The sequence below is a fragment of the Hippopotamus amphibius genome, chromosome 17 (assembly GCF_030028045.1).
Source record: "Hippopotamus amphibius kiboko isolate mHipAmp2 chromosome 17, mHipAmp2.hap2, whole genome shotgun sequence".
NCBI classification, from domain to species: Eukaryota; Metazoa; Chordata; class Mammalia; order Artiodactyla; family Hippopotamidae; genus Hippopotamus; species Hippopotamus amphibius.
Window position 1 is genome coordinate 30547844 of NC_080202.1, and position 72089 is coordinate 30619932.

The following is a 72089-nucleotide window of genomic DNA, read 5'->3' on the forward strand; positions in this document are numbered from 1 at the left end:
GTAATAAGATAGATAATTTTCTCATTTTCTATTATATAGATGATATGTACATTGAAATGATCTGTTTCTCTAAAGTTTCTTAAAAATAGAAACTGCTTGTAAAATTGTCTTAGTAAGATGTTACTTTTGTAAAAATATTTTTGACTTTTTATTACCTCAGGCTTTATATTTAGTCTGCTTCTATATTTCTTGAGTTAGTTACAGTAAGTAAAAATTTTCTAGAAGTTCATACATTTATCTAATTTTCAACTTAAGTGTAAAATGTGTTCATTGTGGTAACTTATGTTTCTAATCATTGGCATATTTCTAGTTATGTGCCCTTTCTCATTATTTATTTATTAATACTTCTTTGCTTTTATTCTTAATAAATTTTATGACTGTTAAACTTATTTTGTTAATTTTTCAAATAACCAAATTTTTAAACTTTGTTCATTCTATTATATACCTTTTTTGTTTTCCTCAATTTTGCTTATATTTTTAATGTGTCTTTACTTTTGATTTCTGTGGGTTTATCCTGTACTTTTCCTAAAATCTCAGTCCAGACATTCAGCTTATTAGTTTTCTGTGTTCTTTTTAAATATAAACATTTCATACTATGAATTTCCTTCTTACACTTCATTACATACCATGATTATTTCATTTACATAAAAATGATAAGTATTATTTTTAAAATATAGCTTTGCTAGATAAAGGATTCCAGGTTGATAGTGACTTTCTCTCGTAACTTTGAAGATTGGATTCTATTGCCTATTTGTTTCTTTTTTTCTATTAAGAAGTCAGTTGTCAGTCTAATTGTCATTGCTTTGTAGGGGACTTGATTTTTTGTTATTTGTCCCTCTTCCCCTCTGGCTTCAAGTTTAGATTTTTCCCTTTTTCTCTGATGCTTTGCATTTTTAATAGAATATTTTTTGGAAAGATTTTCTTCTATGTATTTTGCTTATCTGTATTATGGTCTTATTATATATATATATATATATATATATATATATATATATATATATATATATATTTATTTATTTATCTTTTGATAAAGGTCCTTCACTAGTTTTAAACAAATTTTTAAAAATATGCAACATCTTTTCATATATTCTGAGACTGCATGATGATGATTAGAACTTTTATTCTGCTTCCTTTACATTTATTTTTATATTTTACAACTTCTTGGCTCTAATGCATTCTGGGTACTAATTCTCTGTAGTCTAGTTCACTAATTGTCTTTTTAGCTTGACATCTGTTTTTAACCCATTCACTTATTTTTTCACACTAATAATTATATTTTCATCCAAAAGTTGTATTTGATTATTCTTCAAATATCTTTGGTCATTTATTGTAGACTCTTACGGCTTCATCACTTTTGGTATTTCTCCTTTCATATTGTAAACAATTCTGAACTCATTTATTTTGTATTTTAATCTGAAATCTGTTGTATTTTAGATATTTGTATCCTGAATCAGTATACTTATACTTGCGAGGGTGAGTCAAAAATAATCTACACTCCAGTTATATTAAAACTTCTGTTGGCTGCACTGTCTTATCTGCACTTTCCGTTCAAGGCTACTGTCTCCCCAGTCACTGCTGTGCAAGTGTGACTGTGTTATATCAGTTCATTTGTAACTGTGGTGTGAGCAAAAATGGATGCCCCACTTGTGATTTGCATGAAAGAAGACCAGCATACAGTGTTTCATTTTTTTGTGGTCTGAGGGTGTACCTGGTGCTGTTATTTATCGAAGAATTTATGTGTTGTATGGAGAAAGTGTTTTGTCGTGAAGAAGAGTGTATGAATGGATAAAGTTCAAGGAAGGTCACACAATTATTGGCCATCAAGAAGAAGCTGGATACCTGTCCATGTCCACAGGTAAAACACAGAGGACTGCTATCCAAAGGCATTGTGATTTTGCATGACAATGCACGTCCACACACTTCTGCCGACACTGTAGACACTCTGCAAAAACTTCCTTTTGAGGTGTTAATACATCTTCCCTATAGTCCTGATCTTGCTGCATCAGACTTTCACCTGTTCAATCCCCTGAAAGCAGCCCTGTGAGGACAAAGATTCACTTCTGATGAAGAAGTGAAGACAGCGGTGCATTCATGGCTCACAGCTCAGCCTAAAACATTTTTTAATGAAGGAATACAAAAGCTTGTTGAGAGTTCTCCAGTCCATTCTCTGTATCTGCATCCTTGTTCTTGTCACTGAGTTCATCAGTACCATTTTTAGATTCTGTATATGTGAGTTAACATACAATATTTGTCCTTCTCTTTCTGACTTACTTCACTCTGTATGACAGATTGTAGTTCTATCCACCTCATTATATATAGCTCCATCTCATCCCTTTTTATAGCTGAGTAACAGAGAATGGACTGGAGAACTCGAGGTATGGGAGGGGGTGGGGGGTGAAGGGGAAACTGAGATGAAGCGAGAGAGTAGCACAGACATATATATATGCTACCAGCTGTAAAATAGATAGTCAGTGGGAAGTTGTTGTATAACAAAGGGAGTCCAACTTGAGGATGGAAGATGCCTTAGAGGACTGGGGCGGGGGTGGTGGTGGGGGGACTTGAGGGGGGGAGTCAAGGAAGGGAGGGAATATGGGGTTATGTGTATAACAACAGATGATTGAACTTGGTGTACCCCCCAAAAAATAATAATAATAAAAAAATATAAGCTTGTTGAGAGATGGACAAAGTGTATTGAAAAACAAAGAGGTTGGGGTGGGATGAATTGGGAGGCTGGGATTGCTATATATACATTACTAATAAGAAAAAAAAATCAAATTCTACACTTTAAATATATGCAGTTTATTGTATGTCAAAAAAATAAAAAGAAAAATAACACACACACAGAAAAGAAAAAGAAAAGAGATTATGTCAAAAAGTGATGTGTTTGTATTTTCTAAAGGTTAAAATAAATTCTACAGCCTGAGTGCAGATAATTTTTGACTCACCCTCATTTCCTGCTGAATCTCATTCACTCATTTCCTTGTTTTTACATATTTTTTTAATTGTTCGTGCAAATTTGGTTCATTAAATCATGGGAATCCCTGCAGCCTAAATTATGCTCTCATTCCTCAGCTTCTTCTGGAATTTATGGTGCTGATACTAAAGTGGGGGCCATTTTAGTGCCTTTTTAGTTCCTCCAGTTTAGTGGAGGAAGAGAAGTTTTAAGTACAGTTGTCCTATTTTGCCACTGACTTGCAGCTCAGTCTTTGAATAACAGTTTCTATTATATAAATATTTCCCTCAGGATCACCTAACTGTGTTTTTACTGCTTGCCGAGACCAGCTCGGTGACTCGAGGCGAGTGACGGGTGCCGCAAGCTTGAAGAAGACACAGACACAGACTGAAGAGAAAAGTGGGACCGGGGGGCTCAAGACCTCTCGGATCAAGAGCCCTGCTGACTCATCCCAGGTTGCTTTTATTGAGTTCGTGGGCAAACATTCTCAGGTTACACTCATAAACAATCAAAGGCCTCACATGACTGAGGCAATTATCTTTGTTTACTTCCTGGGTCTGAGTTGAGCAGGTGTGGATTTGAGCTGGGGGTGGAGAGCAAAACAGCCCTGGGGGCAGGAGACCTCTCTCTAAAGGATTAAGGGTCTGTGCCCCACCCGTGTTGGCCCCTCTGCGACTGTGCCTGTCTTAGGTTGTTCCTCCCTTGAGGAATCTTACCCGTCTCTGGCTAACCAGTCATCCTCCAGGGCCAAACAGGGTGATATAAGGAAGGTTCTATGCACCACCCCTGTTGGCCCCTCTGCGGCTGTGCCTGTCTTAGGTTGTTCCTCCTCTGAGGAATCTTACCCGTCTTTGGCTAACCAGCCATCCCTCAGGACCAAACAGGGTGATATTAGTCTCCACGCCCCGCACCCTCAGCTCCTCCACTGCTCAAGCAGGACATTCTGAATCCCATCGCTCGGCCCACATACTTCAACATTTTCAATGTTTCAAAAAGGTTCCAGAATGTCTTCCCACAACTGCTCCCTGCTCAGATACCATTCCCCAACCCTTTGGGAAAGGAAAGCGGATACTTTCCTTTACTTCCTACAAGCCATAATATGTAATAAAACTCTGCTTCACATAGGGTCGAATTCCATATTTGAAGTGAAAGAGACTTTGAGTGCCATATAATCAGAAGTGCAAATTTTTTTTAAATTCACATTTTAGAGAATCCATTCTTTTTTATTAATAGACCTAATTAATATGACTATTTAGCTTACAGCCTTCTTTTCCAAATCTTAAATAAATCACAAGCTGTCTTAAGTTTTAGACATTGAATTTGTCTCAGAGATGCTTTAGTTGGTATTTCAGCTATGACACCATAGAATTCCCTTTTTTAAAACCTCATTTACTGTTACTGAAAGCTTTTTAAGAATTGTATTTCAATTAATTAGTTTTATATTGTCTTTGACTAAGGCAAATTAACTTTTATTCTTAAGGCAATATAAATAGTTGTAACTTTTTTCTTTACCATGTTAAAATTATTGAAACAGAATAAAATTAGACTTTATACTTGGGAGTTATGTGTTAAAGGGCAATGGAGGACATAAATTAAATATCATATAAAATATAGACTGCCTTTCCTTCAGTTCAGTGCCCATGGATTTGCTGGTATAAAATTTCATAGAGATATATATTTTGTAGATTTTATATTTCCTTTTAAAATTCCTTTTGATAAACCTGAAAGCATGTGCATTAGCTCCTACAGAGAACAAAATCAAAGTAGACCATATATATTATAGCATCTGACAGTAGACTGATATGTTGGTATTCCATCATTCTTTTATCTAATTCTGCCTTTGAGGAAAATAAATTATATTGGATGCTGAAATATTTAATCATGGTTAAATTTACTTTCCTGGATCTGTAAAGTATGCAGCACTTACACTGTGCCTATGACTAAATATTTCTTCCCTGAAGATAAAAAAAAATACCCCAAATACTTGACTTGAGTATTTTAGAGCTTTTTAGAAATTTTAGACTCATTAAATTTTCAAAATTAGATTTTTTCTTTTTCTTTTTTGAGCACTTTCCAGTTGTTAACCCCATTACTTAATAAAATTTGAGACTGTAAGAAAATAATTTGATATCAGGATAACTTCCATTTGTCTCTCACTGATATTAAGATGTTGAGTCATGACATAACATGTAGCAGCTTTTCAAATTTTTCTATAGATAAAAATATCAAGGAAGAATGTCTCAATCACACAGAAACCATACTGATTCATTCATAAAGCAAACATAACCAAAAACTGTTTCTAATGTGATTTGATAGACAGCATTTTGTTTTTCTATATCCAGTATATAATAAAAAAGAAAAAAATATTTCCTTAAGTATTTAACTTAAACAATATTTAAATTGAAAGCTCTAATGTACTTTTAAATTATTATTCATCTTTTATTTTAAGCTCTTTATTGGAATATGTTTGTGTTACACTCTTGTACCAGTTTTTGAGGTACACCAAAGTGAATCGACTGTATTTACACATATATCCCCATATCCCCTCCCTCCTGTGACTCCCTTCCACATTCTCTGTCCTGGCCCTCTAAGGCATTACGCATCATTGGGTTGATCTCCCTTTGTTATACAGCAACTTTCCACTAGATTTCTATTTTACACTTGTTAGTGTATATATGTCTATGCTACTCTCTCACTTCATCCCAGCTTCCCCTTCGCACTGCCCAACCCCGTGTCCTCAAGTCCATTGCCTGCATTTGCATCTTTATTCTTGCCCTATCACTGGGTTCACCAGGTTTTTGTATTCCATATATATGAGTTAGCACTCAGTAGTTGTTTTTTTCTTTCTGGCTTACTTCACTTTGTATGACAGTCTCTAGGTCTATCCACCTCTTTACTTATAGCTCTATTTCATTCCTTTATATGGCTGAGTAACACTCCATTGTATATATGTACCACATCTTCGTTATCCATTCATCTGTTGTTGGGCATTTAGGTTGTTTCCATGTCCTGGCTATTGTAAATAGTGCTGCAATGAACATTATGGTACATGTTTCTTTTTGGATTATGGTTTTCTTTGGGTATATGCCCAGGAGTGGGATTACTGGATCATATGGTAGTTCTATTTGTAGTTTTTTAAGGAACCTCCAAATTGTTTTCCATAGTGGCTGTACCAACTTACAGTCCCACCAACAGTGCAGGAGTGTTCCCTTTTCTCCACACCCTCTCCAACATTTGTGGTTTCCAGGTTTTGTGATGATGGCCATTTTGATCGGTGTGAGGTGATACCTCATTGTGGCTTTGACTTGCATTTCTCTGATGATTAATGATGTTGAACATCTTTTCATGTGTTTGTTGGCCATCTGGATGTCTTCTTTGGAGAAATGTCTATTTAGGTCTTCTGCCCATTTGTGGTTTGGGTTATTTGCTTTTTTGGTATTAAGCTTCATGAGCTGCTTGTATATTTTGGAGGTTAATCCTTTGTCCGTTGTTTCATAGGCATTATATTTTTCCCATTCTGAGGATTGCCTTTTAGTCTTGTTTATGGTTTCTTTCACTGTGCAAAAGCTTTTACGTTTCACGAGGTCCCATTTGTTTATTCTTGATTTTATTTTCATGATTCTAGGAAGTGGGTCAAAAAGGATCTTGCTTTGATTTATGTCATAGAGTGTCCTGCCTATGTTTTCCCCTAGGAGTTTTATAGTGTCTGGCCTTACATGTAGGTCTTTAATCCATTTGGAGTTTATTTTTGTACATGGTGTTAGGAAGTGTTCTAATTTCATTCTTTTACATATTGCTATCCAATTTTCCCAGCACCACTTATTGAAAGGGCTCTCTTTTTTCCATTGTAGATACTTGGCTCCTATGTGAAAGATAAGGTGCCCATATGTGTGTGGGTTTACATCTGGCTTCTCTATTCTGTTCCAATGATCTACCTTTCTATTTTTGTGTCAGTACCATAATGTCCTGAGCACTGTGGCCTTGTATAGTTTGAAGTGAGGAAGCCTAATTCCACCAACTCCATCTTTCCTTCTCAAGATTGCTTTGGCTATTCGGGGTCTTTTGCATTTCCATACAAATTGTAAGATTTCTTATTCTAGTTCTATGAAAAATGCCATTGGTAATTTGATTGGGATTGCATTGAATCTGTAAATTGCTTTGGGTAGTATAGTCATTTTCACTATGTTGATTCTTCCAATCCAAGAACAATGATATGTTTCTCCATCTGTTTGTAAAGTCTTTGATTTCTTTCATCAGTGTCTTATAGTTTTCTGCATACAAGTCTTTTGCCTCCTTAAGCAGGTTTATTCCTAAGCATTTTATTCTTTTTCTTGCAATGGTAAATGTGAGTTTCCTTAATTTCTCTTTCTGCTCTTCCATTGTTAGTGTATAGGAATGCAAGAGATTTCTGTGCATTAATTTTGTATCCTGTTACTTTCCTAAATTCATCGATTAGTGCTAGCAGTTTTCTGGTAGCAGCTTTAGAACTTTCTATGTTTAATATCATGTCATCTGCTAAGAGTGACAATTTTTCTTCTTTTCCAATTTGGATTCCTTTTATTTCATTTTCTTCTCTGATTATTGTGACTAACACTTCCAAAACTATGTTGAATAATAGTGGTGAGAATGGACACCCTTGTCTTGTTCCTGTTCTTAGAGGAAATGCTTTCAGACTTTCCACCATTTAGAACTATGTTGGCTTATGGTTTTTCATATATGGCTTTTATTATGTTGAGGTAATTTCCTTTTATGCCCATTTTCTGGAGAGTTTTTATCATGTTGAATTTTGTCAAAATCTTTTTCTGCATCTATTGAGATTATCATATTTTTTTTCCTTCAATTTGTTAATATGATGTATCACACTGATTGATTTGCATATATTGAAGAATCCTTGCATTCCAGGGATAAAGCCCACTTGATCATGGTATATAATCCTTTTAATGTGCTGTTGGATTCTGTTTGCTAGTATTTTGTTGAGGATTTTCGCATCTATATTCATCAGTGATATTGCCCTGTAATGTTCTTTTTTTGTGACATCTTTGCCTGGTTGTGGTATCAGGTGATGGTGGCCTCGTAGAATGAGTTTGGGAGTGTTCCTTGTTCTGCTATATTTTGGAAGAGTTTGAGAAGGCTAGGTGTTAGCTCTTCTCTAAATGTTTGATAGAATTCACCTGTGAATCTACCTGTCCCTAGGCTTTTGTTTGTTGGGAGATTTTTAATCACGGCCTCAATTTCCATACCTGTGATTGGTCTGGTTAGTTTCTATTTCTTCCTGGTTCAGTCTTGGAAGATTATACTTCTTTAAGAATGTATCCATTTCTTCCAGATTACCCAATTTATTGGCATATAGTTGTCTGTAGTAGTCTCTCATGATCTTTTGTATTTCTGCAGTGTCTCTTGTTACTTCTCCTTTTTCATTTCTAATTCTGTTGATTTGTGTCTTCTACCCTTTTTTCCTGATGAGTCTGGCTAATGGTTTATAAATTTTGTTTATCTTCTCAAAAAATCAGCTTTTAGTTTTATTGATCTTTGCTATTGTTTCCTTCATTTCTTTTTCATTTATTTCTGATTTAATCTTTATGATTTCTTTCCTTCTGCTTACTTTGGGTTTTTTCATTCTTCTTTCTCTGATTGTTTTAAGTGTGAGGTTAGTTTGTTTATTTGATATTTTTCTTGTTTCTTGAGGTAGGAGTGTATTGCTTTAAATTTACCTCTTAGAACAGCTTTTGCTGCGTCCCATAGGTTTTGGGATGTTGTGTTTTCATTGTCATTTTTTCTAGGTATTTTTTGATTTCCTCTTTGATTTCTTCAGTGATTTCTTGGTTGTTTAATAGCATATTGTGTAGCCTCCATGTGTTTGTATTTTTTACAGTTTTCTTCAGGTAAATGATATCTAGTCTCATGGCATTGTGGTCTGACAAGATGCTTGATATGATTTCAGTTTTCTTGAATTTACAAGGCTTGAATTGTGACTCAAGACGTGATCTATCCTGGAGAATGTTCTGTGTGCACATGAGAAGAAAGTGTATTCTGTCGTTTTTGGATGGAATGTCCTATAAATATTATTTAAGCCGAGATGGTCTAATGTGTCATTTAAAGCTTGTGTTTCCTTGTTTATTTTCTGTTTGGATGATCTGTCCATTGATATAAGTGGAGTGCTAAAATCTGCTACTATTATTGTGTTACTGTTGATGTCCCCTTTTATGGCTGTTAGCATTTGCCTTATGTATTGAGGTGTAACTGTGTTGGGTGCATAGATATTTACAATTGTTATATGTTCTTCTTGGATGGATCCCTTAATCATTATGTAGTGTCCTTCCTTGTCTCTTGTAATAGTCTTTACTTTCAAGTCTAATGGCATTTATTTCCCCCATTCTATCTTCCAACTCACCTACTCATTCTTCTGCCTCAGTTAATCTGCTCTCTATACCATCTAGAGTATTTTTAATTTCAATTATTTTGTTGTGCATTACTGTTTGTTTGCTCTTTAGTTCTTCTGAGTCCTTATTAACTGTTTCTTGTATTTTCTCTATTTTATTATTGAGATTTTGGGTCATCTTTACTATCATTACTCTGAATTCTTTTTCAGGCAATGTTCCAATTTCCTCTTCATTTATTTGTTCTTGTGTGTTCTTTTCTTGCTGCTTTGCCTGCAAGATGTTTCTTTGTCTTCTCATTTTATCTAATTTATTGGATTTTCTGTCTCCTTTCCCTATGCCATCTAGTAGTAATTCCTCTTCTTTCTGCTCTCTGCCCCCTGTGGTGAGCTTTGTCCAGTGTCTTGAGTAGGCTTCCTGGTGGGAGCTTTGACCAGTGTCTTGAGTAGGCTTTCTGGTGTGTGGCTCTAAGTCTTTTCTCTCTAATAAGCATGGTCCTGTCAGGTGGTGTGTTTTAGGGTGTCTGTGAGCTTAATATGGCTTTTGATAGTCTGTGTGCTGATGGGTGGGTTTGTGTTCCTGTCTTGTTTGTAGTTTGTTGTGAGGTATTGAACACTGGCAGCTGCAGACAGTTGGACGCAGCTGGGTCTTAGACTCTGATACAGGGCTCCATGAGAGTTCTCTGCAGTTAATCTTCCCTGTGGCTGAGGACTCCCTGGTGCTCTAATATCCTGGATTTGGTGCTCCCTCCCCGGAGCCTCCTACCTGACTTCTGGTTGAGTTGTCCAGACTTCAGAGGTTGCTTGTCCTAGCAATAAAGAGGATTTAAAAAGACTGTTCCAGCCTCAGACTAATGGCAGAGTGTTGAGTTAAACAAATACTAAATCAAGGAAACACATACATGCACATGACACAAAAATACCAAACCCAATAGAACATAAAGCACTGTAAAAACCTGAGAGAAGAACCCCAGTATGCATTCAGACAATCAAAGAGAAAACCAACAAAAATTAAAAACTGAAACAAACAAACAAAACCAACAAAAAGCAAACAAACAAGCAAAAAAACACACAAACACAGGTCCAGGGAAATTTTGAAAGTGAGGATCAAATATAATAAAGGGCAAGAGAACAATCAGACAAGTGAAAATTCCCAAAACAAAATCAGACAATTATAATTAGAACTAAGATAATGACAAAATCTAATAAGAAAAAGCAAAGTAGTGTGTCATCTGGAGAATAAAGCAAGGAAACAGAGCAGACAGATAATATTGATTAAAAGTATATTAAGATAATATAAACTAAAAAGGATAGAAAACAGGGCAACAGAAGAGTTTAGTATGACTAGAAATATGAAAAGAAAAAAATAGACATGTGTAAAAGATAGAGAAGAAAAGAAGGTAAGAGTGTTAAAGTCAGCACTACAAAAAACTTAGCTAGAAATAGAAATATATAAAAAGGCTAAAATAAAAATAGAATAAAAAATATGTTATAAAATGTGTATATCCCTTTGGACTAAGTTAGTAATTAAAAAAAAAAAAAAAAAAAAACCAAAAACTAAAACTAAAACTGACTCCAGAATGGACCAGATTATTAGAGTTAATATTAATATTTCTGTTTCTTTGGGGTCTCAGCTGTGAGTGTCCTTCTACCCACTTTGGCCTTTTTGTGTTATTTTGTGACCTGCAAAGCTCCCTTTATGGTTCTTTTGTAAGTGCTGGTGTGTGGGGAGAGAGAGAGAGTACAATAGTTGTTCCTTCCCTTGTGAGTGAGTGACCAGTAGTGCCCTGCCTGGGTCATGGGAGCCCGCATGGCTGTGGTGATGCCTATTGCCGAGGGAAGATGGTGGCTCAGGTGTAAACAGAATATCTCCCGTGCTGAGCCACTCTGTGGACTTTTGGCTCTTGGCTGCAGGCATTCCAGGCCAGCCCTGCCAGGGGGCCTTTGTTATTCCTTGTCAACTGTGATAGCCAGACCCAGAGGGGGCCTTCCTTTGTCCCTCACAAGCAAGGAGAGAGAGAGACTATACCTGTGGCTCCTCCCCCCTGCTTGTGAGTCAGCAGTATTGAGCCTCCACCTTGGCCTCCCAGCTTTCCATGGTAGGCATTCTCTGCTGCAGATTTCTTCCCTCCTGTCCCCTCAGTCCATCTCCCCACTGCCAACAATGTTTCTCACCCTGTACCAGTTCTCCAGTTCCCATGTTCTAGCTCCCAGACCCCCCATTCAGCTGTGAACCTACATCTCAGTCCAGACACGCTGAGCTGTGGTGCAGACCTTCTGTGTGTTTTTCACTCTTTCCCGTCTGCCACAGATCAGCTGCTTCACCCTCTTTGAACAGTCCCAAATGCCTCCCTTCTGACCCAATGAAATTCCCCATTGGAGATGGGGTTTCCCCATCAGCTAAGGGACGTTTCCCTGAATTCAGCAATTTCCCTTCTGTTTCAGCTCCTGCCACCCCAGGGTGTGGGACCCATCCCCTTCCTTTCTTCCCCTCATCTTTCTCCTTTTTTTTTTTTTCCCTCTATCCTACACAGTTATGTCAGGATCTTTGCAGTCTTTTCTGGTGTCTGAGGTCTTCTGCTGGTGTTCAGCTGGTTTTCTGTGGGAATTATTGCATCTTTTGATATATCCCTGATGCATCTGTGGAGAGGGATGCATTCCATGTCCTTCTACTTCACCACCATCTTTTCTTCCTCCCTATTATTCATCTTAAGAAAATTGAGAAGCAATTTGGACTCATAAGAAACCCTAACAAATCCATGACCACTGAGGGAATGAATTTTAAGAGATTATTCAAGACACTTAATTTATATTTTCAAGATACAAAGTTGCTTAAAGCACTTACAAGTTACTAAGTAGAGGCTTTCCTTAGATATTATAGATTTTCACGTGGAATATTTCTTTGAGTACAAATAATTTGTATGCTAAAATTCTAAAAGGCAGTATATATGGAAGTGGTCATTTCTTACATAAATTAGTTTACCCTATTAATTTGTTTAGAATAATTCTTATTCCTAAAATGAGGGGAAAAGTGTGTGTGTGTGTGTGTGTGTGTGTGTGTGTGTGTGTGTGTGTGTTTGTAACAGCATGTGTGTTTGTGCAAATTTTAGTTCAGTCCTGGTCAAACAATTATAGATGCTGAAAGAAGGGAGTTTGAATCAATATATGTCATATTTTTGTTGGCGTCTTTTAATAATAACCTACCCTAGAGGTTGCAGATTGACAAGAGGTGTTCCTGAATCTATTACAGTGGTATTTATTACACCAGAGTTAACATAAAAGTTGTATTAAATTATATAAGTTTCTTGCCCTTTGAAAATTGAAAACCTGCAAATTCATCACAGAATTTATAGCTAAAAATTAAACTAGCTGACTCTCAGGATTTGTATTAGAAAGTATACCTTTTTTTTTTTTGAAAGTATATCTTTTAAATTCAATACAAAAGTAGAAATTTTTGGTCTAAATGAAAGCTCTTATATTTTTCAACAAAATAAGTAAATGATTATACTTATTTGGCTATTCTTTATTTGAAAAAATATTTTTAGTTTCTTGTTAGTGTAGAGGACTTATTTCTACATAAATACTATGGCAAACATACACTAGCATGTATAGCTATTTCATGTTCTTTTCTCATGGGGTAAAAGGGGAAAAAAGATGAACTTTATTCTTTAATGTGTTTTGTTTCTAGTTAAGTAATTAACAGTGGGTAGAATTTGGGAATTCTGATTTCCCAAATCCTCTGATTGTAGACTCAAGAATTCTCTACATTTCTACTCCTGCTCAGATAAAACTGCCATTCAAATTTAGAGACTCTGAGCTGGTCTCCTATTGTGTTTGTGGGCTGGAGAGAGGGGAAAAAAATGCCCAGAATGAGAATTGCTGTCTTGCACTCTATTACTACTTATACTGATTCAGATTTTCTGGAAATTTCCCAACATCTTTAATTAAGAACTCCTATGACTTTCTTAATATGACTCCCTTGATCTTTAGTTTTTCAGGTCCTTCTAGTTTATCAAATTCCTAGTTTGGTGCTCCCCATCTTGTTCCTGCATTACATTGTGTCTTTGTGTCTTTTTCTTTCATACTCCCCTTCCTCATTTCTGTATTTTTAAAAGAAAAAACTCCTTGATCAAGTTTGTCTTAGCATGACATTGGGGGATTTAAGGTTACATTCTGGCTTGCTGGGACCTAGGATAACTGGTTTTGCATCTAAGAGATTTAGCCTTATGCATAATGTGAAATAATTGGACTAGTTTCTACTGTGTTCCTTAGGTTCTTCAAACAATTTTTTCCAATGATTTCCACTTCTTTTTACAAATATGTTTTTATTTTATAGCTTGCAAAAAAATTAACACATACATTAAGTTTACATTTTTTAACCTATCAGAACAATTCTTTGCAGTATGGAATTAATTTAAATAAACATTTTAGTAATGGTTTTGCTTAAACTTAGCATAACTATATTTCAAAATAGGTCTTTGTACTTTTATAGTTTGTACTTTAGAGAAGTTTTGCATTGACATATATATTCTATTATGTTTGATTAACTTGTCTGAGCCATTGCCCAAATGTATCTCTCCTTTCTCTCATCAAGATCTTTTATAAGAGCTGTAACATTTAGAGGATTGAGTCTAATATTCACCTCTGAGCTTTTCAATATTTTTTATTACTCTCATTTCTTGGAGAAAGAGTAATAATGAAGGGTCAATGAATTGAGAGGAGCTTGGTTTCTAGGTCAGGGAGTATTATCATGCCTGAGCATCACTCAGGTGAGAAGTAAAGACCAGCTAGCTTCTAAGCTCCCTGTTAGCATGAAAATTCTATGATTGCAAAATAAAACTGATGCCATTATGAGTATAAAGGCCTTAATCCTACATTAAGCACAGGAAGAACAAACCACTTGCATATGAATTAATTACCCAAAATGATGAAAAATGAGGTCATCTATAATCAATGTTTTAGAGCTCCTGGGGCCACAGTTCCCTTCTAGACCCTATGTCAGACGTCCTATTCTAGTGGGAGATAGTGACTTGGGCATTAACTGTAGTATTAATGAGCAACCCTTTTTAACAATCAGAGCTACAAAAGTCAGAAGATAAATGCCTTATTTAGAGATATGTTTTTTTCAAAAATTACTGAGAGTACAGATTATTTTTCCATGAATCATTTTCTAGTCCAGTAGGTCAGGGAAATCTGTGTAATACTTACTTCTCTGCTTACAGAGAATCTTACCCTTTTGACCTTGATTCCTCAGGAGAGGATATGGTGTCCCAGAGAGAGCCGAACCTCATTTCTGCTGATCTCAGCAGTTCTCTCTCTCTGACTTGTTCCCACTAGCTTATACCATCCATCTTCATGCACAACTGATCTCCTGCATAACCTCAATTTAGCTACTCTCTTCCCTTATCAACTGGCCCAACAGTTCCAGGTTTAGATTTCACTTACTTGAATAGGCTCACAATGATCCTTAAAAAGACCAGAACTAGACCTTCCAAATATTTAGCAGTCAATACTTTGTGGAATAATTCACATAATTAAATAATACTATTTCTTTACAAACTCTTTTTTCTGTCATTATAATTCATACAATTTTCTCAAAGGTTGTGTATTAGAAGTTTGCTTTAGGAGCTATCATACAACTATGTCACTAGTGAGAAGTTAAAAAAAATCAACATAAATGACATGGACTAAATCTACTTCTTATAATGCCAATAATATAATTTTGAGCACATCTGCATTATTAAAAGCTACTTACTTTAGAATATTAGCTTCTTGTATCTGATCTGTCTGATGATGGCTAAATATAGTATATTCATTAGCACTTGCACAAAAGCTCTCTAATAGCACTTAATATGTTTTCTAAGTAAACTTTAATTACAAATTCTCACAGTGTGTGAGATACTCCAGTTTTGCCAGAACAGAGGAGATTTTAAAAATGTTTAGCATGATGAAAAGGAGGCCTCTTTATAAGACTGCAAGACAGTTGATAAGCTCAGTTTTATAATAACTAGTGAGCTCAGCTCTCTCTCTACTCATAGAACTGTTTACAAAAATGTCATCATTTATGTATTTTACTAAAATACATTACAATGCATATTTGAAACCCTCACACAGGATTAAAATACATCAAGTTTATTTTAAGATTAATCTAGCAAGGAGTATTGTCATTGTGAAAGATGAGTGGAACTAAGACCTATTTTAATGTTTTATGAAAACATTATTAAAAAAATCCATCATGAGTTCTATTCTCCCTAAGTTCTTTAAGCTCAGTTAAAATATATTAAACATGTTTTACAAATCAATAAGGTATTTTAAAAGTTTTTTTTTTTTTTTTCCTGGCACAAAGTGAAAGTGGAATATATTTATTTTAATCTCCCTTAAACACCAATATCTAATATATATTTTGGGTCCATGTACTCCCCTCAAATATTATTTTATTAAACAAATAAGCATTTCAAATTGTATGTTTCAATTATTTACTTGACTTAATAGGAAAAATTTTGCTGCTTGGATACTTCTTGGGTTTATTTGGTATTGTTTAATATCTCAAGGGTATGTATTGATTTTCATACCTGTTCTAAGGATGCACATGAACACAAATTTTATCAGTCACTGGAAAAGCACACAACTCATGAAATCTATATGTATGTAAAAGAACAAATGTTGTATGAGTCCACTCCTGTGAAGTATCTGAAGTAGTCAAAATCATGGAACAGAAAGTAGAAATGTTGCCAAGGACTTAGTAGGGGGAGGGGAAAATAGTGTTTAATGGGTATAGAGTTTCAGTTTTGCACCATTAAAAAGTTTTAGAGATATGTTGCAAACAATGTAAAATACTTAACACTACTGAACCTATACTTAAAAATGGTTAAGATGGAAAATTTAATGTTGTGTATTCTTTCCCTCAATTAAAGAAGAAAGGAAGGAAAGGAGGAAGGAGAAAGGGAGAATGAAAAGAAAGGAAGGACAGAAGGAAGGGAGAAGGAAAGAAGTAAGAGAAAGAAAGAAAAAGAAAGAAAGAAAGAAAGAAAGAAAGAAAGAAAGAAAGAAAGAAAGAAAGAAAGAAAGAAAGAGAAAGAAAGAAAAAGTTTCTCCTTGTTGATCCTATTTTTTTCTCATTGTCTACTGACTTTTTTCTCTTCTACTCTTCATATCAAGTACCATTCCATAGTGTCTGTCTCCTCATTGCTTTGGTTTATCACAATTATTAATAGATCAAATTCAATTCACTGTCCTCTCTCTGGAATTTTTAGTTCATATTGTTAATTTCTTATTTTTTTCTGAGTTTCCTAATATAATTCCAAGGAGGGAATATGGTTGTCTCAGCTCATTCTTTTTCATTGTGCACATCATATTTAGTTGGCTATCTTACTAACTACACTAGGCTCAGGTGGCAAACTCTGATTTAATAAACAGTATTGAGGTGAAATGATTTGAATCATCATTGTAGGGCTGTGCTTTAAGCAGTGGGTAGCAATGTTTCTTTTAGAATATATTGTAGCTGCAGTGGCCTTATAGATTGAGTTCACCTGCTCTTTTCTCTTTGATCCTCTTAGTCAACTTCATTTGTTTTCATCTCATTCCCACAATTTTTTTATAACAATGCTTCCCACTAGTAGATATATTATTCCTCAATTATTCATTTTCTTCTCCGTTTCATATATTATTTACAAATATTCACATAAATATGTAAGTTTAAGGTCCAAAACTGTGCATTTTTCACCCTTAGTATTTATGCTGCCTATCCTGACATAGAAAATGCTTGATAAATATTTGTTGAATATCTGTCCATTGCAAAGTCACTGAATGCAAATACAATTGGTAAGGAGAGCCTATATATGGGAGAACCATGATTTCTCTTTAACCTCTAACAACCATTGTGATGATTTGTGGAATTTTACCGATTGTATTGGGTCACAATAATTCACAAAACAATGTCTTTCAGAAAGGGTCTATGGGTTTATTTCTCATGTCATAAGTGATAGTGCTGAGTGCATCATTATGAATATATAATTTGTTTACCTTTCAAAAGTATCTTCCATTTGCCAGTATTGAAGATTATCTTCAATCATTTTTTTTCTCTCTTCATGGAGAATTATGAAATCCTCATGACTTTTATTCCATTGCATTTTATTTTACTCTCTGTGGTAACTAAGAGCCACCTGTAGATGGAAAGAGTTTGTTCTTTCTTATTAACATAACAAATATGTCTGCTTGTAGTTTGAAAGTCCACTTTTGCCAGTTCAGAGAAGTGAGACATTTTTCTTATTTTTATCATAAAGTCATTTACCAGTCAATATCAATCCCCACTCATCCCCCACAAGTGAAATGCAGCCAATTTTTACTGAATCCAAGTCCAACATAAATGTACTCTTTTTAATTCATACAAGTGTTTTCAAAGTTTAACTTAGAGAAAAAGCTGTAAGCTTCTAGTCCTCCTTCTACCATAAATATATGTGTAAACTCGAACAAGCTTTTTCATCACTGTTCCCATTTATGCCTTTGTAAATTTAACCCCCAAAAGACTTTTGCTGTTGACTTTTCTAACACAACATAAAATTCTCTGGTATTGACAACCCAACACTACATCTCACTGCAAATTATAGAATCCCTATCTACTTCATAAAATCATCATTTTTTCTTGGCCAAAAAGTCTGGGCAAAAAGACTGCACACAATTTTCACTCTAGACTGAAAGAGAATTGCAATTGAGAAGTATCTAAATCAAATTAAACTAAATTCTTTCTCCTCTTGTGTTTGTACACCTTAATAGTACAAAAATGGTTCATTGTATAAACTTGCCCAAGAGATACCGGTCTTCATTGGAGTTCAGTCTAAAAACCCCTCTACCCAGAGGCGGGAGCTCATTCTGTATTGATACAATGTGTGCTTTGACCCATGTAGAGTTGGTTTTCTATCCATCCAATGAAGAATCTGTCTTTTTGAGCTCCATATCCCATTAGATATTAATACTGACTTTCATCTTGCAGAGATAAGACTTAACCTGGTTTATTTCTGTAAGTATTTAACACACTTTCCCTTTCAAGAGTATATTTCTACTTGATCCCCTAGACAAATAATGAAAACACCAAAAAGCATAATATGTGCTTTGCTTACTAACAGTCCCTCAAAATTGAGTAAATGCAGCACACCTGGATAAGCTAAACACATTTTTTAACTTCTATGATGACCTGTCACTCTAAATACTGTATCTCAGTTGCTTTTATCCATAGTATCTCCCCTACTCAGTCTCTGTAAATGAGAGTCATATTTCAGTGTTGTCTCTGAAGCAATTTCCCATGGTTTCACACAGACCCCCAAGCTCCAAACATTATGAAGATTTTCCCATATACATTATAAACCTCTCTGCAAGCATGGCTGTGAATCATCATAATTTTGTTATGTCAAATAGAAACAATAAGAAAGAAACCAAGAAAAGCCTCACACTATATTTTAGGAAATTATTTCTGACCAGTTTGACAGCTCTGTAAAGTTTTAAGGAATGTGTTCATTCTCTTCTTCTTACACCCTTAAAAGACTATTGCTTTTCATCTCACATAGTAAGTGACTATAGTGAGAAACAACCATAACACAATGATTGTTTGTATTCTTGTATCAGTTCTCTTCTAGACTTTATATGAGTAACGATTTTGGCACTGTCACAAATAGAATGCTCACATGCTTTTTTTTTTTTTTTTTGGCATCTTTGCTGGACATTACATTGTATGCATGTTTTAAACTGTATTATATTCATAATTATCTTTTACAATAACTCTTAACTTCTTTGACTATGACTTTAATGAAATTCTAATGAACTACTAGGCAAACATACAACCTGTTCTGTGGACTTGGAAATATATGGCAAATTTCTTTCCAAAAATGCCACAAAATTTTTTATTGCCACATGCTGAGCTCTATATGACAATAGCAAGTTCATGTATTCTCACCAGCACTAAGAACTGGATTTTCCATATGTGTTTTCCACAGTTTCCGGAAGTCTTTTTCAAATTTATTATATATTTTCATCACTTTTTTCTTTTTTATTGCTTGTTTAAGTATTCATTTCTTAATGTTATTCTGTAAAATTTTTGTGAATCTTTTATATAATCATGTTGTTCAACTTTTGTCACATTTTTTGAAATAATTTTCCTTGACTGTTTTTGAACAATTATCTTAGAACAATTTTATATTTTAAGTAGTTGATCAGGGTTTTCTCTTTTAATCTTTCAGTATCTCTTAGAAACATAGTTTAATATTATTTTGTCTACAGATTTTGCTAAATCTAAGATACTGTAGGACAAATACCTGATTGGAGGGAACTTGGAGTTCCCTCCAAAAATAGCTTAGTATTTAAGAAATTTGCTGGAGCTAATGATACAATTGAATCCTTTAATTTGCTCTCTGTTTTGAACTGCTACTTTATGATATCATTTCAGATATTGGTAACCGAGGACATTATTACTTCTTATTGGAATTCAAGAAATCATTTATACAAATTGATATTTTCATAAGCTTGTGCTAATTAAAAACTGCTTTAAACCAAGGAATTTCTGCCTAATGAGTGCCATTATTTGGTGGAACACTAACATTTCTCTCTTTGCAATAGCCCATTCACACACACAAAATTATGTCCATGTAGAAGGTTAAAGTACTCCATCCTGTAAAATTTCACTCACCTCAAAACCAGGCTATATATCTTAAATATACCCTCTGGCCAATGACATCCATTTCAAAATGGAAACAATCACCTCCTGACCCAAATCCCCTTGGATAGACTCTTAAGTAATGGTGAATGGTGCATGACAGGATTTTTTATTTGAGTTTTAAAATAATTAATAAAGAAAGAAAATATTCTAATAAATTAGAATCATAACTAGTGAGGTCTTAGGTCTGTGTGTTTTCCACAAGAAGCTCTTTAGATGAGTCTGATGGGAAGTTCTGTTGAAGAATGATGACTACAAAGAGAATAGATACATGTATGTGTATAACTAAATCACTTTACTGTATACCTGAAACTAACACAACATTGTTAATCAACCATGCTCCAATATAAAATTAAAATTAAAAAATAAGAATGATGACTACAGAATATAGTGAAATAGAGCAGTATGTATATAAAATCTTTTAGACTCCTAAGTTAATTCAAAAATGCTCTGATTATTGAATGTCTTGCTTCATTCAAACTTCTGCTCCCCTTGACCAAGGCTCCAAATTTTTCTTGGATTTCATCTTTAATCCCACCCCCCTGATTTGGGGGACCATTTTACTTTTCTCCAGTGAATGTGAGTTTAAGTTAAATGAAAATACAATGATTTGGAAGCAAACCTTACAATATATTTAAACTTAAATTTTCATTTTACTTAAGAGGATTCTGGACCCCAGAATGTAAAATTATGTGTCCAAAATCACAATTGATAACCACCTAAGGTGGAACATATATCCATAATATTCAAATTACCACAATAGTAATAAGCCACTTCTCTATATCCTCAAAGATATGCCCCTACTGGTTTGCCAGGAAATGTTTATAGGGTGACCCATAATTTGAGTAAGAGTGTATGTAGGAAATATCAGGAATAGACAATGACATTTAAGAAAATCTGTTTATCATATATTTCCTGAATAGTAATGCAAATTTCCTTCATTTTATTACTGACTAGAGTTCTTGGCCTTCCTTAATCAATAGAAATTGATAAGTGGACAGACAAGAAATTCAGGCAAGGGTCCCCTGCTGCAGGTGGGGGGAGCAAAAACAAGAAACATGTTCCCTTGTTTGCTCCCTGAGGTGGGTGAGCTGGTTCCTTATATGGGTTGAGGTAGGGGTATGTCCAGGGGGCAGGCAAGTGGGGTGGCTTAGGTTGTCTTCCTACCCTTTGGTGGTTTAGGGTGAATGTGCAGTACCCTACTTTTACTCCCAACACCCTATTTTTCCAGAAGTGGTAATTGGGATTTTGGCCTTTTGGCCTCTTGTCCATAATTTACCCCAACTGTGCATGCACACAGTTGTTTTTAGTCCCTCATAATTTCTTTGTGTTTTGTTGATCAAGGAGACATTTATCACTGCTAAAAAGCACCAAGTGATAATGACTGAAACAAAAGTAAAAATAATTGACAGAGTGGAGCAAGGCAAAAAGATGGTAGATGTCATTCATTCTTATACTATTGAACTCCTCGCTGTGCAAAACAAGGAGCTTACTAATGAAGACCTGATGGAAGTGGAGGCCCAGATAAAGGATGAAGAGAGACAGAGGAAGAAGAAGTGACTGAAGAACTGAAGAGACTCAAGATGCAGGAAATGGCAAGGGGACTTTACTTGAGGAGGAACTGTTAGTTTTTGAGCCACAGGACCCAAATGTAGAACTGTACACAAAGGTAGCAGCAGCTATTCAGAATGCAGTCCAGTACTACTGTGTCATCTATGATGAGAAAAATAGAGCTACTATCCAAACATCACTGGATTATTTTTTCAAGAGGATAGATAGAATTGAGTCCAGTGAGGAACTAGAACCTGTGCCATCAATGTCAGGCATGAGTGAAATTGCAGCTTGCCCTCCTATTACTGATAATCCTTCAGCTCTACCATCTCCCACCTCTCTCTTTCCTTTAGTTAGTAATTCTTCTTGCCTGTTCACTCGATGCCAGTCCCTGTATGCCAGCTGTTCTACTGTACTACTGTACTTTTCAAGGCACTGTACTGTAGGATTAAACATATTTTCTTTATTTTTTGTGTTTGTTTTTTATGTATGATTTGTATGAAGAGTATTGTAAACCTATTACAGTACAGTGCTATGTAGCCGATTGTGTTAGTTGGGTACCTAGGCTAACTTTGTTGGACTTACAAATAAATTGGACTTACGAACATATCCTCAGAATGGAATTCATTCTATTTTATTAGTAGCATTGTTTTTATTATTATTTTTAGTTTTTGGCTTCATTGGGTCTCTGTTGCTGAGTGTGGGCTTTCTCTAATTGTGGTGAGTGGGGCTACTCTTCATTGCAGTACCTGGCCTTCTCATTGTGGTGGCTTCTCCTGTTGCAGAGCATGGGCTCTAGGAGTGTGGGCTTCAGTAGTTGTGGCACATGGGCTCACTAGTTGTGGCACATGGGCTTAGTTACTCCATGGCATGTGGGATCTTCCTGGACCAGGATTCAAACCTGTGTCCCCTGCATTGACAGGCAGATTCTTAACCACTCTGCCATCAAGGAAGTCCCCATAGCATTGTTGTTAATCTCTTACTACGTCTAATTTAGAAATTAAACTTTATCAGAGGTATGTATGCATAGGAAAAAAATCCCAAAATATTATATATAGAGTTTGGTACTACCCATGATTTCAGGCATCCCCTTGGGGTATTAGAACATATCCCCCATGCATAAGAGGAGACTACTGTGCCACAAAAATATGCCTGCCATGTAAAAGAGACATAATAAGTGTTTACTGTAACAATGTATGAACACAGATTGACACTAGAAAGCATACAAATGTACTCCAGCAGACAATCTCAGAGATTATTAGCCATAAAATATTGGAGCTGAAAGGGCTTTTAGAGATCACAGTCTTGATTCTACACATGAACCTTAAAGTTTAGGCTCATACCCAAGGTCACACATGCAAAAGAGTCAGAAAACCCACATATCTTGTCACATAAAACCCTTCCCTGCTCATCCTTCCAAGACTAGGAAAATACTGAATTCTTGCTTGTTAGCAATAGTATACCTAATTTCATTGGTTGGAAGAGTAGACAAGGACTTAGAAGCAGGTCAAACTGCTTCTTTTGTTTTGAAAATATTTTTATTATGAGGAGAGTACTTAAAAAATTAATAGAGGGGAAATGTTAATATTTGTTGTGGTGCACTGAAAAATAAGAGTTAAGATATGATTGGGTCCCTGAAAATAAGGTAGAATAAATTATTTGGAACTTGTGGAAGATAAAAATCAAAGTATAGGAAGCTGTATTAATAAAAGTTGACGTAAGGATTTTGCATAGAGGATGAATTTGGACAGGTTGTTTTGGATAAGATAGTGCGAGATTTGAAGGGGCTAAGATATTTGATACATAGTCAGATGATAACTTAATGGTAACAAAATAACTTGATTTGAAAAGAAAAAAGGGAGCACCCTTTTACCTTCTCCTTTTTAAGGAGGTTGTGGGGCTGTGCAGCATAGCTGTGGATGTTTTGCAAATAAAGCCCGCTTCTGCCACTGGTGGGTATGGGAATGACTTTTTTTTAAAGTTCCCCAGGTGGATTCTGATAACCTCTTGCCTTTTTCCTTCATAATGAAAAACTTCTCTCTTTCAAATGTGTTTTTCTTACAGCAAATGACATAACATTTTATGAATTGGGTTTATACTTACAGAGAATGACCACCATGCTAAAGCTATTTGATTATTAATAGGGTAGGATATTATAAATGAAATATTTAAATAATAAATTTACCCAAAGACATATGTTAGTTAAACCTTCCTGACTAAAAAAAAAAAAAAAAAAAGCAAAACAAAAACAATAACAACAACAAAAAAACAAGATTATTAATCTCAATGTCTGAAAGATTTATATGTAATTTTAAAGATGCTAAAAATCATTTATATTTTGCCCACCTATGGGGGAAAAAGTTGACTTCATAACTTGCATTTCTGAGTTATAATGGAAAATAATTAAAAGCATTGAAGCATGGCAAATGGCATTCATCAGACAAAAATTTCTACTTTCTTTTTTTATTCTTTCCATTGGTCTTGTAGTTTCTAGTTTATATGTATATATATTGCTAATTATCTTTTATTGAATACATAAAAATATTAATCATAGATACTGTGATTTATTCACATATCTCATGAAAATCTACACATCACAAGGGGTTTTCTCATGAACATCAAAGACTTGCTGCTTGTGAGTATCTTATATGGATGTTGTATTATGCTATCTTTATGGTCTGCTTTAGAAATTATAGGAGGAAATTTTCAGCACAAAAATTTACTCAAAGAAAAGCATAAGGAAATATTGATCTTCTGGAAATCATGTTAAACTCAGTTACTGCCATGTTTTCCTCTGTTTACACCTCTATTGTCTTGCTTCAGAAGGAAAGAAGAAAGGAAGGAAAGAAGGGATGAAGGCAGGAAAGAAAGAAAGAAAGAAAGAAAGAAAGAAAGAAAGAAAGAAAGAGAAAAGAAAAGAAAGGAAAAAAAGGGAGGGCCTTTTGATTATCAATTGCTGCATACAAAAAGTCTATTCCAAAACTGAATAGCTTAAAACACAATAATATATTTGCTCACGAATCTGCAATATGGGCAAGACTCAGTCTAGGTGGCTTGTCTGTGTTCCATGTGATGTTGACTGGGAAGATCTGACTTGAGGTATCCAGGAAGGTTTCACTCACCTGTTTTCTGTCTCATTGGGGTGGCTGGGAAAGCTTGGAGCTGACTTCTCTCCTTGTCTTTCTGTCTCTGTCTCTGCCTCTATCCTCTCTCCATCATTAAGATTCTCTAAGTCCTCTCTCTCTAGCACTATAGTTGGACAAGTTTAGGCTCAAGAGAACAAAAGTGGAAGCAATTGGAGCTCATAAGTGTATTATCACTTCTGCCATATTCTATAGCTCAAAGCAAGTAATGAGGCAAGCTCAGGTCAAGGGAGAAATAAATAGATAGATTCTATTTCTTGATAGGAGAAGCAATATTTATGTTTGCAGATGCAAGTCATCATTAGTACTTCTTTGCAAACCATCAACTACAGAAAGAAAAGAGAAATAAAATAAAGACAAATAAAACAAAACAAAAACCTTGCAAAAATGTTGTTTCTTCTGAAATGTTATCCTATTTAATTTCTCCTCTACCCATGAAGTCATTCAGTACAGGAGACAAACTATTCCTGCCTCTCCATCTTTCCTATTATATCAAACCTTAATTGACTCACTCTTGCAAGAGCACTGGAATTACAACTAAATGCTGAGCAATCATCAACAGAGAGACACAAGAACTCACCAAAAAAGACACTCCACATCCAGAGACAAAGGAGAAGCCACAGTGAGATGGTAGGAGGGGCTCAATGGCATTAAAATCAAATCCCATAAATGCTGGGTGGGTGACTCACAAGCTGGAGAACAGTTATAATGCAAAAGTCCACCCACTAACATGAGGGTTCTGAGTCCCACATCAGGCTTCCCAACCTGGGAGTCCAGCAAGAGCAGAAGGAATCCCCAGAGAAGCAGACTTTGAAAGCCAGAGGAATTTGATTGCAGGACCTCCACAGTGCTGGGGGAAATGGAGACTCCATTCTTGGAGGGCACACAAAAAAGTGTGTTCACCAGGACCCAGAGGGAAGTAGCAGTGATCCCATAGGAGACTGAACCAGACCTACCAGCTGGTGTTAGAGGGTTGCCTGCAGAGGTGGGGGCAGCTGTGGCTCACCAAGGAGACAGGGGAACTGGCAGCAGGAGTTCTGGGAAGTTCTCATTGGCCTGAGTCCTCTCAGAGTCTGCCATTAGCCCCACCAAAGAGCCTATGGGCTCCAGTGCTAGGTGGCCTCAGGCCAAATGACCAAAAGGGTGAGAAAACAGCACCACCCACTGGCAGACAAGCAGATTAAAGTTTTACTGAACTCCATCCACCAAATCAGATTAAAGTCTTACTGAGCTCCACCCACCCAGCCTTACCCACCATCAGTCCCTCCCATCAGGAAGCAACCGTCAGCCACCTAGATAGCTTCCTCCACAAGAGGGCAGACAGCAGTATCAAGCAGTATCAGCAGTACGTCATCTTGTGGAACTGAAAACCACAGCCACAGAAAGATAGAGAAAATGAAAAAGCAGAGGACTTTGTACCAGATGAAGGGACCGGATAAAACCCCAGAAAAACAACTAAATGAAGAGATGATAGGCACCTTTACAGAAAAAATAATTCAGAATAATGATTGTGAAGATGATCCAGGACTTTGAAAAACACTGGATGCAAAGATCAAAAAGTTTACCAAAGACCTAGAAGAAATAAAGAGCAAGCAGAGATATGCAACACAATAACTGAAATGAAAAATACACTAGAAGGAACCAATAGCAGATTAACTGAGGCAGGATGGCGAATAAGTGAGCTCGAAGAGAGAATGGTGATAATCACTGATGCAGAAAAGAATAAAGAAAAAAGAATGAAAAGAACTGAAGACAGCCTAAGAGACCTCTGGGACAATGTTAAATGCACCAACATTTGCATTATAGGGGTCCGAGAAGGAGAAGAGAGAGAGAAAGGACCCAAGAAAATATTGGAAGAGATTATAGTTGAAAACTTCCCTAACAAAGGAAAGGAAATAGCCACCCAAGTCCAGGAAGCACAGAGAGTCCCAGGCAGGATAAACCCAAGGTGAAACATGCCAAGACATGTAGTAGTCAAAGTGACAAAAATTAAAGACAGAGAAATGTTATTAAAAGCAACAAGGGAGAAATGACAAATAACATACAAGGGAACTCCCATAAGGTTAACAGCTGATTTCTTAGCAGAAAGTCTGCAAGCCAGAAGGGAGTGGCATGATATATTTAAAATGATGAAAGGGAAGAACCTACAGCCAAGAATACTCTACCCAGCAAGGATCTCATTCAGATTCGATGGAGAAATCAAAAGTTTTACACACAAGCAACAGCTTAGAGAATTGAGCACCACCAAACCAGCCTTGCAACAAATGCTAAAGGAACTTCTCTAAGCGGGAAACATAAGAAAAGAAAAGGACCTACAGAAACAGAAAGAAAACAATTAGGAAAATGGTAATAGGAACATGCATATCAATAATTACCTTGAATGTAAATGGACTAAATGCAACAACCAAAAGACACAGACTGGCTGAATGGATACAAAAACAAGACCCATATATATGCTGTCTACAAGAGACCCACTTCAAACCTAGAGACACATACAGAGTGAAAGTGAGGGGATGGAAAAAGATATTCCATGCAAATGAAAATCAAAATAAATCTGGAGCAGCAATAGTCATAGAAAAAATAGACTTTAAAATAAAAAAAATGTTACAAGAGACAAGAAAGGACACTACATAAAGATCAAAGGATCAATCCAAGAAGAGGAGATAAAAATTATATATATGTATATATATATATATATATATATATATATATATGCACCCAATATAGGAGCAGGCACCTCAATACACAAGGCAAATGCTAACAGCTATGAAAGAGGAAATCAACAGGAACACAATAATAGTTGGGAACTCTGACACCCCAGTTACACCAATGGACAGATCATCCACACAGAAAATTAATAAGGAATCACAAACTTTAAATGACACAATAAATCAGCTTGATTTAATAGATATCTATAGGACATTACATCCAAAAGCAGCAGATGACATGTTCTTCTCGGGTGCATGGGGAACATTCTCCAGGATAGATCACATTTTGGGTCATAAATCAAGCCTTGGTAAATTCAAGAAAATTGAAATCATATCAAGTATCTTTTGTGACCACAATACTATGAAGTTAGAAATCAATTACTGGAAAAAAACTGTGAAAAACACAAATACATGGAGGTCAAACAATATGCTACTAAATCACCAAGAGATCACTGAAGAAATCAAAGAGGAAATCAAAAATACCTAGCAATAAATGGCAATGAAAATACAATGATCCAAAGCCTATGGGATGCTGCAAAGGCAGTTCTAAGAGGGACGTTTATAGCAATAAAATCCTACCTCAAGAAAGAAGGAAAATCCCAAGTAAACAATCGAATCTTACAACTAAAGAAACTAGAGAAAGAAGAGCAAACAAAACCCAAAGTTTGTAGAAAAACTGGGACATTTGTAGAGACATGGATGGACCCAGAGACTGTCATACAGAGTGAAATGAGTCAGAAAGAGAAAAACAAATATCATATATTAACACATATATGTGGACTATAGAAAAATGGTACAAATCCACTGGTTTGCAAGGCAGAAACAGGGACACAGATGTAGAGAAGAAACATATGGACACCAAGCAGGGAAAGCGGGGAGGGTTGGGGGGGGCGTATAAACTGGGAAATTGGGATACCAAATTGTACACTCTAAATATATGCTGTTTACTGTCTGTTAACTGTATCACAATAAAAGTTCTTAAAAAAAATTAATGGTACCTCCCTAATTCTGTATGCATGTTTCCCTTCTCTGTCTTCTCCACTCCAAGCATGGTACAGCCATCATGATTCTTCTGGATTATTGAATTAGTTTTTATCTATTTTTCCTCCCCCCTTCACTACATCTTTTACATTATTACAGAATAATCTTTTAAAACACAAAACTTCATGTCATTTCCCTCTTTTAAAGTCTTGAATCACTCCATATTGCATAAACCATGAATTCTAAGTTTCTTATCATTTTATATAAGGCAATCTTTAACCTGGCTATCAGTCTTTGTTTCTAGCTATTACCTTACAAATATACAACTCTCACTCATCATTCACACTTCCCCAAATTCACCATACTTATGTCTTATCTATTTTAATACACATTTCCCTCCTCTTGAAAAGTTATCCCCCTACATTTATTTGAAAATACTTCAGTCTATATGACTAAGCCCAAGGATTTCCTGTTCTCTAGGGCTATCCTTGACATACCCAAGCAGAGGTGATAAGCTCTGGGCCTTAACTATTTCTTTACCAGATATTTCTAGAACTTAATCTATTGATTTGCATATAGTAAGCCTCAACTAATACTCAAGAAGCTGATGAATATGCACAGAGAACTCCAACACTGCCTGACATGAGAAGTGATACATGGTATTCTCTCCAGGAAGAACTCATCCACATGGCAAAGAAACTAAGATCTGAGACTGTATTGTTCCACATATGGAGGTTAACAAAACTGGGCAGAAATGATGATTACAGAGCCCACAGTATACTCAGTTACGGCTTTTATGATACAGAGTTATAAAATGGTGCTGTCATGGAATGCCTTTTACCACACATTCAGAATTCACAAAGTAAGAAGGCTGCAGAAACCAATCACTGCAGAAGCTAATAACAAGTCAAGAGTATAATGTTTAATTGTTGTCATGATTCCAACCACCCTTGGCAGATTTGCAGAACCCATTACATCTATAAGGTGTTATTGAGGCTAAAGATGTGATTGTTATTGCAATGTTATATCCATTCTAAATGCATACATTTAAAAAAGATAACTGTGCTAAATAGCAACCAACTATTATATTGTAAACATGTGTTTAATAAAAACAGGAAGTTTCCCCATATCAAAGCTCATAAACCTCAGTAAATCTTGAAATGCTAGTGGAGAAAATCAACACGCATATTTAAAAATAAGTTCAAACTACCAAGCAATATGTTGGCATAAATTAGTGGAATCTGCCTTTTCTGTAGGTCACAGTGCCTTCATTTCTAACTTAACATGAACTTCTTATGTTACCTGGAGTCAGGTGAGTCTAGGCATGTTCTGGATATAAAGAAATATGGACCCCTGTGGGTCCTTAAAATTTGATGGATTTGCTGAAACACACACTTCGTGTAAAACATTCTCTCACAGGGCTCCAGGAACTGCATTAAAGTACACACCTAAAGAGGAAAGATTAGTATTGTGGAATGGGAAGTTAAGAACTACTTCTTTTTTTTTTTTTTTTTTTATATATTTATTGATTTATTTATTTTTCTCGGGGGTACACCAGGTTCAATCATCTGTTTTTATACGCATATCCTCGTATTCCCTCCCTTCCTTGACTCCCCTCCGTCGAGTCCCCCCCACCCTCCCTGCCCCAGTCCTCTAAGGCATCTTCCATCCTCGAGTTGGACTCCCTTTGTTATACAACAACTTCCCACTGACTATTTTACAGTTGGTAGTATATATATGTCTGTGCTACTCTCTCGCTTACTCTCAGTTTCCCCTTCACCCCCTGCCCCCTCCCATACCTTGAGTTCTCCAGTCCATTCTCTGTATCTGCGTCCTTGTTCTTGTCACTGAGTTCATCAGTACCATTTTTAGATTCCATATATGTGAGTTAGCATACAATATTTGTCCTTCTCTTTCTGATTTACTTCACTATGTATGACAGATTGTAGTTCTATCCACCTCATTACATATAGCTCCATCTCATCCCTTTTGATAGCTGAGTAATATTCCATTGTATATATATGCCACATCTTCTGTATCCATTCATTTGTTGATGGGCATTTAGGTTGCTTCCATGTCCTGGCTATTGTAAAGAGTGCTGCAATAAACATTATGGTACAAGTTTCTTTTGGGATTATGGTTTTCTTTGGGTATATGCCCAGGAGTGGGATTACTGGATCATATGGTAGTTCTATTTGTAGTTTTTTAAGGAACCTCCAAATTGTTTTCCATAGTGGCTGTACCAACTAACATTCCCACCAACAGTACAGGAGAGTTCCCTTTTCTCCACACCCTCTCCAACATTTGTGGTTTCCAGACTTTGTGATGATGGCCATTCTGATTGGTGTGAGGTGATACCTCATTGTGGCTTTGACTTGCATTTCTCTGATGATGAGTGATGTTGAGCATCTTTTCATGTGTTTGTTGGCCATCTGTATGTCTTCTTTGGAGAAATGTCTATTTAGGTCTTCTGCCCATTTGTGGATTGGGTTATTTGCTTTTTTGGTATTAAGCTGCATGAGCTGCTTGTATATTTTGGAGGTTAATCCTTTGTCCGTTGTTTCATAGGCAATTATTTTTTCCCATTCTGAGGGTTGCCTTTTAGTCTTGTTTATGGTTTCTTTTGCTGTGCAAAAGCTTTTAAGTTTCATGAGGTCCATTCGTTTATTCTTGATTTTATTTCCATGATTCTAGGAGGTGGGTCCAAAAGGATGTTGCTTTGATGTATGTCAAAGAGTGTTCTGCCTATGTTTTCCTCTAGGAGTTTTATCGTGTCTGGCCTTACATGTAGGTCTTTCATCCATTTGAAGTTTATTTTTGTGTATGGTGTTAGGAAGTGTTCTAATTTCATTCTTTTACATGTTGCTGTCCAATTTTCCCAGCACCACTTATTGAAGAGGCTGTCTTTTTTCCATTGTATACTCGTGCCTCCTTTGTCAAAGATAAGGTGCCCATATGTGTTTGGGCTTACTTCTGAGTTCTCTATTCTATTCCATTTATCATCCTTTCTATTTTTGTGCCAGTACCATACTGTCTTGATCACTATGGCCTTGTAGTATAGTTTGAAGTCAGGAAGCCTGACTCCACCAACTCCATTTTTCCTTCTCAAGATTGCTTTGGCTATTCGGGGTCTTTTGCATTTCCATACAAATCGTAAGATTTCTTGCTCTAGTTCTGTGAAAAATGTCATTGGTAATCTGATCGGGATTGCATTAAATCTGTAAATTGCTTTGGGTAGTACAGTCATTTTCACTATGTTGATTCTTCCAATCCAGGAACATGGTATGTCCCTCCATCTGTTTGTGTCGTCTTTGATTTCTTTCATCAATGTCTTAAAGTTTTCTGCATACAGATCTTTTGCCTCCTTAGGCAGGTTTATTCCTAGGTATTTGATTCTTTTGGTTGCAATGGTGAATGGGAGAGTTTCCTTAATTTCTCTTTCTGCTCTTCCGTTGTTAGTGTATAGGAATGCAAGAGATTTCTGTGCATTAATTTTGTATCCTGCTACTTTACTAAACTCATCAATGAGTGCTAGCAGTTTTCTGGTAGAGTCTTTAGGCTTTTCTATATATAATATCATGTCATCTGCAAAGAGTGACAATTTGACTTCTTCTTTTCCAATGTGGATTCCTTTGATTTCTTTTTCTTCTCTGATTGCTGTGGCTAACACTTCCAAAACTATGTTGAATAACAGTGGTGAGAGTGGACACCCTTGTCTTGTTCCTGTTCTTAGAGGGAATTCTTCCAGTTTTTCCCCATTGAGAACGATGTTGGCTTTTGGTTTGTCATATATGGCTTTTGTTATGTTGAGGTAATTTCCTTCTATGCCCATTTTCTGGAGAGCTTTTATCATAAATGGATGTTGAACTTTGTCAAAAGCTTTTTCTGCATCTATTGAAATGATCATATGGTTTTTATCCTTCAATTTGTTGATATGATGTATCACGTTGATTGATTTGCGTATATTGAAGAATCCTTGCATCCCAGGAATAAACCCCACTTGATCATGGTGTATGATTTTTTTAATGTGCTGTTGCAGTCTGTTAGCTAGTATTTTGTTCAGGATTTTTGCATCTATGTTCATCAGTGATATTGGTCTGTAATTTTCTTTTTTTGTGACATCTTTGCCTGGTTTTGGTATCAGGGTGATGGTAGCCTCGTAGAATGAGTTTGGGAGTGCTCTGCCTTCTGCAATATTTTGGAAGAGTTTGAGAAAGATAGGTGTTAACTCTTCTCGAAATGTTTGATAGAATTCGCCCGTGAATCCATCTGGTCCTGGGCTTTTGTGTGTTGGGAGATTTTTAATCACTGCCTCAATTTCTGTACTTGTGATTGGTCTGTTCATGGTTTCTATTTCTTCCTGTTTCAGTCTTGGAAGATTGTATTTTTCTAAGAATGTATCCATTTCTTCCAGGTTATCCAATTGATTGGCATATAGTTGCTTGTAGTAGTCTCTCATGATGTTTTGTATTTCTGAGGTGTCCGTTGTTACTTCTCCTTTTTCATTTCTAATTCTGTTGATTTGCATCTTCTCCCTTTTTTTCTTGATGAGTCTGGCTAATGGTTTATCAATTTTCTTAATCTTCTCAAAGAACCAGCTTTTAGTTCTATTTATGTTTCTTATGGTTTCTTTCCTTTCTTTTTCATTTATTTCTGCTCTGATCTTTATGATTTCTTTCCTTCTGCTCACTTTGGGGTTTCTTTGTTCTTCTTTCTCTAGTTGTTTGAGGTGTAAGGTTAGGTTGTTTATTCGATCATTTTCTTGTTTCTTAAGGTAGGACTGTATTGCTATACACTTCCCTCTTAGAACTGCTTTTGCTGCATCCCATAGGTTTTGGGTTGTTGTGTTTTCGTTGTCATTTGTTTCTAGATATTTTTTGATTTCCTCTTTGATTTCTTTAGTGATTCCTTGGTTGTTTAAGAGTGAATTGTTTAGCCTCCATGTGATTGTATTTTTTGCAGTTTTTTTCCTGTAATTGATATCTAGTCTCATGGTGTTGTGGTCTGAGAAGATGCTTGATATGATTTCAATTTTCTTGAATTTGCTGAGGTTTGATTTGTGACCCAAGATGTGATCTATCCTGGAAAATGTTCCCTGTGCACTTGAGAAGAAAGTGTAGTTTGTCGTTTTTGGATGGAATGTCCTATAAATATCAATGAAGTCGAGATGGTCTAATGTGTCATTTAAAGCTTGTGTGTCTTTATTGGTTTTCTGTTTGGATGATCTGTCCATTGATGTAAGTGGGGTGTTCAAGTCTCCCACTATTATTGTGTTCCTGTCGATGTCCCCTTTTATAGCTGTTAGCACTTGCCTTATGTATTGAGGTGCTCCTATGTTGGGGGCATAGATATTTACCATTGTGATATGTTCTTCTTGGATGGATCCCTTGATCATTATGTAGTGTCCTTCCTTGTCTCTTTTAATAGTCTTTACATTCAAGTCTAATTTGTCTGATATGAGTATTGCTACTCCAGCTTTCTTTTGACTTCCATTTGCATGGAATATCTTTTTCCATCCCTTCACTTTCAGTCTATATGTATCCGTTGGTCTGAAGTGGGTTTCTTGTAGGCAGCATATAGAAGGGTCTTGTTTTTGTATGCATTCAGCCAGTCTGTGTCTTTTGGTTGGAGCATTTAATCCATTTACATTTAAAGTGATTATTGACATGTGTGTTCCAATTACCATTTTCTTAATTGTTTTGGGTTTGTATTTGTAGGTGTTTTCCTTTTCTTGTGTTTCCTACTTAGGGAAGTTCCTTTAGCACTTGTTGTAAGGCTGGTTTGGTGGTGCTGAATTCTCTTAACTTTTGCTTGTCTGGAAAGCTTTTGATTTCTCCCTCAAATCTGAATGAGATTCTTGCTGGCTAGAGGATTCTTGGCTGTAGGTTTCTCTCTTTCAGGACTTTCAGTATATCCTGCCATTCCCTTCTGGCCTGCAGAGTTTCTGTAGAAAGGTCAGCTGTTATCCTGATGGGGTTTCCCTTATATGTTGTTTGTTGCTTTTCTCTTGCTGCTTTTAATGTTTTTTCTTTGTGTTTAATTGTCGTTAGTTTGATTAATATGTGCCTTGGTGTATTTCTCCTTGGGTTTATTCTGTATGGGACTCTCTGTGCTTCTTGGACTTGGTGAATTATTTCCTTTCCCATGTTGGGGAAGTCTTCCACTATAACCTCTTCAAATATTTTCTCAGACCCTTTGTTGTTTTCCTCTTCTTCTGGGATGCCTATAATTCGAATGTTGGTACGTTTAAGGTTATCACTGAGGTCTCTGAGGCTGTCTTCTAGTCTTTTTATTTTTTTTTCTTTTTCCTGCTCTGTGGCAGTTATTTCCCCCATTCTATCTTCCAACTCACTTATTCGTTCTTCTGCCTCAGTCATTCTGCTGGTTATAGCATCTAGAGTATTTTTAATTTCAGTTATTTTGTTATCCATTGCTGTTTGTTTTTCTGAGTTCTTATGAACTGTTTCTTGTACTTTCTCTATTTTGTTATCGAGATTTTGTATCATTTTTACTATCATTACTCTAAATTCTTTTTCAGGCATTTTTCCTATTTCCTCCTCATTTATTTGGTCTTGTGGGTTTTTTTCCTGTTCCTTTGCCTGCATGGTGTTTCTTTGTTTCCTCATGGTTGTCCAAACTTTTGGGGTTGCTTGTCCTGGTGATAGAGGTGTTTATAGAAGATTGTCCAAGCCTCAGACTAATGTCCAAGTATTGGATTAAACGAGTATTAAGTCGGCTATGTCGGGCTCCCCGGAGCCCTTTCTGGTGTCCGAGGCCATCTGCTGGTGTTCAGCTGGTTCTCTGTGGGAATGACTGCGTCCTTCCGTGCATTCCCAATGCATCTGTGGAGAGGGATGCACTCCACATCTCTCTACTTCGCCGCCATCTTTTCTCCAAGAACTACTTCTTAAGTGACTATAGTCTGCCAAGAACTATGATTGGCATTTCTTCATGCACCATTTTTTAAGAACTTGCAATAACTACAAGAGATTAGTAATACTAAAGCCAGTTTATAGATATGGAAATAGAAGCCCAGAAAAGTTAAAAAATAGTTCTTGTGCAAGATTAGATGTTAGTTTTATGCAGACAGGTGGAAATTAAAGCCATCTCTTTATGTTCCTTTTACTTGGGTCTCATAAGAAATCCACCTATGATTCAGACATACCACTGCAGCTTTGTAGACTATTGGCCTGGACTTTGGAAGTTCAGAAAGTGAAAATGGGAGGGTAATTTTTTAATAGTTGTGTGAAGAAAATATCTCAAAGATATAATGACCAATTATGAAGACAGAAAATTAGTGGTTTCAATTGCTTGGTACCAAAAACCATAACAGACAAAATATTATTCTTTTCTTATATGTGAATAAACTGAGGCTATGAAGATTAAATTTTGGATTAACTAGGACAGGCAAAAAAAAGTCAACAAAAGCTAATTTCTCACTTATTCTTTTCTTCTCTGTTGCATCATCTTCATTCCAGGATCTCGGTTGATACAGGGACCACTATCTGAGGGAGAGGAAATGAGAGAACTCTGGGGTGCACAAGTGGGCTGTTAAGGTCTTTGCCTCAAAGTGACTCATGTGATTCACATTTGATTGGCTAAAACCTAATTGGCCAAACCCAGTCTCAGTGGGGAAGGAAAGTATAACCCTCTTTATCTATGCAAGGTGAGAAGTGAAAATGAGTGGACAGTAGTATAATCTTCCATAAGTATCTTATCTAATTTCACATCATGTCAATGAATAAGTGGATTTAAATGGAGGCAGTTTAACTATAGAGCCAATGCTTTTTAACATCTATGTTTTCTTTCATATAATAATAGCTGGTATCTTATTTGTTAAGCACTCTGCTAAACACTTTGCATGGATTTTCTGAAGATAGCACTTTTAGCATCCTCATTTTTTTCAAATGAAAATTTGTTTTCAAGGTTTGAAGGGATAAATTATCTTACCCAAGTCACATTGTTAGTGCATTATGTCTTGAAACAGAACCAGTTTCTTAATGAATACCAAAGTGAAAAACAGTGGGATACTAAAAATACATCAGATATAGATTAATTCCTGGATGTTACAGTTAAATTTGAACACTTGTTTTAAAAAGCAATGTGGCATGATCACATGTCAATACATAAGTATGGTTAACATACTCAGGAGGATAACAAAGAAATTGTAAGGGAATTCACTATCTTTAAATCTGTCTACTTGTATAGTCCTATTGCCTTACCAAAGGTCCCACTCTAAGCCCATGACCCCAATACATTTTTGTAATATTAACTTATCCCATGGCTCTAATTTATCACCCCAAAATCTGGCTACCAAGATGTGGTATTTCTTTCATGTAATTAAGAATGGACTTTTTATCCTACATTCTTTCTGGTTTTGAGTTCATTCATTTACATCCTGCTAAATTATTTTAATACAATATACTCAGCCCCAAGAGCCCCTCTTACAGCTTTACCCTTTTTTGAGAGTACCTAGAGCTTGCTATAATAATTTTCTTTTATAAAAATTATAATAATTTATAAAGAATTATTAATAATTTTATATAGGCAATTATAATAATTTATAAACTTATAATAATTTGTTTTAAAGCCACAATTATTAAATATTACATTATATATATGCATATATACAGCACCTCAACAAAAATAGTGAACAATTATATATTGCTCTATATGTATCAAGTACTGTTTTAAAAACAACATAGGATAACTCATTTAATTCTCCCAATGACCTTGTAAGGCATGTTTTATTATAGGCCCCATTTCATAGATGAGAAAGCACAGGGTCACCAGACTGCTAAGTGATGGGGTCTGGTATTAGAAGCAGTCTATCTCTGAAGTCTGTAAGCTTAACCTCTATGCCGAACTGCTTGCAAAATTTGGTAAGTCCCCTTTGGATCAATTTTCCCACGTTATGGAGACAGCGTAGAAGAAAATGAAAAAAATCCATATGCATCATGGATGATTAACATATTAATTAATTATGTAATATTTGAAAGGATTGTCAAATAAATGGAAAAGTTATAATAATTAATAGTATATCCAGTCTATGTAATATTGTACTATCTTCAAAATCTTAAGTATAAAAATTGTATTCACTAAAAATACTTATGCTTTATTATCCAATGTATATCTTAGTAATAGCAACTTGTGTTAAGCACTGGTAACAAATATAATGAGATAGACAAGAGTCACACACTCTTGTAGTTACATTCTGGTTAGAAAGAAAACAGGAGCAACAGAGAAATATTTAATAAGTAAGTAATTACAGATTGTTATCATTAGAGAAAAGAACAGGGTTTAAAATTGTATTACCATATTAAATAAATACTTACAAAATATACATATATGCATTGAACTGAAAACAATTCATAATAAAAAAAATAGCCCTAACTTTTGGATTATGGCATTGTGCTGGATTTATTTTGCTTTTAAATTTTCTTTAATGTGGTTAGATAGAAAAAGGAACACCCTGATTGAAAAATAGGCAAAGGAAATAAAAAGCTAGCTCCCAAATAATAAATTTAAATAACCAATTAACAAGGATAAATATTATTTCAGGGAAAACTGCATTCACCCAATAATTAGGTTAAGTCACTAGCCTATACACTTTCCTAACACTGTGCAGTGTGTATTATTATTTGTATTTACAAAACCTTTTTTTGTGTCACTTTAATTTTTTTGCTATCCTAGATTTAGGTTTCAGGAGAGCAGGAACTATCATCTGCTTTGTCCCCCATTGAACCTTGAGTTCCTGCAGAGTTTAACAGGAATATAATAAACATTTGTAAATATTTGTTGAATAAATCAATAAAACTATTAGCATTTAAATTAAGTAAATGAATTAAAGTTAGTACAAGATGCCACTTTTTTCTCATCAGTTAGCCAAGATGAGTTAAAATTATAGTAATGAATATTGGTTTCTTATTGCTTACATGGAAATAAAGTGATAGAAATATTTTCTGCATATCAATTTGCAAAACGTTTCAAGAGCCCTCAAAAAAGCCCTCTTCCAATTTTGTACTCTCCTCCATATGAAATTTTGCCAAAGAAAATAATGCAATTTGTGCACAAAATTCAAATATAAGACTGCTTAATACAGAATGTTTATAATGAATAATCTCTCTTTGTGATGAAATTGCATATGACATTTGTTTTTTTCCTTCACACCTGTTATGGACTGAGTTGTGTCTCTTCAAAATTCATATATTGAAGTCCAACCTCAGGAAGTGACCATGTTTGGAGACAGGTCCTTTAAAGAGGTAATTAATTCTAAATGAGCTCATAAGAGTGGGGTTTCAATGCAACAGGAATGGTGCCTTTATAAGACCAGGAAGAGACACCAGGGATGTGTGCAGAGAGAAAAGGCCATGTGAGGATACAGCAAGAAAGTGGTCATCTGCAAATCAAGGAGTGATGGATGTCTCAGAGAAAGCAAATCTGCCAGAAACTTAATTTGGACTTCCAACTTCCAGGGCTATGGGAAAATAAATTTCTATTATTGAAGCCACCCAGTCTGTTGCATTTTGTTATGACAGCCCTAGTAAATGAATGCTATGTCTTTTCTGAAATTTCCATAATTCCTTTATGATCTTTTTGCAGTCAGTGAAATGTTTTAAATTTCATATTTTTATGATTTTTATCCTTGTATGTTTAAGGTCTAGTATAGAAAATAAGATAGAAAATTAATATCATGTAGCCAGTATAAGTCCTTTCAGGGAAGTATGGATACATTACTATAATAATTTAAAACTGTAGGAATTCAGAGGGGGTAAGTCAGGAAGACTACATAGAGAAGAATTCAAGTGGGACATTGAAGACTGGGTAGAATAAGGAACTGTGACTGATGGGGAGAAAGATAAGGAGGTAGTGGGAATAATTTTTCAAGTAGCAATATCAAATGATTACCTGTACTGTGGCCAGAAAGCATGAGACCCAGAGTAGAAACACTGAAATTTCAAATGGCCAGAGCATAAGATGAGAGAAGAGGAATATGGAGATAAAAATTTTGGAAAGGAAATTTTGAGGACATAGTTTGGAGTTGAGCTAAAGTAGCCAAGACCAACAGAAAGAAATGATCTTTTCATTATCAAATTTGATCTTCAGATATATTATTTGGTAGAAGATTATGACTTTGGAGTGGGGAGAGAGACTAAGGTTAAAAGACAAGTTGATAGCTAGTAAAATACTTCAGCACAAATATTAATGAAAAACTAAATTAGTATTGTGGCAGTCTTGGAGCTGTTAAGAACTAGAGGGATAGCTCTTGCCTATGATTTAATACAGGCCTATAGAGAAGATAGAAATCAAAGATGAAGACAGGATATCCAAGCTATGCTTTGGGGAGGCTAGTTCAGGATCAGAAAGTGTTGTTGTTGTTACTTTTACTATTGCTAAAGTTTTGGGAAGTCGACAAGGTTGGAAATAAAAGTGATGTGTAATTTATGTAATATGATGAATATAGAGTTTAAGGCAGTGTTAAGAAATTTGGGTAAAGTTAACCAGCACACAGAAATGTAAGTGTGGAGCTCAGGAATAAGTCAGATTTAGGAAAACACCAAAAAATAGGGAAAGCAATTTGTAAAATAGTCAGATCTCTAAATCAAGGAAGGGAAGAATGTACCCTTTACCTCCATCTGAAACCTGGTATTGTTTGTCCCAGAACATTTATACGGCTTTCAGAATATGGAATAGCTGAGGACTGAACGTAAAGAACAACTTTCTTTAAGGACAATAAACTAAAAAGTGAAATGAACAACTGTAGGCAACTGTGAAATAACTACTTAATTAACTTTCACTTAAATAAATACAAAATATTTTCACAAATTTAAAATCAAATGCTACAAATAGATCCTAAAGAAAAGACAGATCCCTTTAAAAACTCTCCAGAAAATTTTGGCGCTTCTCATTAGTGTGTACCGGTGATGAGCTGATGAGCCCACTGAAACATAGAAAAAGTCTGATTCATATGGAAAAATCATATTGTCATTCATCAAGGAACTGTGGAAGAAATGAATAATAGATGAATGAAATCTCCAGGAGGAAAGATGCACTGACCATCTTCCTGGGGCTTTTGCCAATATTGGACATGGACTCAGGGGTGGTATTCATTAGACAAATATCCTCTGCTTGGGAGAAAGGGAAACCAATAGCACTTTTTTCAGGTTGCTGGTGGTTAATGTGACTAATTTAAAATGAGGAAACTCAAACACACAATCTGTTTTCCCTAGAGGATGTTTAGTGAACTCTAGATTCCTGTGGACTCTGAAAGCTTCTAAAAATCAGAGTGAATCTCCCTTTGTCTTCCAGTGCTTAGAAAAAAAAAAAAAAACAAAAAAAAACTCCAAGCACACCTCTGGCCTTCTTCTCTGAACAACAGCAAGATCTTGAAGCTGTTTGGATCAGGAGACTTCAGAAATACAGTAAATACATCCAGAAAGCAGAGTGAGGTGCTGTACAAACTTGTGGTACTTAATTAATTTAGAACTTTCTCAAGAAAATGCTCTCCCATTTGTCAGAATACTTGCCAAAATCTGAAGTTACATGGGAAGAAAATCTGGAGTGCTGAAATGGGGACCTCCCACAATTTTTTACGGCTTAGAAGATAGAGAGCACTGGGGTCTCAATGAGATATTGATATGGGAACCTCTGAGAAAAAGAGCTAGAACTCCCATAACTTTTTTTTAGTGTTAGAAAGATAAAGATTGCCGGGTTCTCATCCTAGAGATGGTCATATCCTAGAAGCAAACCAGACATAAACTGAGCCTTATTGAAACCTTATTCCATTCCTGACTCAGATTAACTATTTGAGTAGTAGAGGAAAAAGGGAAGCCAGTACAGTGTTGGTTTACACACAACATCTATCACACACATAAAAAAATCAGTAGACATGTGAAAGGCAAGGATATACAACCAATAACAGAGGAAAGGAAAATAAATACAGAACAACAAATGGTTCAAACATCAGAGTTAGTAGGCAAAAAATTTAAAATAACTGTAATTGTTATGTTAAAGTATTCAGAGGAAAAGTTGAACAAAAGATGAACATATGGAGAATTTCACCAAAGAACTGGAAAATATTAAAAAAAAAAAAGGGAATCAAATCAAATTTAAAAGCAAAAATGTCCATGATGTTTGATACTAAGAAGCCAATGCATGTTTTTAACAGCAGATTGAACAAATGAAAAATACAGGATTAGTGAACTCAAGTACAGGTCGTAGAAAAAATATCAACAATAAAGCAAAGAGAGAAAAATAGCATAAATAAAGCAACAGATAATTAAAGACATGTGGAATACTCTCAAATGAGCTAACAATTATGCAATTGAGATTCCAGAGGAGAGGAAACACAATGACTGGACAGAAACAATATTTGAAGAAATAATAATTGAAAGTTTCCCAAAGCTACTAAAAGAGGTTACCCCAACAATCCAAGAAGTTCAGCAAACCCCAAGAAAGCTACACATAGGTATATAATACTAAAATAGTAAGAACTAGAGACACATTTTTTAAAATCTTAAAAAAACAGCCAGAGAAAATCAGACATCATACATTCAAAGGAACAACAATGAAAGTGATAACTAACTTCTCAAAAGAGAAAGAAAAAAGAAAAAGGGAATCTCCCAAAGACAAAGGAAGGTCATTGTATTAGTTTTTCAGGACTGCCATAAGATATTACAGGATGGGTGGCTTAAATAACAGAAATTTATTTTCTCAAAGTTTTGAAGTCTAGAAGTCCAAGATCAAAGTCTCAGTAAGTCTGGTTTCTCTGAGATTTCTCTCTTTGGCTTTCAGGAAATAAAAAGAAACAAAAATCTGATGGGTCAAGAGAAATTGAAAAGCCCAATTCTATGGTAATTATGTTAAATATAAATAAACTAAATACTTTGAATGAAATACTAAGATTGCCATAATGTACAGAGTAAAAACTATATTGCCATGGGTACTCTTAAATATGTAGCTAGGAAGCTAGCTAGCTAACTAGATAGACAGACAGACAGCTAAAGCTTAAAAATTGAAATTTAAATAATGAAAAAAAAAACTACAAAAATTCTACCTGAATGGAAGGAGGTATAACCAAACTAATATTAGACAAAGAAGATTTTAAGGGAAAAGCATTACTGGAGATAAAGAAGAATATTCTACTGATAAAGTCATTGATCTAAATTAATATAGAATAAATCTAAATTTTCATACCTCCAAAATATAGGTTCGAAAAATAAATCAACTATCGGTGTAACAAAAAGGGGAAATGTAGCAGTCTACTACCATAAAGGGAAATTTTTAACATGCTTTTCCCCACAACTGATAGAATAAACAGACAAAATATCAGTTAAGGTATAAAATATCTGAACAGCACAATTAACACACTTGAACTGAGTTGTATACAGAGCTGCCCTTAAGTCTTGAAACACGCATAATATAACACAGGGAGGGCTTTTTACATGTAATATTATATTTCTTAATCTGAAGGCTAGTTACATGCATAGCTACATGGATATGCTGAACTTTCTATTATACTGGTATATTTTAATTCAGGATAAGAATTCACAGGGATTTCCATTCATGTGTGATCATTTAAAAATGTAAAACTCTTAGAGGAAAACATAGGCAGAACACTCTATGACATAAACGGCAACAAGATCTTTTTTGACCCACCTCCTAAAGTAAAGGAAATAAAAACAAAAATAAACAAATGGGACCTAATGAAACTTAAAAGTTTTTGCACAGCAAAGGAAACCATAAATATGATGAAAAGACAACCTTCAGACTGGGAGAAAATATTTGCCAATGAAGTAACTGACAAAAGATTAATCACCAAAATATATAAGCAGCTCATATAGCTCAATATCAAAAAAACAAACAACCCTATCCAAAAATGGGTGGAAGGCCTAAATAGACATTTCTTCAAAGAAGACATGCAGATGGCTAACAAACACATGAAAAGATGCTTGACATCACTAATCATTAGAGAGATGCAAATCAAAACCACAATGAGGCATCACCTCACACCAGTTAGATTGGCCATCATCAAAATATCTAGGAATAACAAATGCTGGAGAGGCTGTGGAGAAAAGGAAACCCTTCTACACTGCTGGTGAGACTGTATAGGGATACAGTCACTATGGAGAACAATATGGAGGTTCCTCAAAAGACTAAAAATAGAACTACCATATGACCCAGCAACCCCATTACTGCACATATACCCTGAGAAAACCATTATTCAAAAATATACATGCACCACAATGTTCATTGCAGCATTATTTACAATATCCAGGACATGGAAGCAACCTAAATGTCCATCGACAGATAAATGGATAAAGAAGACGGGACACATGAAATATTACTAAGCCATAAAAAGGAATGAAATTGAGTTATTTGTAGTGAGGTGATGGACCTAAAGTCTGTCATATAGAGTGAAGTAAGTCAGAAAGAGAAAAACAAATACTGTATGCTAACACATATATATGGAATCTAAAAAAAATGGTACTGATGAACTCTGGCAAAGGAAGAATAAACATGCAGATGTAAAGAATAGACTTGAAGACATGTCGAGCAGGGGAAGGAGAAGTTGGGAAAAAATGAAAGAGTACTATTGACAGTTCTACACTACCAAATGTAAAATAGATAGCTAGTAGGAAGCAATTGCATAACACAGGGAGATCAACTTGATGATTGGTGATGACCTAGAGGGATGGGATAGGGAGGGTCAGAGGGAGTCTCAAGAGGGAGGGGATATGCAGATATATGTATAAATACAGCTTATTTGCTTTGTTGTACAGCAGAAACTGGTACAACAGTGTAAAGCTATTATACTCCAGTAAAGATAGAGAAAAAAAAAAATCCTAAACAGTATTCTTCAGTAGATCAAAATCTCTCTGTGTACGTTTGGTGCCAATTCCTTTATCTAATAATTCATTTAACTCTCCAAAGGCACTTAATGCCCACATAATTGCTCCTAATTTATAAAGATTCCTCAGTTTAATGGTGATAGACTTCTATTATTCATACATTATACTGTCTTCTCATCAAAATGTCCTTTTTATGTTCTAGTCCCTCACATTTAAGTGAAATATGAAGGTTAGAAATAGAAGCATCTTCTGAACCAGTCACATATCTTGTCTAATTATGAAATAAAATTTCAAAAACAACATTTGAAATGGGGGTACATTCAATTTTTATGAAAGGAAAAATGTTCTGAAGGCCGAAATTGCTCATCTTAGAATAATGAATTTGCAAAACAGTATTCAAACCCATAATCTACTTTCTAATTAATTTTGCTTTGCCTTTTTTCCACTTTACCTTTTTTGAGGATATAATAAAATAATTGAGCTTCTGAACTAATGATCAATAATGGTTTAATAGCTATTAATATCCAAGTAGATATTGAAAGTAAAGTTTCCATTTGAAACAATTTTTGGTAATAGACTGAAGAAATAAATGGCATGATAATTATAGAAACTGATTTAGAACCCATGGAGTCAAAGATTCTAAATCAAGAAATCCATTCAGCATCTTTTGATTGTTACTTCCAGATAGTTGGGAATCCCACTCAACTATATCAAAGGCTAGCCCTGGTCTTATATGAATATGTGCTATACATTTCCTTTGAAGCCTGGTCCTTGGCTTGGTTTGGGGCCTCAAATTTATATATATATATACATACATTATATATATAAAATATATATATTTGTATTTAAATTATATTTATATATAATAAATGCTAGCTTCTTCATAGATAAAAGTCATGCAATTTCATAAGCTCTGATTTTTTAATGTCAATCAATAGTTACTTATAAATAAGCTACTGAGTTATTAATACATAATACAACTTGTAACTCATAAATTAAATGTGGAATGTTAGTAAAGATTCATTGAAAATTTGAATTCGGTATTCTACTACTAAATCTGGCTTCTACAGATTCCAGGTAGATAATTGTCTCCTATGGATAATTGGGATTTACACCTTTTTCTGCAGGAAATTTCATTACCTGTTCACCATCAGAGTTGTTTTGACTTTGTGCTATCCTTGATATTAATTAAATATTATTGTTTTTTTCAAACTATCCTGTTGTGGGTTTTGTTTAACCCTGTTTAACCCTGTTTAATTATTTCCATGGTGGCATATTTATGCCAAAAACACATGTGCTTTGTAGTAAGAGTGTGATTCACCCACAAAGCTACTAGTAAAAGAGACAGTACATAGTCACTAGAACATTTATTTGTAGAGTCATTTTATTGCTGAGGAGCTGCCAGTGGATTTATTTCATCTAACGTATTACAATCAAAGTAATAGTAACAACCATAAAAATAATTACAAATCAAATTTAATTACCTACAGAATATTTGCAGTGACTGAGAGTTCTACTGAAAATCTATGAAGAGATTCCAATAAAAACAGAGACTTTTCAATCTACCATGTTCTATTTAGTTAAGACAGGTTCAATGCTTTTCCTCTGGAGTTGAAATCATTGGACCAATGGTTTTTACAAAAATTATACAAACATGAAGTGCTTTCTTTACAATCTATGATTTATATGTGTGTTCAGTATCAATATTTTCTAAAAATTTTTCTGTTAAGAGATTAAATTTTGTTCATAGTTTCTTAATAAGGGCATAACTTAAAAAGCTATTTCATCAAATGGTTTAATGAAATCAAATGAAAAAATAGGAGTCAGTATTCAATTTTTTATTGCTTAACAAATGCTTATTTAGTAATGTATCTATTTTATAAATGAGTTCTGTGACCATTATGTGCCACTATCATTATTGTAGTAGATGAAGTCTCGTCTAAGTTAAGCTATGAATATATTAATGCAGAGTTCTCTCCTAACTCATTTAACCAATACAATTGGCATTTTTAGCAAAATCATTTTACTTACTATATATTTCTTATCCTTTGAATTAAGAAAGTGTTCTTCCTCACCTAGGGTGTCCTTGAATTCATTCAAAGGAGTTTCCCTTCACAATGAACTATCATACTTCATCTAAAGCAATTATTTCTATGAGTGCTTATTATATGTCAGGTATAATCTCAGACACTGAGGAAATAGCACAGAATAAAACAGGCAAAAATCTAGTGGAAGAAAGATCAGACTGAAGAAAATTCTTATTATTGAAAAGAAAAGCCCCAGTAGCAAATTGTTCTGACAAATGAACAACAGAAAAAAGGAGTTAAGCAAGAGAGCTACTGGGGGAGTGGCAAAAAACTTTAATTTTACTTAAGAACTCAACCCTATGTGAGAGGTTTTTGAGGCTAGAGGTGAGAGGCAGTGTATTTGGTTTTTATTCCATTCAGATTCAGGCATCTTCCACAAGTGTTAAAAGCAATGTGGATGCTTTGCCTAAGAGGAGAAAGAATTGGAAGGCTTTTTCAGTATATTCTAACTTAGAAAGTACTTAAGTTTCCTGTTAGAATGAAGATGTGTGTGTTCATGTGGGATTATCTGTAAGAATCTGTGTATAAAGTTCCAGGACATAGGAACAGCACAGAGTAGTGGTTTTATTCTGAAAGAAAAATAATTTTTTTTCTAAAATATGTTAACATGTAATTTTAACATTGTTTTAAGTAATTTAAAACTTTTTTTTTTAGTTTTAATTCTTAATATGGTAACTATCAATAGAAGAAAAAAAATCACATGACCAAAGTGCTTTGAGATCCTTAGTAATCTTTAAGGAGATAGAGGGGTAGAAAACTCACAGGTTTGAGAATCCCATCCCTAAATGTGTCCTTTGTCTGAATCTGGGGATAAGAAGCTACAATAAATAAAATGAGTAAATAACAAGAGGCTATAATCTCTCAGCTATTTTGGAATAAGGCATCAGATAGAATCACTAGTTATGATATCCAAATTGGACAGCAGCAGCAGTGATGGGGGTGAGACCATAGCAAATGTGGATGCGCAGAGACAAAGCCCAAAAGTAACCTGTTCACAAAACTCCCTTGAGCCCTGCCTGTGGACTTACCAGAACCACCATGAATATGAAGACTCCCGTGTCATGGAGTTACCTCAATAAAGATGGAAGTCCACACAACTAGAATAGTATTGTTATTTTAATCTCACCTGCTAGCAATTACTTTTTTGTTGCTATTCATTATTATTTCAAATGCATTGATTATACACAAACACACATGCATAGAATGTTGAGGACTTTGCTTAGGTTTTCTAATATTTCATTTCCTCTTCTGCAAAATGAGAGGAAAAATTGTAGCTACTATATAGGACTGTCATAAAAGTTCTTTAGGATAATTCAAGGAAAGTTGATTATGAAAGAAACTTTGGAAAGTCTTAACTATGATTATAACTGGATGGATTGTCAGCAATTGCTATTTTTTAAAATAAAGTTTTACTTTTCTAAAATTTCCAGAGAACACATGTAGTAGTAGTAGTATTCTATTTATTTAAACTAAAACAAATAATGAAACCATTCACCCATTTCTTTCAACCCCCACCTCTCACCACAGCAACCTCCAATCTGTTCTCTGTATTTATGAATTTGATTTTTTTTGTTTTTTGTAGATTCCACAATAAAAGGGATCATACAGTATTTGTCTTTCTCTGATTTATTTCATTTAGCATAATGCCCTCGAGGTCCATACATATTGTCACAAATGCCATAATTTCATTCTTTTTTATGGTTGGATAATATTCTATCATATGTATACTATGATTTTTCAATTCATCCATCAATGGACACAAGTTTTTCATGTTTTGGCTTTTGTAAATAATGCTGCAATGAACACAGGAATGCAGATATCTTTTTGAATTGCTGTTTTTGTTTCCTTTGGATAAATACCCAGAAGTGGAATTGTTGGATCATTGGATAGTTCTATTTTAATTTTCTGACAACCTTCCATACTGTTTTTCATAGTGGCTGCACCAATTTGCATTCTCACCAACAGTGCACAAGGGTTCCCTTTTCTCCACATCCTTGCAAACACTTATTTCTTGTTTTTTTGATAATAGACACCAAAAGACAAAATAGGAGTTATTTTTGTAAAATTATGTTAACAGCCCATACATATTTATTAGCACGTCAGATATTATACTGAGTGCTTTGTAGGGATTACCTCACTTAATATTAAATGAACTTCAGATGTAGTTTCTATTATTTTCCCCATGTTTACAGATACTCAGAGAAATTATAATTTGCCAGAGATACCACAGGGCTGGTTAAGTGTTAGAGCCAGGATTGGAATACAGGCAGCATGATTTCAAAATCCACCTTACAATTAATTAACTCCTTCCCTTCCTTTCCCTTTCCTTCTTTCTATTTCTTTCTCCCTAACTCTCTTTTTCCTTCCTTTCTTTCTCCTTTCTTTCTTTCTTTCTTTCTTTCTTTCTTTCTTTCTTTCTTTCTTTCTTTCTTTCTTTCTTTCTTTCTTTCCTTCTTTCTTTCTTTCTTTCTCTCTCTTTCTTTCTCTCTCTCTCTTTCTTTCTCTCTTTCTTTTTCTCTTTCTTTCTTTTTCTCTTTCTTTCATTTTCTTTCTTTCTTTGCTTTTCTTTCTACCTCTCTATTTTTCTTTCCTTTTCTTTAAATCATTGCCATATAGCCATTGAAACAAACATCACTAACTACAGCATAAAAATAATACCTCTGAAAAGTCTTGATCACTCAGTAAAATTATGATAACAGGAGGGAGAACCTCACATTTGTAATTATAAAGTATTTTATATTTTTCCTGGTGAATTCATTAAGATGTTGACCCTGATTACAGAATGCCAAATCTTTTTGCTGCTACAAACTTAATTACTCATTGAAAATGAGCAAAAAGTGACAGCAGTATGTCCAGGAACTGTTCAAACATCACATGTTATCTTCCTAAAGGAACCCAAAAGGAATGCTAATACTTCTGGCTTGCATGTGGAGCTTCCTCTGGGGATGCTTCTCTTTTCCATTAAACATTTGTTATACAAGTATAATCTGCTAACATAAAAATCATTCAAATAATCCTTGAGGGCACCAAACTGCTCATGAAAGGGAAAATTGGAATAAGGGTTGGAATATAAAAAGAGACAGGGCAGTTCCACTCTGACCTAGATGATGGAGGTGCTTTGGAGACTCACTAGTTATATGCACCTGGACTGATTTTACTGCCAACTGGCAGGCCATGTCAGAAACTACTGGCTAAATACTTGGTTTATTGCCCATTCTCATCTTTTTCCAACTCTCAGAGCCCAGAACTATTGACCTCCTTTATCATACCTCATGAAAATAATTGTTTTAGAAGACAATGTATATTATTAGTATGTTCAGGCTGCCTTAACAGAATATAACAGAATGTGTAGCTTAAACAACAAAAACTTATTTTCTCACAGTTTTGGAGGCTAGATTTGGTTTCTCCTGAGGTCTCACTCCTTGGCTTGCAGATAGCCACCCTCTTGTTGTGTCCACACATAGTCCTTCCTGGTGTCTCTTTGTGTGTCCTAATTTCTTCTACTTATAAAAACCCTGATGAGGTTGGATTAGGTCCCACCCTAAGGGCCTCATTTTAACTTAATTAACTCTGTCAAGGACCTATCTCCAAAAATAGTTACTTTCTGAGATACTGGGGGATAGGACTTCAACATATGAATTTTGGGGAGACTCAACTCAGGCTGCATATATGCGCATATCACTGAATTTCCATATACATATTACATACTTTGTACACATTACTTATGGTATGGAATAAACATAGATTTTTTAAACTCTTGAAAACTTTCCTGTATTATTTACAAAATGTATATCTTTAATATTATTTAAAGTGTTAAAACATATTACATAAGATCTTTAAAACAATTTCTGTGAGCAGATGAAAACTGCTAAAACGTATCACATTTTAAGAATATTGTATAAGTAATTTGAGAAAAATGTAACTTTTTTACATGATTTCAACAACTGAAAGAGAAATAGTAATAATTAAAAAATAAAAAAAAAATTGTCCACCTCCAATCCACTCATCATTTCCTCCAGGGAAGGAACTCTGCAAAGCTACTTCTTGAAGGCTTATGTTATTGTGTGATGTTTTAAGTTCTGAAATTCTTCTGTGCACGCCTCATGGGAAATGCTCTAGCAAGAAGCAGGTTACAGTAAATTCTCATGTGTTGTATGCAATCTGACTTTCAAGGTACCAAGGGATGGAATTTGCCTTGGAAAGGGACTGTACTGTAATCTAGCATGCCCCCAAATTATACACTACTTTCCTGCTGTTCAGGATTTTGTCCAACTTGAGATGTTGCAGGATGTGCAATGCTGCTGTTTGTTCCAACTGAGTATCAGGTGCATCACATAAATAAATTATGAGTGGAAACTAGTAGTTGTACTGATTTTCCATTGCCTACTATCTGAAGGAAATAACAGAAACATATGCTCCCAGGTGTTTTGCTCAATATATTCACATAGTGAAGTTAAAATGTTTGGTTAGAAAATCAATACTGTTATACTAAACATCAAGTATAATAAACTAGAAAAAACTGTAAGAGGCTGTGAACTCACTTAAAATCAATGTGTATTCAAACCAGGGAGTAAAAAAATAGATAAAACTACAATTTCAAATAGCAACCTAGGGAGAGTTTACCAGTATCCTAACTTTTTCCACTGTAGGGAGAATCAATGAAACATATAAACAAATAATAAAAGCAATGAAATATTTGAGGTAGCATTAAGATTCATCTGTAGTATCTTTGAGGACAGTGACTACTATGCAGTTTTGGCTATATTAAGAACCTTCTGAACAATGAATACAATAACATGCACAGAGAATAAATGAGAACAATAGATTTAGAACTCTACTTGGAAAGAGTAACAAGGCTTGAATAAAAGTTGAAAAATATACTATTGTACATTAGATTGACATATATAATATTGGAAATAAGGCATATAAGATTTCCCTCCAAAACTTAAACTTTAAAATAAGCATACCATGGTTGTAGCATTTATATGCTACATTATATGCTATTCAACAGAATGAATAGCATATTTATTGCAAGAATGTGCTGTTTAGAATAGATGTATATCAGGAATGGCAACCATACGAAAGAAGAAGTTACAAAGTTCATTCAAAAATTGTTACTAGAGAATGGTCTATGACTAATTCCTGTCCCATTGGAATAATGTGGTAAGGTGGATTAGCTTAAGCACATCCACTTTGAATCAAGCCACCTGTGTTCAGATAGTAAGTTCAAAACTTACTATTATGTGATATTAGGAATTATTTAACATCCTTGGCCCCTAATATCTTCTTTTGTCATAAGGTTTTTATGAGAGTTAGAAGGAATAATCCATGTGGTTAATATACATTGTCACATTGCAAGCCATTACAATTGTTATTATCGTTACTGCAGAGCATCTCTAATTGGGAACAGGTGCAAGATTTTACCTTGATTGTCATTTCCTCGGAAACAGTTCATCTAAACATGCTATCTTATCTAAAGGAATTCCAACCTTATTATTATATTTTTCTCAGTCCATTACTCAATTTCTTCACAATATTTATAAATAAAATTATCTCTTTATTTATTTTTTGGGGGGGAGGTTCTTTTCTCTTTTTTAAACCAGTCTTTCATTGAAAAACACCTTAAAGGAAAACATTGTTCCCTGCTTCTAACACAAAGCCTGCCACACAAATTCTTAATAAATGCTTGTTGAATGGATGTATAAATATGAGACAGGCCAGTCAATGGACTGTGTGCATTTATATGTATTGACAAGATCACTCCTAATTTCAAATCAATGTAATGAATTGCCTTAGCCTAATGTCAGCACACTTTCCCCAAATAAAAAGCCATTCTTATTTCATTGCAATCTGTGATCAAATAAGAGGGCTTGGGATTGTTTTCACTGTAGATTCCTCACAAATAATACATAGATCCTTAGCAGTTCTTACATGTAGTTTTTGTATTTCTGATTGTTTTTGAATAACTTTAAGAGAAGGAAACAGATAATTTGTATTTTTCAACTTGTAACTTTGTTGAATTCATTAATATGGATGTCTTGGGCAGAGGATGAACCTAGCTGGCCAGCTCTGATTCTTTATTTTCATAGTCAGAATAACTACTGCAGATACACACATTTTGTTCCTTAGTGAAGAGATTAATTCAAGTGAGAGAAAACTTTAATACACCTAGCAGATAAGATGAAAGAGTGGTCCAAACTATGGACCATGGAAAAAATCCAGCTTGCCATGTCTTTTTGTATGGCCCACAAGCTAAAAATAGTGTTTAAATTTTAAATGGTTGAAAAAATTACATAATTACATGACACTTGAAAATTATATGATTCAAATTTTATTATCCATAAATAAAGTTTTATTGAAACACAAGCACACCGATTTGTTTATGTATTGCCCGTGGCTAATTTTGGGCTACAGTGGTAGATTTGGATAGTGGGGACACACATCTCATGGTCCACAAGGCCTAAAATAATTAGTGTCTTTAGAAAACATTTTCAGAGTATTTGCAGAAGAAAATGTATAGGGAAGACAAATGAGTACTGTTGGAAAAGAGACTCTAGAGAGGGTCAGGATCACTTTTACAGTAAGTCCCCAACATGCAAACATTCAGGTTGCAAACTTTCAAAGATGCTAACGTGTGTTTGCATGTCTAGTCATGTAAATTAGTTCATGTGTCTGGCATACATTGTCACGTGCATGCATCCTCTATAAGTGGTTGTGCTTTTGTGTACCTTTCTGCACAATATAATATTAGGAGCTTGTTAATGAAGACCTGATGTAATTGGAGGCACAGAGAAAGGACAAAGAGAGACATGAGGAAGAAGTGACTGAAACAAAGAAATTCACCATGCAGAAAATGGCAAGGAGATTTTCTTTATTTGAGGAGGCACTGTTAGTTTTTGAGGCACAAGATCTGAATGTGGAACTGTATATGAAGGTTACAGCAGCTGTTCAGAATGCAATCCAGTGCTACTGTGTCATCTATGATGAGAAAAAAGAAAGAGCTACTATCCAGACACAACTGGATTGTTTTTTCACCTCCTCTCCCTCTTCCAGTCAGTAACTGTTTTTGCCTGTTCACTCAATGCCAGCCCTTATATGCCAGCTTTGCACTGTACTGTAAGATTAAAAATGTTTTCTTTAATTTTCATTTGTCTGTTTTTTATGTATTATTTGTGTGAAAAGTATTATAAACCTATTATTGTGTTATTTGGGTACCTTGGCTAACTTTGTTGGACTTACAAACAAATCAGACCTAGGAATGCACTCGTAATGGAACTTGTTCATACATAGGGGACTTACTGTAGTTTTTTTTTTTAAGATTTATTTTCTTATTTGTTTGTTTATTTATGTATTTTTGGATGCATTGGGTCTTTGGTGCTATGCACCAGCTTTCTCTAGTTGTGGCAAGCAGGGGGGCTACTCTTCATTGCAGTGTGTGGGTTTCTCATTGTGGTGGCTTCTCTTATTGCGAATCACAGGCTCTAGGCATGCAGGCTTCAGTAGTCAAGGCTTGTGGGCTCAGTAGTTGTGGCTTGCAGGCTCTAGAGCACAGGATTAGTAGTTGTGGTGCATGGGCTTAGTTGCTTCATGGCATGTGGGCTCTTCCCTGCCCAGGGCTCAAACCCATGTCCCCTGCATTGGCAGGTGGATTCTTAACCACTGTGCAACCAGGGAAGCCCTGTAGTTCTTAAATTTGAAACTCGCAAACATCTCAGGCAGTCTAGAATATGTAGTAATTGTGCTAAGGCAGAAAAAAAGTGACAGGAACATTGGTCCATTCTTGTGTCAAAGATAAAAGAAATAGGAATCATATTGTCCTTCTAAATGACTTTCACATGAGCTTACCTCACCACTCCATTGCTTTGATAACAGTTATCTACATGCTTTAGAGAGCTGGATTTTTATTTTTTTAGCTTATGTTCATGTTATATTCACCAGATAATAAATTTATTATTGAAGGATAAGAAAACAGTATGACTACAATTTGAGGAAACTCTCAGGACTTTTTCCTAAAAAAACAATGTAGCATTGACTTCACAAAGCAGTCTTTTGAGACATTCAGATTTAAAAATTTTTAACAGTTGATGAGCACCAAAGCTTGGGAAAAATAAGAAAATTTTGTCAAAATTAAGTCTTCACACAAATAATACAAACAAATCTTTATAGTTATTTTGATAATGAATAATTCTAAATAATTAAGACCCATGATTACTTGGTTCAGATCCAAATTTCTCTAAGGAGCAGATATATATGTGTATTTTTCTCCCACATATGATCACTCATATGTTTTTTTCTAACGTTTGTAAAAATAGAAAATAATTGTTCAAGTTCTTAAAATCACAAAAGCTTGAATAAGAAGACTATAAAGTTAGAAGTTCAACCATTTTCTCCTAAAATAACCTCTTTTAGTACCCTTGACTTAAAGGAGTCACATTTTCTTCCATTACAGCTCTCTCTCTCCCTCCCTCTCTTTCTCTATGTCTCTCTTTTTTTTTTTTTCTCCCTAGATATAGCCAATTATAAACTGTAAAATCCATTTTGGAATAATCTATGAATTTTTTATGTATATAATTATACAATTGTAATAATTGAATTTATAATTATTGAAGAGGACCTCTACTTTATGAAGACTTACAAATCATTGTACAAATAAGCAGCAATTTAAATATTTGACCAAAATGTTTTTTCTATGGGATGTCAATATATCGATTGCTATTTCTTTGAAAATTATTTGTGAGGTCACAGAAGAGTAGTAATGTAAAATAAGGATACAACAATTATGAATTCAGTGTTTACAATTCTGTAATTAGATACAAATTTTCTGGGTTAATGATAAAATTAGTCAAAGAGGTGATTTTTTTAATGTTTTAAAGCAAAATGACCTTGTTTACAAATGAATTTTGTGCACACTCTGATGTATAATACAAGACAGACAAAGTGAGCCTGTTCTGGTTAAAATACAGTGAGGTTCACAGAGCCTTACATCAGCTGTCAACCCAGCAAACCTGAAGAACCATTCTACACCACATAGTGTGAAAGCACAAACTAATCTACTGTAATCTCATTTGCCAGGTGGAAAATATTATATACAATATTAAACAAACTCGGCATGTCTCTGCCTGATTCTTTTTATTATCAGTTGCCAAAACTTTGTAGCCTTCTTACCAGAGACAGCTCTCACTCTGTGATAGAAGTTTTATACCTCTGGACTCCTTTAGACTAGACCAGAGGTGTACTAACAATTTCTATAAAGGGCCAGATAGTAAATATTCTAGTCTTTGTAGTTCAGAGAGTATTGAACATACTCAGCTCTGCCACTGTAGCTCAAAGGCAGCTACAGAGTATATTAAAAAAAAAATAGAGTGTAGCTGTGTTCCAATCAATATTCTATCTACAAAAATATTGAGAAATAACTTGAGCCAAAAATGGCAAGGTAGTATTTCCAAGGGCTTGTCCCTCCACAGAAACACCAAAAAATTAAGCAAAAACTATACAGATAAATTTGTCAGGATGCTGGAAAATATTCAAAGGTTACAGCAACCAATGGAATCCTGAACCACAAAAAATACATATTAAAAAGGATAGGAAAACCTTTGTGACAGTTTTACTTTCTCATGTTACACCCACCTCCCTAGTTCAGTGACAGCTCACATTCTGAGTGTGGGATTCTGATCCTAGGTTATTGAGGGAGCAAAGCAGACATTATTCTACAAGGATTCTGGTTGTCTATTTTGTCCTATCTGGGGCCACCAGAAGGAATGACACAGGTGTCTGCCTTTATTTCACCTAACTGAATTCTCTCAGCACAGAAAAATAACTTACAGTCCTTGGAAACATTGTAAAACAAATGAACAAACCACTGTTACATGCAGAATGCTATAGTTGAGGTAAACAATAGACATGTAGAAGCCTGGGGGGAAAAGCTGATGAGAGAGTTTCTTTGGGAAATAAGAGAATGGAAAAGCACCCACTTATACCAGGGTATTTAGAAAGTGACATTCAAGGCCAGATCAAGACACATACTCAGAAAAGACATGAAAATGTCCTAAGCCTTTACCCCAGGCTAATTAATCCCTAGGCTCAGAGCAACAAGAACTGAAGAAATAGGCAAAGTTGTAAATACCTGGCTAAGTATTAAAGTAATACCTCAACACAGGGCAAATCTGCTAAGATTAGGAGAGTTATTTTTTCCTTTTTTATTTTCATTATTTCTATTTTTTTGACTTTAGTTGCTCAAGGAAATCTCTGTAAAAACACTAGTTGACCACAGCTAAAGCAACAGTGAATTCAGAGACCACACACAACAAAGAATATGAAGTTTATGAAAATAGTTTAGAAACTCACCAAAGGATCACAAGCCATAGAAGGCAATAAAAATAAACCCTGAGGAAGGAAAAGAACATTATTTCCAGAGTAACCACATTATAATATTCAAAATGTCCAAGTTACAACAAAAACTATGAAATGAAAATAAACAAGAAACTATGGTCTAGTCACAGGAGAAATGAACAGAAACTGTCCCTGAGGAAGCACAGATGTTGGACTTACAAGACAAAGACATAAAATTAATGGTTTTAAATACACTCAAAGAGCTAAAGAAAACCCTGTACAAATAGCTAAAGAAAATATAGAACAATATATAAACAGATAGAAAATACCAACAAAAAGACACAAATTACAAAGAAGAACCAAACAGAAATTCTGGAGCCAAAGAGTACAATAACTGAAATAAAAATTCTTTAGAGAGTTCCAACAGTAGATTTGAGCAGGCAGGGGAAAATATCAACAAACTTGAAAACAGGTCTATTGAAGTTATCTAGTCTGAGGAGCAAAGGATCAAAGAATGAAGAAAAACAAACAGAGCTAAGATACCTGTGGTGAAGAGGAAAATTAGAAAATTACACTCAGCTAAAAATAACTCCATGCTTGTTTTGCTTTTGTGAAATATGCTTGCTTTGCCAAGAAAAACAGGATAACCTAACAATCCAATATAACTTTAAGATGTTTTGTTAAAAAATGGAATGTTCTGCACCTGCTTTTGTAAGTTTCTGTTTGGAAACTTGCATGCTCTGTAAACATGTGCACTATAAAAGTAAAGCTCACCCTGAGTTTGGGGCCCAGAACTTTGGAGCCTTAGCTTGTCTGGGACAGCCAGCTTAATAAACCTGAGTTCTCCAACCCTCCGAGTGTGGTGATTGTTTCTCAACGGACCTATTTCTGCAACAGTCGGGCACAATGAATCATACCAACAGAAAACAGTGGGATTTCCAGAAGTAAAAGGCACTGCAGGATATGCAATTTTCTCAAGGGCACATGGAATATTCTCCAGGATAGACCATATGTTAAGTAAAACATGTCTCAACAAATGTTAAAAGATTGAAACATTTTAAAGAGAACATAAAGTTATAAAAATATATATGTATTTCTTAAAACAAAAAATAAAATGAATGCAGAAAGAGAAGCAAATAATTCACAACATAGATGTCACTGCCAACAAATGAATAAATATTTAGGATTTCATACACCTGCTATTAAAGAAATGTTATATTCTTTAAAAGTTTTATTTGTATTCATAGGTTTTTGTTTTTATTTTGAGTATATTTAATGAAAAATTATGTAATGGTTTTATATTATTTCATATACCCAAGTAGCTATTTATACTTTTGTGAGATTATTTTATCAATTTAAAAAACAATTTTTAAAATTTGGTTTAACAATATATTTACATATTTGTTTCAGTTATCATCCTCTTATCTTTGTGAATTAGAAATTGATATATTGATTAGAAATTGATTTGTCATAAGACTTTTTTTTGCTGTATTAATTTCTATTTATGTTTTTGCAATCCTTAAAGCATTAGAAGTATTCCCTGTCATTCTCAGGCTTTGTTTATACAGAACTATGTCTTTAACAGTTGAATAAGTCTTCACAGGATGTATAGCACTTCAGTACAGACTTTCATGGAACAGTACAGGGACAGAACAGACTTTATACTAAAATTGCAAAATGCACTCAGGCTTCCCAGCCCTGTTCTCAGAGTCTCATGATTATGATCAATAAAATATAAATGTGGAAACAATTTATTTTTGGTACAAATGGAAAGCAAGGAGGGTGTCATCTGCTTGTTAGAATGTTGAGAAATGTGTATAAGTTATAATAGCAACAGGTGAGAATTAAAGCATTGAACTGTTCAAACTCCCAGCTGGATAGAAAGAATGGTGCCTCAGCAGCTCCCATGACTATTCACTATAAGATTTTCTCTCATGTTATAATTTTAATATGAATATGAAGGTCACAGCTGTGGAACTATTCTTCAAAGTAGCAGTCAAAAGGAACAAAAAACCCATCAGTGGTGTTCTCTCCTGATTGGAGGCTTTGATAATCAGAGGCTGGAAAATTATATCTTCTTTAACACTTGGAGTTGCAACAAACAAAAGACTCTAGGGCAGTACCACCAACAAACAAGGGTAAGTAAATGAGGGTATCTACTCAGGGGTCCCAGGATTTCAATAGTTATTCTGCCTGTGGAATCCATTATAACATAGGCTGCTGAAGAATAGGTGCAATCCAACAAATGTTGACATAAATGAAATAATTAACTAACATATACAAATGACTGAATAAATTTAATCAATAAATAATATGTATATTATATATAGTGTTTGCTATTTTAATCTCACATTTATGAACAAAATTTAATCTATTGAAAACCAGCCAATATTAGTCCCCTTACTAGGGTAATTACAAAGAAGAAAATAAGAAAGCAGGGAGAAATTACAAATACATTGGGGTGGGATGAACTGGGAAATTGGAATTGGCATATATACATTACTAATAAGAAAAAAATATCAAATTGTACACTTTAAATATATGCAGTTATTGTATGTCAATTATATTTCAATAAAAGTTCTCAGAAAAAAATACAGACACAAATGCAGAATGGTGAAAGGTTCAATAAAAAGTCATATTTCTGTAATTCTCCTAGAACTCAAGAAAAAAAAAATAACAATAAACCAAAAAAAAGCAAACAGCCTGAAAGACAGCACCTGACAATCCAATGAAATTGCAGAATATTGAAAAATAATAGAAAAAATATTCAAAAATTATTAAGGAAAAATTGGAAAGCTTCACTTTTGTAGATAAAACTATTTGACTAACAGGTAGTATTTTCTTCATAAGAAAAATATTAATCAGAAAGAACCAATTAGAAGATTGGGGAATATAACATTTTAAACATTTTCTTCTGTAATATTAAAAGGAAGAGGACAATGCAGAATCATATAAAGAACTTTTAGGTGAAAACATATTGGGCCTTATACTTAGCCAAGTAAACCCTGTTGCTCAAAGTGAGGTCCATGGAGCAGCAATATGATATTGCTTGTTAAGGATGCAGAATGCAGGCCCTGACAAGACCTACTAAATAAGAATCTTCATTTAATGAGATCTCCAGGTGATTCAGGTGCACATTCAATTTGAGAAGCACAGCACTAGACTATGCTTTATCTGTGTATGTATCTGTGTTGGTTCCATGTTTAGTCAACTTGTTCAGAATCTATTCTCAATGGTAAGCAAATCCATTGGAAATCTTTAAAGCAGGGATATTGCTGAAATATCCTGTTGGAATAGTGTTCAATATATGTCATTATTAAAAAGAAAACCTAACAAATTGAAACAAACAAAACCTCAAATTGCTGCTGATTCATTTCCTTTTTTAAGTTCTTTATTCTTGCTTTGAAAACATTTTTCCTGAAAAGAAGCATTTACCTACCTGTATTTTATGTTGTATTTAAAAAACCAAGTGGATTTAGGGGTTAGTAGAGCTGGTTTGTGAAACTTATCAATTCTTTTTTTAGAACCATAAGAAAATATTCCAAGAGAATAAAAATATACATTTAAAGTAGTGTGTGGCATATAATAAGGCTAGCTGAAATGACAACCCCCTATTTTTCAAGGTGTTCAATACTTTAATATACAAAGACATGCTATTTTGTTCCTGGTCTCTTATCATAGAAAGATTATGACTTATTTAGAAAAAAATATTTTATGTTAGAGTATGATTAAGATTTCTATTTTAAAGAAACATTTAAAGATGACCAGAAAAGAATCTTGATAACTCCAAAAATATACAAATACATCAAAATCCATTAATCTCAGAAATGTCATTAATGATGGCTTTATTTTTTAATAGATTTCACAATTTGTTTTCATAAATGTAAGTAAAATTAAGCCATGAGAGTGTACAAATGTATGTGTTCATGTATTGATCTAATCAATCATTCATTGACTTATTCAAAGGTGTTAAATACCCTCATAGTGTAAATTTGAAATTCAGATAGCTCCTACTCTTTAACAGCTTGTCATATAATTTCATTGAGACTATAATCAAAGTTGTGCTGCACAAGTTCCTCCAGAAATTTCCTGAGGCTCTGAATTTCACTAACATGGTATATGAATTTAAGTTGTTCTACTCAAATGAAAAGCTCAGAAGATAATTTTACAGTGTGTGTGTGTGTGTGTGTGTGTGTGTGTGTGTGTATCAGCCTTTCATCCTAAAAGTGACACAGAAATGACATACTCATGTAGTCATTCAAATGGCTCATAATTTCCTGTTTGCTTGTGTTTACACATATTATCACTATGTCAGCCCACTTCTTACATTTACCCACTAAATTCTCTACAACAGGATATAAAAGCTTCTCTTAAGTAGAGAATACTATATTCTCACGTTTACTTTTAATCTTATACCTCTTTACTTAGCGCATTTTGTTTCCTCAATGCATTCTACACCAGGTTTTCTATATATATGACCTGAAACTGCAAAATCCTTCTGAGCAAGGCAGAACCCATGTACTTTTTTCCAAATTGTACAGTTTCCTTTTATACATATCTTAAGCATTTTATTTCTCTAATTAAAAATTAGACTTATTTTGACTTCAAGTAGCTTTCAGTCTTTTGGGTGAAGCCAACCATTAACAAGATAAATTGTTTTTAAACCCATATTTTATTATATGAGGATAAACGTTATGGAGAAAGATAAAGCAGAGAAAGTGGCAATGTGTGTGACAGACCCAGTAACAGCCACTTGCTTATTTATATATAAGTAATGATCTGGAAGAAGTGAGAGGATAGCCTTATAGCTATCTAATGGAATAGTATCATAGACAGAGAACTGGGACGTGTAGAGGCCGTAAAGAGGGACCGTGTCTTGCATGTTAGAAGAATAAAAATAAGGGCAGTGTAGCTGGACCAGAGTGATAGAAGAAAGCTACATATGTTATTATTTCTCTATCTCTTTGTTCTGTTTTCATCTGTGTTATATTCATCCTCAGGTAGATTCTTGCAAGCATAGCCACCAAGAGCAAAAGGCCTATCTCCCATTTGACTAATAATTTCAGTGGAAATGTTTCCACTTCCAAATATTTCTAGCATAAGTTGATAGAAGGCTTTCACTTGCTCATCTTGATTTATGTGTTCACCTTTGTATCAAAAACACATCATGGATGCTGGTTCTCTAACTGGCCAGACCCTAGTCCTATGCCAACCCCTGTGGCCAGGAGGTGGTACTTACCCCTACCCAATTATGAAAACTCAGAGTACAGGTTGGTGGGTCCACAACAGTAAATCAAGTGGCTGTTTCTTAAAGTAAAAGGGAATGGAAATTACTCAGGACCAAATAGCAGATGTAGATCTCCTGCTATTACAATTTTAATATATTCAATTGACAGTGTGTTCAAATGAAACTGTTGGCCAAAGACATTGAACACACATTGTAATCTTCATTTTGCCAATAGACGAAAAAGATAATAAACCAGGAATGGGTAAGAAAATGCACAACTAAATTATTACTTGGTTATACATATACGTCTTCATCTATAGGTCAAACTGACAAATTTAAACAATTTATTCATTGAGTTAATAGTTTTAATTGTGTTGAGGAAAGATTGGTTCTATTTAAAATATGTATGACATGTTTTTTAAGCTTTAATGTATTCAGATGTGGGCTCCTGGTTGTGAATAGTTCCCAAAATATATTACATTTAGATTTTTAATCTTCATAAATTTGTCTAACACAGGAATTGAATATACAAAGAGTATAAATGAGATACTACGCACTGCAGGACTGAACGAAGTGCATTAAATGCTAAAGCAGAGCTAGAATTCTGGAGAGGTTTTCATCAGAGTCATATTTATTGCCTGGGTTTCAGCTTTTTTAGAGCTGCCTAAAGTATCTTAGCATTTCCAGATTTTTAAATGCCAGAGTAATATCTGCAAATTGCAACACTCTTGCAATGTAATACTTGTTCAAATCAAGAGGAATTAAAGTTAAAATGGTTACAACAAATAATGTATTTCTCACACCTAAAACAACTGACTTCCTCTTTTTGAAACATCAAGATATTCTTTACAAATGTCTTATTATGTAAGAGTTCAAGACTGTATTTGTACAGATAATTAGCACAGAATAACAGTGGAATATACAAACTAAAGGCAAATTGCACTAATTTCCTTTCATCATTCCTTTCTGAATATCTATTTTTTTCATTTTATTTATTTATTTATTTTTTTGAGGTACACCAAGTTCAATCATCTGTATTTATACACATATCCCTCTATTCCCTACCTGCCTCCCTCGACTCCCCCCAACCCTCCCTGTCCCAGTCCTCTAAGGCATCATCCATCCACGAGTTGAAATCCCTTTGTTATACAGCAAATTCCTACTAGCTATCTATTTTACACTTGGTAGTATATATATGTCTATGCTACTCTCTCACTTCGTCTCAGCTTCCCCTTCAACCCCCACCACCCCAAACGTCAAGTTCTCCAGTCCATTCTCTGCATCTGCATCCTTGTTCTTGTCTTGTTACTGAGTTCATCAGTACCAGTTTTAGATTCCATATATATGAGTTAGCATACAATATTTACCTTTCTCTTTCTGACTTCACTCTTTATGACAGACTTTAGGTCTATCCACCTCATTACATATAGCTCCATCTCATCCCTTTTTATAGCTGAGTAATATTCCATTGAATATATATGCCACATCTTCTTTATCCACTTATTTGTTGATGGGCATTTAGGTTGCTTCCATGTCCTGGCTATTGTAAATAGTGCTGCAATAAACATTATGGTACATGTTTCTTTTGGGATTATGGTTTTCTCTGGGTATATGCCCAGGAGTGGGATTACTGGATCATATGCTAGTTCTATTTTTAGTTTTTTCAGGAACCTCCAAACTGTTTTCCATAGTGGCTGTACCAACTTACAGTCCCACCAACAGTGCAGGAGAGTTCCCTTTTCTCCACACCCTCTCCAACATTTGTTGTTTCCAGATTTTGTGATGATGGCCATTCTGATTGGTGTGAGGTGATACCTCATTGTGGCTTTGACTTGCATTTCTCTGATGATTAGTGATGTTGTGCATCCTTGTTGGCCATCTGTATGTCTTCTTTGGAGAAATGTCTATTTAGGTCTTCTGCCCATTTGTGGATTGGGTTATTTGCATTTTTGGTATTAATCTGCATGAGCTACTTGTATAGTTTGAAGGTTAATGCTTTGTCTGTTGTTTCATTGGCAATTAATTTTTCCCATTCTGAGGGTTGCCTTCCAGTCTTGTTTATGGTTTATTTCACTGTGCAAAAGCTTTTAAGTTTCATGAGGTCCCATTTGTTTATTCTTGATTTTATTTCCATGATTCTAGGAGGTGGGTCCAAAAGGATCTTGCTTTGATGTATGTCAAAGAGTGTTCTGCCTAGATTTTCCTCTAGGAGTTTTATCGTGTCTGGCCTTACATGTAGGTCTTTCATCCATTTGGAGTTTATTTTTGTGTATGGTGTTAAGAAGTGTTCTAATTTCATTCTTTTACATGTTGCTGTCCAATTTTCCCAGCACCACTTATTGAAGAGGCTGTCTCTTTTCCATTGTATACTTGTGCCTCCTTTGTCAAAGATAAGGTGCCCATATGTGGGCTTACTTCTGAGTTCTCTATTCTATTCCATTGATTGTCCTTTCTATTTTTGTGCCAGTACCATACTGTCTTGATCACTATGGCCTTGTAGTATAGTTTGAAGTCAGGAAGCCTGATTCCACCAACTCCAATTTTCCTTCTCAAGATTGCTTTGGCTTTTCAGGGTCTTTTGCGTTCCCATGCAAATCATAAGATTTCTTGCTCTAGTTCTGTGAAAAAAGCCATTGGTAATGTGATCGGGATTGCATTGGATCTGTAAATTGCTTTCAGTAATATAGTCATTTTCACGATGTTGATTCTTCCAATCCAAGAACATGGTATGTGCCTCCATCTATTTGTGTCATCTTTGATTTCTTTCATCAATGTCTTGAAGTTTTCTGCATACAGATCTTTTGCCTCCTTAGGCAGGTTTATTCCTAGGTATTTGATTCTTTTTGTTGCAATGGTGAATGGGAGAGTTTCCTTCATTTCTCTTTCTGCTCTTCCGTTGTTCGTGTATAGGAATGCAAGAGATTTCTGTGCATTAATTTTGTATCCTGCTACTTTACTAAACTCATCAATGAGTGCTAGCAGTTTTCTGGTAGAGTCTTTAGGGTTTTCTATGTATAATATCATGTCATCTGCAAAGAGTAACAATTTTACTTCTTTTCTAATTTGTATTCCTTTCATTTCATTTTCTTCTCTGATTGCTGTAGCTAAAACTTCCAAAACTATGTTGAATAATAATGGTAAGAGTGGACACCTTTGTCTTGTTCCTGTTCTTAGATGGAATTCTTTCAGTTTTTCCCCATTCAGAACTATGTTGGCTTTTGATTTGTCATATATGGCTTTTATTATGTTGAGGTAATTTCCTTCTATGCCCATTTTCTGGAGAGCTTTTATCATAAATGGATGTTGAATTTTGTCAAAATCTTTTTCTGCATCTATTGAGATGATCATATGGTTTTTATCCTTCAATTTGTTGATATGATGTATCACATTGATTGATTTGTGTATATTGAAGAATCCTTGCATCCCAGGGATAAACCCCTCTTGATCATGGTGTATGGTTTTTTTTAACGTGCTGTTGGATTCTGTTAGCTCATATTTTGTTGAGGACTTTTGCATCTATATTCATCAGTGATATTGGTCTGTAATTTTCTTTTTTTGTGACATCTTTGCCTGGTTTTGGTATCAGGGTGATGGTGGCCTCGTAGAATGAGTTTGGGAGTTTTCCTCCTTCTGCTATAGTTTGGAAGAGTTTGAGAAGGATAGGTGATAGCTCTTCTCGAAATGTTTGATAGAATTCGCCTGTGAATCCAACTGGCCCTGGGCTTTTGTTTGTTGGGAGATTTTTAATCACTGCCTCAATTTCCGTACTTGTGATTGGTTTGTTCATAGTTTCTATTTCTTCCTGGTTCAGTCTTGGAACATTGTATTTTTCTAAGAATTGATCCATTTCTTCCAGGTTATCCAATTTATTGGCATATAGTTGCTTGTAGTAGTCTTTTGTGATCTTTTGTATTTCTGTGGTATCTGTTGTTATTTCTCCTTTTTCATTTCTAATTCTGTTGATTTGCATCTTATCCCTTTTTTTCTTGAGGAGTCTGGTTAGTGGTTTATCAATTTTGTTAATCTTCTCGAAGAATCAGCTTATAGTTTTATTAATTTTTGCTATTGTTTCCTTCCTTTCTTTTTCATTTATTTCTGCTCCGATCTTTATGATTTTTTTCCTTCTGCTCACTTTGGGGTTTCTTTGTTCTTCTTTTTCTAATTGTTTGAGGTGCAAGGTTAGGTTGCTTATTCGATATTTTTCTTGTTTCTTGAGGTAAGATTTTATTACTCTAAACTTCCCTCTTAGAACTGCTTTTGCTGCATTCCATAGGTTTTGGGTTGTTGTGTTTTCATTGTCATTTGTTTGTAGATAATTTTTGATTTCCTCTTTGATTTCCTTAATGCTTTATTGATTGTTTAATAGTGAATTGTTTAGCCTCCATGTGTTTGTATTTTTTGCAGTTTTTTTCCTGTAATTGATATCTAGTTTCATGGCATTGTGGTCAGAGAACATGCTTGATATGATTTCAATTTTGTTGAATTTGCTGAGGTTTGATTTGTGACTCAAGATGTGATCTATCCTGGAAAATGTTCCATGTGTACTTGAGAAGAAAGTGTATTCTGTCATTTTTGGATGGAATGTCCTATAAGTTTCAATTAAGTCGAGATGGTGTAATGTGTCATTTAAAGCTTGTGCATCCTTATTTATTTTCTGTTTGGATGATCTGTCCATTGATGTAAGTGGTGTGTTCAAGTCTCCTGCTATTATTGTGTTATTGTTGATGTCCCCTTTTATGGCTGTTAACATTTGCCTTATGTATTGAGGTGCTCCTATGTTGGGGGCATAGATATTTACCATTGTGATATGTTCTTCTTGAATGGATCCCTTGATCATTATGTAGTGTCCTTCCTTGTCTCTTTTAATAGTCTTTACTTTCAAGTCTAATTTGTCTGATATGTGTATTGCTACTCCAGCTTTCTTTTGACTTCCATTTGCATGGAATATCTTTTTCCATCCCTTTACTTTCAGTCTATAGGTGTTCCTTGATCTGAAGTGGGTTTCTTGTAGGCAGCATATAGAAAGGTCTTGTTTTTGTATCCATTCAGCCTGTCTGTGTCTTTTGTTCAGAGCACTTAATCCATTTACATTTAAGATGAATATTGACATGTGTGTTTCTATTACCATTTTCTTAATTGTTTTGGGTTTGTTTTTGTAGGTGTTTTCCTTTTCTTGTGTTTCCTACTTAGAGAAGTTCCTTTAGCATTTGTTGTAGGGCTGCTTTGGTGGTGCTGAATTGTCTTAACTTCTGCCCATCTGGAAAGCTTTTAATTTCTCTGTCGAAGCTGAATGAGATTCTTGCTGGCTAGAGTATTCTTGGCTGTAGGTTTCTCTCTTTCAGCACTTTCCGTATATCCTGCCATTCCCTTCTGGCCTGCAGAGTTTCTGTAGAAAAGTCAACTGTTATCCTTATGGGTTTTCCTTTATATATTATTTGTTGCTTTTCTCTTGCTGCTTTTAATATTTTTTCTTTGTGTTTAATTGTCATTAGTTTGATTAAGATGTGTCTTGGTGTATTTCTCCTTGGGTTTATTCTGCATGGGACTCTCTGTGCTTCTTGGACTTGGTTAATTATTTCCTTTCCCATGTTGGGGAAGTTTTCCACTATAACCTCTTCAAATATTTTCTCAGACCCTTTCTTGTTTTCTTCTTCTTCCCGGATGCCTATGATTTGAATGTTGGTATGCTTAATGTTATCACTGCGGTCTCTGAGACTGTATTCTATTCTTTTTTTTTTCTTTTTTCTTTTTCCTGCTCTGTGGCAGTTATTTCCCCCATTCTATCTTCCAACTCACTTATTCGTTCTTCTGCTTCAGTCATTCTGCTGGTTATAGCATCTAGAGTATTTTTAATTTGTTATTTTGTTATCCATTGCTGTTTGTTTTTCTGAGTTCTTATGAACTGTTTCTTGTGCTTTCTCTATTTTGTTATTGAGATTTTGTGTCATTTTTACTATCATTACTCTGAATTCTTTTTCAGGCATTTTTCCCCTTTCCTCTTCATTTATTTGGTCTTATGGGTTTTTTGCTGCTCCTTTGCCTGCATGGTGTTTTTTTGTTTCCTCATGATAGTCCACATTTCTGGGCTTGCTTGTCCCGGTGATAGAGGGGTTTATAGAAGACTGTCCAAGCCCCAGACTAATTTCTGAGTGTTAGGTTAAACAAATACTAAGCCTAAGAAACACATACATGTATAAGACACACAATTACTGAATCCATTAGGACATAAGACTCTGGAAATACCTGACAAAGGAACTCCAGTATGCTCTCAGATATTCAAAGAGAAACTCAACAGAAATTGAAAACCAAGACAGAGCAAAAGAGAAACAAAAGCAAAAACAAGCAAACAAACAAATAACACCTTACACATACAAACACTAATCCAGGGAGATTTTTGCATGCTAGGATCAAATATAAAAAAGAGCTAGAGTACCACCAGACAGAATGCAGATTCTCAGAATGAAATTAGACAATTGTACTAGGAACTAAGATACAGACAAAAACCTAATATTAAATACAAAGGTGGTGTGTCATCTGGAGAATAGAGCAAGGAGTCTGAGCAAATCGATAGTGTTGCTTATAAGTATTAAGATTAAATAAGTTAAAAATGGATGGAAGACAGGGGAACAGAAGAGCATAGTGTGACTGGAAATATGCAAATAAAAAGAAAGGAATAGAAATGTATAAAAGGTAGAGATGAAAGGAAGGTAGGAGGGATATATTGTCCATACTACCAAAAACTTAGCTAAAAATAGAAATATATAAAAAGGCAAAAAAAATAAAAATAGCATAAAAAGTAGAATTAAAGTAAAATACGTTATAAAACTTGTAGATCCCTTAGGACTAAGATTGTAATTAATAAAAAAAAATTAAAAAAAAAGAAAAAAACCAGAACTGATCCCAGAATGGACCAGTTCAATAGAATTGACACTAATATTTCTGTTTCCTTAGAGTCTCAGCTGTAAGTGTCCTTCTACTTGCCTTGGTTCTTTTTGTATTATTCTATGACCAGCAGAGCTTCCTTTATTGTTCATCTGTAAGTGTTGATGTGTGGGGAGGGAGAGGGTACAATAGTGGTTCCTTCCCCTGGGAGTGAGTGAGCAGTGGTGCACTGTTGTTTCAGTCAGGCTTGGAGGTGCCTGTTGCAGAGGGATGCTGGTGGCTCCGCTGTAAACAGAAAAGTCTCAGAGTTGGGCCTCTCTTGGTGTTTTTTGTTTTTTATTTTTTCTCAGCAGCCTCCCTGCTGCCTGCATTCCAAGCGGTTTTAATCTAGCCCCACCCGAGGGCCTGAGGGTCCCTGTTATCCCTGAGCACCTTAGGTGGCCCACAGGGTGTCTCTCCACTGCCCTGCTGCAGGCCCTGAAAGAGAGAGAGAGGCTATGCCTGCAGCTCCTCCCTGCTGCCCGTGAGTCTGCAGCATCCAGCTGCCATCATGGCAGGGCAGCTCTCAGGGGCAGGCACTCCTCACTGCGGACCTCTTCCCTTCTGTTCTCTCGGTCCGTCACCTTACTGGCAACAATTTTTCTCACCCTGAATCAGCTCTCCAGTTCCCATGCTCCCACTCCTGGACCCTCTGTTCAGCTGTGAATCAATGTCTCAGTCTGGGAACACTCAGCTGTGGTGCGGACCCTCCGTGTGTTCCTCACTCCCTCCCATCTGCCACAGCTCTGCAGCTTCACCCTTTTTAAGCTGTCATAGATACCTCCCTACCAGTTATGTCAGGATCCTTGTGGTCCTTTCTGGTGTCTGAGGTCATCTGCTGGTGTTCAGTTGCTTCTCTGTGGGAATTACTGCATCTTTTGGTGCATTCTCAATGCATCTGTGGAGAGGGATGCATTCCACGTCCCTGTACTTCACCACCATCCTATGAATATCTATTTAAATGCCATCATGCAGGTAGTGCCTCATTGAGAAATTTAGCTGTGCTCTAAAGATTGAATATACATAAATTTGAATAATAAGTAACAAATGATTTATTACTGGTGACCAGGTTTATAGATTAGCCAATAATCACATTACTGTAAATTTGTTGAATATCTAATTTCTGCCAGGCACTCTTCTGGGCCCCAGAGATGTAGCAATAAATTAACCAGACAGAAACTTCTGACCTCTTAGAGCTTCCATTGTCCTGGAGTGAGATAGACAGTAAACAAATAAATAAAACAACTAATATCTAAAATGGGGAAAAAAAAAGGAAGTAAGAAAGAATTTTGGGAAACACAATATTTTATGTGAAAACAAATACACACAAAAATAAAATACCCACCTTTATGGGGGAGCTTGGGGGGATGAATTGGGGAATTGGGATTGCCATATATACATTGCTAATAACAAAAAATATATCACATTGTACACTTTAAATATATGCAGTTTATTGTATGTCAATAGTATCTCAATAAAAGTTCTTAAAAAATAAAATAAATAAAATAAAATAAAATAAAATATGCACTTTTAAAGATAAGACTTCAAATACATCATAGTGCAAGAGTTAATTAAGGTGACCCTGATGTGAAGTAAAGGTTACTTCAAAACAAAGAAAGATACTCTTTTAAGTCATTAAAGTCTGCTCACACCTTTGGGGGTCTATTTTTAAACATTTTCTTTGTCTGTGCTTTTTAAAATACTCATAAAGTGTATGCCATTGGGTATATTTTTAATCAATATGATCACTCCTGGTTCTTAACAAGAGAGCTGAACTTGTTTAAATGAATTATTTACTAATATATTTAGATTGTTTTTATGTTATGTGCTTCATTAATCCTGATTTTTCTATGTGTTTTTTCCTTTTTTTGTGCTTTTAAAAATTGAGCATTTTAAATTACTTTTCTCAGAGAGGTATGTGAAGAATATATACTTATTTCTCTCTTTCAGAGTAACTCTTCAAAACCTAACATGCATAATTAAAACTTTGTTTTAAAAAAGCATGAAGAAACTTGAAATACTTTATCTCTTTTTTAAAATTTTTATTTTATATTGGAGCATAGTTGATTAACAATTTTGTGTTGATTTCAGGTGTACAGCAAAGTGATTCAGTTATACATATATATGTATCTATTCTTTTTCAAATTCTTTTCCCATTTATATTATTACAGAATATTGAACAGAGTTCCCTGTGCTATACAGTAGCTCCTTGTTGGTTTTCTATTTTAAATATAATAGTGTGTACATGGCAATCCCAAACTCCTAATCTATCCCTCCCCCCAGCCCTGATAACCATAAGTTCATTTTCTAGGTCTGTGAATCTGTTTCTGCTTTGTAAATAAGTTCACTTGTACAATTTTTTTTTTTAGATTCCACATAAAAGTGATATCATATGACATTTGTCTTTCTCTGTCTGACTTACTTCACTTACTGTGATTATCTCCAGGTGTATCCATGTTGCTTCAAATGGCATTATTACATTTTTTTAATGGCTATTATTCCATTGCATGTATGTACCACATCTTCTTTATTCAGTCATCTATTGATGGATATTTATTTATTTATTTATTTATTTAGTTAGTTAGTTATTAAAGCTCTTTATTTGAATATAATTGCTTTACCCTGTTGTGCCAGTTTTTGAGGTATACCAAAGTTAATCAATTGTATTTATACATATATCCCCATGTCCCCTCCCTCCCACAAGTCCCTCCCACCCTTCCTAGCCCAGCCCTCTAAGTCATCACCAATAATCAATTTTATCTCCCTATGTTATGCAGGAACTTGCCACTAACTATCTATTTAACATTTGGTAGTGTATATATGTCAATGCTACTCTCTCACTTTGCTATGGAAAACAGTTTGGAGGTTCCTTAAAAAACTAAAATGGAACTACCATATGACCCAGAAATCCCACTACTGGGCATATACCCAGAGAAAACAATAATCCCAAAAGAAACATGTACCATAATATTCATTGCAGCACTGTTTACAATAGCCAGGACACAGAAGCAACATAAATGCCCATCAACAAATGAGTGGATAAAGAAGATGTGGCACATATATACAATGGACTATTACTCAGCCATAAAAAAGAAGGAAATTGAGTTATTTGTAATGAAATGGACAGACCTAGAGTCTGTCATACAGAGTGAAGTAAGCCTGAAAGAGAAAAACAAATACCATATGCTAACTCATATATATGGAATCTAAAAAAAAAAAAAAAAAAAAAACTATACTGATGAATCCAGTGACAGAGCAAG